Genomic DNA, 70,733 nt, shown 5'->3' with positions numbered 1-70,733 from the left:
ACTTCTTTAGTGAGAAATTCTTTCTCAAGAAAGGTTCCGTTCTTAGCAACAAAGATTTTGCCTTCGGATCTGTGATAGAAAGTGTACCCTATAGTTTCCTTAGGGTATCCTATGAAGACGCATTTCTCCGCTTTAGGTTCTAGCTTGTCCGGTTGTAACTTCTTTACATAGGCTTCGCAACCCCAAACTTTAAGGAACGACAGCTTAGGTTTCTTGTTAAACCATAATTCATACGGTGTCGTTTCTATGGATTTTGATGGTGCTCTATTTAAAGTGAATGCGGCTGTCTCTAATGCATAACTCCAAAATGATAACGGCAAATCAGTAAGAGACATCATAGAACGAACCATATCTAAGAGAGTTCGATTACGATATTCGGACACACCGTTTCGTTGTGGTGTTCCCGGCGGTGTCAATTGTGAAAGTATTCCGCATTTCTTTAAATGCATGCCAAACTCATAACTCAGATATTCACCTCCGCGATCAGATCGTAGAAATTTAATCTTCTTGTTACGTTGATTTTCTACTTCACTTTGGAATTCCTTAAACTTCTCGAAAGTTTCGGATTTATGTTTCATGAAATAGATATACCCATATCTACTCAGATCATCTGTGAAGGTTAGAACATAACGATAACCACCGCGCGATGCTACACTCATTGGTCCGTACACATCGGTATGTATGATTTCCAATAAGTCAGTAGCTCGCTCCATCATACCAGAAAATGGAGTCTTAGTCATTTTTCCCATTAGACATGCTTCACATCTATCAAGTGACTCAAAGTCAAGTGATTCAAGTAATCCATCAGTATGGAGTTTCTTCATGCGTTTCACTCCAATATGACCAATACGACAGTGCCACATATAAGTAGAATTATCATTCAATTTAATTCGCTTAGCATCAATGTTATGTATATGCGTATCACTACTATCGAGATCTAACAGAAATAAGCCATTCTTTTCAGGTGCTCGACCATAAAAGATATTATTCATAAAAATAGAACAACCATTATTCTCAGACTTGAATGAATAACCGTCTTGCATTAAACAAGATCCGAGATATAATGTTCATGCTCAACGGGTACAAAATAACAATTATTTAGGCTTAAAACTAATCCCGAAGGTAGATGTAGAGGAAGTGTGCCGACAGCGATCACATCGACTTTGGATCCGTTTCCAACGCGCATCGTCACTTCATCTTTCAGTAGTCTTCGTTTATTCTTTAGTTCCTGTTTCGAGTTACAAATATGAACAACCGAACCAGTATCAAATACCCAGGTACTAGAACGAGAACCAGTGAGATAAACATCTATAACATGTATATCAGATATACCTTCTTTCTTTTTCTTGACAAGGCCGCTCTTCAGATCAGCCAGATACTTGGAGCAATTACGCTTCCAGTGTCCCTTCTCCTTGCAGTAATAGCACTCAGCATCAGGCTTAGGGCCTTTCTTAGGTTTCACAGGAGGCGTGGCAGCTTTCTTGCCACCCTTCTTGAATTTTCCCTTAGACTTGCCCTGTTTCTTGAAACTGGTGGTCTTGTTGACCATCAACACTTGGTGCTCTTTCTTGATCTCAATCTCAGCAGCTTTTAGCATGCCAAAGAGTTCAGGTAACTCCTTGTTCATGTTCTGCATATTGTAGTTCATCACAAAGTTCTTGTAACTTGGTGGCATTGATTGAAGGACACGATTAATCCCCAGTCTGTTAGGAATCACTATTCCCAAGTCACTGAGTTTCTTCGCATGCCCGGTCATGGCGAGCATGTGCTCACTAACGGAGCTGCCTTCTTCCATCATGCAGCTGAAGAAGTGTTTCGATGCTTCATAGCATTCCACGGCCGCATGAGTTTCAAATATAGCTTTCAGCTCATTGACCAACTCATGAGGATCGTGGTGCTCAAAACGTTTTTAAAGATCGGCTTCCAGACTGCACAGGAGGGCACACTGAACTTGAGAGTACCGAGTTTTCCGAGTCGCGTAAACATTCTTTACTTCATCGGTTCCAGTTTCTGCAGGAGGGTCACCTAGCGGTGCATCAAGCACAAATTGCAGATTTCCGCCAGAGAGGAAGATCCTCACATGACGGAACCAGTCGGTGAAGTTGCTACCGTTGCTCTTAAGCTTTTCTTTCTCTAGGAACTGGTTAAAATTGATTGGGACGCCATCTCTACAACATATATTTACAAAAGTTTAGACTAAGTTTATGACAAATTGAGTTCAAATTTTAATTCAACATAATTAAAAATCTAGGTGAACTCCCACTCAAAACAATATCCCTCACATTGTCTTAGTGATCACACGAACCAAATGCACCGCACCTAAGTCCGATCATCACGAGACAAGGTGTGATTTCAATGGCGAACACTCAAAGTGTTCATCATGTCAACCATATGATTCATGCTCTACCTTTCTGTATCACGTGTTCCGAGACCATGTCTGTACATGCTAGGCTCGTCAAGGCCACCTTAGTATCCGCATGTGCAAAACTGGCTTGCACCCGTTGTATGCACTTGTTGATTCTATCACACCCGATCATCACGAGATGCTTCGAAACGACAAGTCTTGGCAACGGTGCTACTAAGGATGAACACTTTATTATCTTGAGATTTTAGTGAGGGATCATCTTATAATGCTACCGTCGCGATCTAAGTAAAATAAGATGCATAAAAGGATTAACATCACATGCAGTTCATATGTGATATGATATGGCCCTTTTGTCTTTGCGCCTTTGATCTTCATCTCCAAAGCACGGACATGATCTCCATCATCTTCGGGCATGATCTCCATCATCCTCGGCGTAGCGTCAAGGTCAATGGCGCCGTCTTCATGATTGTCCTCCATGTAGCAACTATTACAACTACTTTGAAATACTACTCAACATGAAATTTAAAGACAACCATAAGGCTCCTGCCGGTTGCCACAATACAATAATGATCATCTCATACATATTCATCATCACATAATGGCCATATCACATCACCAAACCCTGCAAAAACAAGTCAGACGTCTCTAATTTGGTTTGCATATTTTACGTGGTTTAGGGTTTTCGATAGAGATCTAATCTACCTACGAACATGAACCACAACGGTGATACTAGTGTTGTCAATAGAAGAGTAAATTGAATCTTCACTATAGTAGGAGAGACAGACACCCGCAAAGCCTCTTATGCAATACAAGTTGCATGTCGAACGAGGAACAAGTCTCATGAACGCGGTCATGTAAAGTTAGTCCGAGCCGCTTCATCCCACTATGCCACAAAGATGCAAAGTACTCAAACTAAAGATAACAAGAGCATCAACACCCACAAAACCATTGTGTTCTACTCGTGCAACCATCTATGCATAGACACGGCTCTGATACCACTATAGGGATTCGTTGCATAGAAAACAAAAATTTTCCTACCGCGAACACGCAATCCAAGCCAAGATGCAATCTAGAAGACGGTAGCAACGAGGGGATTATCGAGTCTCACCCTTGAAGAGATTCCAAAGACTACAAGATGAGGCTCTTGTTGCTGCCGTAGACGTTCACTTGCCGCTTGCAAAAGCGCGTAGAAGATCTTGATCACGGCGCCACGAACGGGCAGCACCTCCGTACTCGGTCACACGTTCGGTTGTTGATGAAGACGACGTCCACCTCCCCGTTCCAGCGGGCAGCGGAAGTAGTAGCTCCTCTTGAATCCGGCAGCACGACGGCGTGGTGTCGGTGGTGGTGGAGAAACCCGGCGGAGCTTCGCTAAGCGTGCGGGATGTGGTGGAGGAGAGAGGGCCGCTAGGGTTTGGGAGAGGGGGGCGCCGGCCACTAAGGGGTGCGGCCACCTTGTGGTCTTGGGGTGGCCGGCCCCCTCCCCTTGGCCCCTCATTATATAGGTGGAAGCCCCAAGTGTTGGACTACAAGTCTCCGAATAAGACCCGAACCCAAAACCTTCCATGTGATAGGGAAACCTACCCAAGGTGGGAATCCCACTTGGCGTGGGATTCCCCCTTCCATGTGGGGGGTGGCCGGCCCCCTTAGGGGAGTCCACTTGGGACTCCTCCCCCTTTAGGGTTGGCCGGCCATGGTGGTGGAGTCCCTTTGGGACTCCGCCTTCCATAGTGGTTTCTTCCGGACTTTTCTAGAACCTTCTAGAACCTTCCATAGAACCTTCCGGATCATTTTAAATCTTATAAAATGACTTCCTATATATGAATCTTATTCTCCGGACCATTCCGAAACTCCTCGTGATGTCCGAGATCTCATCCGGGACTCCGAACAAATATTCGAACTCCATTCCATATTCAAGTTCTACCATTTCAACATCCAACTTTAAGTGTGTCACCCTACGGTTCGCGAACTATGCGGACATGGTTGAGTACTCACTCCGACCAATAACCAATAGCGGGATCTGGAGATCCATAATGGCTCCCACATATTCAACGATGACTTTAGTGATCGAATGAACCATACACATACGATACCAATTCCCTTTGTCACGCGATATTTTACTTGTCCGAGGTTTGATCATCGGTATCACTCTATACCTTGTTCAACCTCGTCTCCTGACAAGTACTCTTTACTCGTACCGTGGTATGTGGTCTCTTATGAACTTATTCATATGCTTGCAAGACACTAGACGACATTCCACCGAGAGGGCCCAGAGTATATCTATCCGTCATCGGGATGGACAAATCCCACTGTTGATCCATATGCCTCAACTCATACTTTCCGGATACTTAATTCCACTTTTATAACCACCCATTTACGCAGTGGCGTTTGATGTAATCAAAGTACCTTTCCGGTATAAGTGATTTATATGATCTCATGGTCATAAGGACTAGGTAACTATGTATCGAAAGCTTATAGCAAATAACTTAATGACGTGATCTTATGCTACGCTTAATTGGGTGTGTCCATTACATCATTCATACAATGATATAACCTTGTTATTAATAACATCCAATGTTCATGATTATGAAACTAATCATCCATTAATCAACAAGCTAGTTAAGAGGCATACTAGGGACTCTTTGTTGTTTACATATCACACATGTATCAATGTTTCGGTTAATACAATTATAGCATGGTATATAAACATTTATCATAAACATAAAGATATATAATAACCACTTTTATTATTGCCTCTTGGGCATATCTCCTTCAGTCTCCCACTTGCACTAGAGTCAATAATCTAGATTACATTGTAAGGTACCTAACACCCATGGCATTCTGGTGTTGGTCATGCTTTGCCCTAGGGAGAGCTTTAGTCAACGGATCTGCTACATTCAGATCAGTGTGTACTTTGCAAATCTTTACTTCTCCATCTTCGATGTACTCGCGAATCGAGTGGTAACGCAGCTTGATATGCTTCAGCCTCTTGTGTGACCTTGGTTCTTGTGCATTGGCGATGGCACCCATGTTGTCACAGTATATGACTAGTGGGTCCAATGCACTAGGAACCACACCGAGCTCTACAATGAACCTCTTCATCCATACCGCTTCTGATGAAGCCTCTGAAGCCGCTATGTACTCTGATTCTGTTGAAGACTTCGCCACCGTGCACTGCTTCGAGCTTGCCCAGCCATCGCAGCACCATTCAATATAAACACGTACCAAGACCGTGACTTAGAGTCATCGGGATCGTTGTTCCAACTTGCATCGGTGTAACCGCTTACAACGAGCTCTTGGTCACCTCCATAACAAAGAAACATATCCTTAGTTCTTTTCAAGTACTTCAGGATATTCTTGACCGCTGTCCAGTGTTCCATTCTTGGATCACTTTGATATCTGCTAGTCAAACTAACAGCATGTGCTATATCTGGTCTAGTATATAGCATGTCATACATGATAGATCCTACTGCCGAGGCATAGGGGATATTACTCATCCTTTCTCTTTCTTCCGCCGTAGCCGGTCCTTGAGTCTTACTCAAGACCTTGCCTGGTAACATAGGTAAGAACCCTTTCTTGCTTTCGTCCATTCTGAACTTCTTTAGAATCTTGTCCAGGTATGTACTCTGTGATAGCCCTATTAGGCGTCTTGATCTATCTCTATAAATCTTGATGCCTAATATATACGATGCTTCACCAAGGTCTTTCATTGAAAAATTATTATTCAAATAACCTTTTACACTGCTTAATAGTTCTATATCATTCCCAATCAATAATATGTCATCTACATATAATATCAGTAATGCTACAGAGCTCCCACTCACTTTCTTGTAAATACAGGCCTCTCCATGACACTGTATAAACCCGAAGTCTTTGATCACCTTATCAAAGCGTCGGTTCCAACTTCTTGATGCTTGCTTCAGTCCATAGATTGAACGCTGAAGTTTGCATACTTTGTCAGCATTTTTAGGATCGACAAAACCTTTGGGTTGTACCATATACAACTCTTTCTCAATGTCTCTATTAAGGAATGCCGTTTTGACATCCATCTGCCAAATCTCATAATCGAAAAATGCAGCTATTGTTAACAAAATCCTCACAGATTTTAGCTTCGCTACAGGTGAGAAAGTCTCATCGTAGTCAACTCCTTGAATTTGTCAGAAACCCTTTGCGACAAGTCGACCTTTATAGACACTAATATTACCATCAGCATCTGTTTTTCTCTTGAAGATCCATTTATTTTCGACAGCCTTGCGGCTATCAGGTAAGTCTACCAAAGTCCACACTTTGTTATCATACATGGATCCCATTTCAGATTTCATGGCTTCTTGCCATTTGTTGGAATCTGGGCTCATCATCGCTTCTTCATACGTCGCAGGGTCCTCATCATTGTTATCCACAATCATGACATTTAGACAAGGAACATACCAATCAGGAGTGGCACGTTCCCTTGTCGATCTGCGAGGTTCAGTAGTTTCCTCGTTCGAAGTTTCATGATCATTATCATTAGCTTCCTCTGTTGCCGGTGTAGGCGGTACAGGTACAACTTCCGGTACTGCGCTACTCTGATCAACGCGTATAGTTTCATCAATCTCATCGAGTTCTACTTTTCTTCCAGTCACTTCTTTAGTGAGAAATTCTTTCTCAAGAAAGGTTCCGTTCTTAGCAACAAAGATTTTGCCTTCGGATCTGTGATAGAAAGTGTACCCTATAGTTTCCTTAGGGTATCCTATGAAGACGCATTTCTCCGCTTTAGGTTCTAGCTTGTCCGGTTGTAACTTCTTTACATAGGCTTCGCAACCCCAAACTTTAAGGAACTACAGCTTAGGTTTCTTGTTAAACCATAATTCATACGGTGTCGTTTCTACGGATTTTGATGCTGCTCTATTTAAAGGGGCTTGCATCCAATCAGGCCAGACTGGGTCAGACCCAGCTCCGGGATATAAAAGGCTCGTCCGAGCCTAGGCCTAGGCTAGTTCGATTGGGCAGCGCAGGCATAAAGTGTTGGAATAACGAAGCTCAGATAGATCAAACCCATGTACAAATATTATGTGATTGACAGAAGAAATGTGATGTTTTCAAGAATGTTTTGAACCTGACCTTTTGGGGAGGCATTTTGGTGGAAATAGTTAGGACTTTTCAACACTGTCTTTCATAAGCTTCACCCATCCTTAGTAGTATAATTGTCACACGACCCAAAAAGTGTAAAATAGATATCAAAAAATAAGACACCCTCTTATCGAATCTTCCTTTTTTGACCATTCACCTCACTTTAATCCACGATCAGAGTTAATTCTTGAGTATAAGACTTGAAATTTGTGAACATATTATTTTCCTAGCTAGTTCAACCTTCATTACCACCAAAATCCATATAGGGTATGATTTGTCCCTTAAATTGGCATAAAGAAAGATGTTGTAATTTGGTTTTCTTGCCGGTTTCTCAATCTCATTGGTTTGGAAGTGTCGTGCCAAAGTGTACGATGGTTCCAAGAAAGAAGAGCACTTGAATAAGATTTTACAATGTATTTTTAAGAGAAAATATTTGAGATTTTTTGCAAAGTGCCTTTTCCCCCTTTACCGAGCAAAGTGCTCCTTTTGATAGCACGACATAACTTTGAATCAAGAAAACATGCGACCACAACTCATATAAAGCCACATATATATTTTCTCGGTTTTTGGCAGTCAACTACCAGGCTAGCCCACAACCCTTTGCTTATCCACAACCGGTACCTGTAGCCAACCATTTATGGTGTGTAACGACAAAAATTGCATCTCACGGTGTCCGCGTCACCGTCGCACATCATTTGGAAGGCGGAGAACTCGTCGAAACAACCCATGTTTTCTTGTTGTCGTTACGTGGGTTCGTACGATGCACATGCTTGTAATTAAAGGGCGGGCACGCGCAATTTCAGATGTAACCGATGTCGATGCCGCATGCATGGACGGATGTTTTGGACCCATCCGATGCACGCGAGACGTATACGTGCATGGCACATGCAGGTGCAACCGAGCATCGAATTCACCTATTTGCATGGCACATGCACGCACAACCTGCCACTCCTAGAAGCCGGTGGTAACGTACGCAAAACAACACCCACACCAGGCCAATGAGTATCCGAACACAATCGTTGACGATCCTCCGATGAAGAGTTGGGACGCTTACGGCGAAGGCATGCGCAGAACGGCACGGGGAAATGGGTTGTCGGTGAGAGGGTTTGGTGGGGCAATTTCCTCATAATAACCTGCGTGCCAATGAGGGAGAAGTGTCGGAAACAAGAACAAATTTTTGTTACAACTGCGGCATCATTGGACATACAGAGAAGGCATGTCCAACAAGAACAAGAAGGGAAGGTGCTAGACAGTTTGGTCCATGGCTAAAAGCTATAATTTATAAGGGCAGCTCTAGTGAGGAGAGAAGTAGGGGATCTAGTGACGGGGAGGGTTTCTGGAAAACAAACAATACAGGGAGCAAGTATGGCAGCGATGGTGTTTCATGGAGGAAGCCCTTGCTGGACAGACCAGAAGATAATACATCAAAGAAGGCCGAGGAAAAATAAGTCACAAGCGCCCTAAAGATTACCCCGGGTGATCAAGTAGGCTCGGGTGGAGGTCTAAAATTATCTTTTGGCGAGAGAAAACAGACGTCGGACTCGGCAAAAAATGAGGAAACATCTCAAAAAGATACTTCGGTTTTGAAGAGTTCTTATCCGGCCAAGGATAATAGCGAGGTAAACAAACAAAAGACTCAAGTGGGTACTCAAAAGGAGTTTGAAGCAAAAGGAGAAGAGAAAAAACAAGATTGGCATGGAACTGAAGAAAAGGATGATCTGAAGGCTAGGAAGGCCCCAAAACAGGGAACTTTCAAGCGTCTAAACAGACCAAAAGGCAAACCGCAACACGAGAAGCAACAAACTGAGGTGGATTCAAAGAAAAGAAGTGTTGACTTGATGGAAGTTGAGATGGATATTGGGGCAGCTAAAAAAGCCAAAATGGAAATAGATGCAGAAGAAGAGAAAGAGGAAACCACCAAATCTGAGGATGTAAACGCTGGGCTGCATGGACGGCCCGGCGGGTCAAAATGAGGATATCAATTTGGAACCGTCGGGGATTGGGGAATGGCCCGGCAGTTCGTGGGCTTCTGGATCTCCAGAAGCAGGTGGACCCTGACATATTGTTCTTATCGGAGACAAAGATGGATGAGAACAGAATGCTCTGGTTTAAGAGAGTGTTGGGGTTTCCCAACATAGTAGTAAGGAAATGTGAGGGAAAGAGTGGTGGTTTGGCTTTATTTTGGAAGAACCACATTAATGCAGAGCTGCATAATTTCTCAAGATATCATATAGACATTAAAATCACTGAACAAGATGGTTTCTAGTGGCGCTTCACTGGAGTCTACGGCGAACCAGCTACAGATAGAAGGGAGATGACATGGAAATTGCTTAGAATACTCAATGAGCAACTAAAGCTTCCGTGGTTATGTGCAGGTGATTTCAATGAAATTATGTATGGGCATGAGAAAAAAGGAGGCCCCCCACGCAACCACAAACGTATGGAAAATTTCAGAATGGCACTAGCTGACTGTGGCCTGCGAGATCTGGGCTTCAAAGGTGACAAATTCACATGGCGTAATAATAGCCACAATGCAAAATATTATATAAAGGAAAGACTAGATCGAGCTGTGGCATCTAGGGAATGGTGCAATCGCTTTCCTGCCTATAGTGTGATAAATGGAGACCCGAGACATTCTGATCATAGGCCAGTCACCATCCAAATTGAAGCAACACAGAAAAATCCAAGAGCAATAAGAGAAAGGAACTCTTTCAGATTTGAAGCCAGATGGCTTGATGAGGAGGAATGTGAAGTAATTGTTAATAATGCTTGGAATGTTGCGAACATGCAAAAAGAAAGCACTGTGGCACAAGGACTGCAAAAAGTGGCTGTAGATTTAAAGGACTGGGATGAAAACGTCTTGGGTGATTTGCAGAAGAGAATTAAACAACTAAAGCAACTTCTGGAGGAGACGAGGAGAGGGGAAATAAATCAAAAAAGGGTAGACAGGGAACATTACCTGAAAGAAAAACTTGACAGGTTGGAACATCAACTAGATACAACTTGGAAACAAAGAGCTCATGTACGATGGTTGCTTTCTGGCGACAAAAATACGTCCTTTTTCCATGTATTTGCTTCGGAAAGAAAGAAGCGTAATACTATTAGAAGACTGAAGAGGGAAGATGGTTCATGGATAGATAATGCAGATCAACCGAAACAACACGTTACAAACTACTTCTTTTCGATCTTTTCTTCAGCTGCTGGAGAAAATAATGAGGAAATTCTTCGTGCAGTTCAGCCCAAGGTTACGGCACAAATGAATAACATCCTCTGTTCAGAGTACACAGAAGATGAAGTTAAAAATACTTTAGCAAGCATTGGGGACCTAAAAGCACCAGGACCTGATGGCATGCCAGCAGTGTTCTTCAAAAGATTTTGGAACACTGTGGGTAGTCAGGTTACAGCTGAAGTTCTCAAAGTACTCAAAGGGGGGAAAATGCCAGATGGCTGGAATAACACGATGATAGTATTTATCCCGAAAGGTGCAGCGCCAGAGAAGATGAAAGATCTGCGACCAATAAGTCTATGCAATGTCGTTTACAAACTAATCTCAAAGATAATAACAAATAGGCTTAAGTTAATCCTTCCTGATATCATCTCGGCAAATCAAAGTGCCTTCGTCCCAGGACGAATGATCTCTGACAATATTATTCTAGCCTATGAACTGATACATTTTTTGCAGAGGAAAAGAACAGGAAGGAAAGGATATGCAACGATTAAATTAGACATGAGTAAAGCATATGACCGTGTGGAGTGGAAATTCTTGCACGAAGTGATGCTCAGATTGGGTTTCGATAGAAGATGGGCTGAGCTTGTGATGAATTGTGTCACTACTGTCAGATACCAAGTAAAGGTGAATGGTGATGCAACAGAGATCATCATTCCAGAGCGGGGACTTCGCCAAGGTGATCCCCTTTCCCCGTACCTTTTCTTGATATGTGCCGAGGGTTTGTCAGCCATGTTACATGAAGCCGAACGAAAGGGGAGTTTAAAAGGAATTAAATTATGTAAGAGGGCTCCAAGTGTAACCCATTTATTGTTTGCAGATGACTCACTTCTCCTCATCGAAGTAGATAGAAATAGCATGCAAGAGGTGAACAGGATCTTAAGTACATATGAAGCATGCTCGGGTCAAGTCGTAAACAAAGAAAAATCGGCTATCCTATTTAGCAAGAACACAAAAAAGGAAGTTAAAGTGGACCTCATGGAGCAGCTAAACATTCCGAAGGAAGGTTTCTCCGGAAAATATTTGGGATTGCCAGTGTACATCGGCAAATCTAAAGCGAAGGCGTTCCAATACCTAAAGGAGAAAGTGTGGAAGATACTACAGGGATGGAAACAGAAACTGCTCTCTAAAGCTGGAAAAGAGATCCTAATCAAGGCTGTTGCGCAGGCCATACCTGTTTATGCCATGGCATGCTTTGATCTTACGAAATCTTTATGCGATGAGATCAGCTCAATGATAGGAAGATACTGGTGGAGTAATATGGACAAAGAGAATAAGATTCACTGGGTCAGCTGGGAAAATATGACAAAGCCAAAGAAAGATGGAGGCCTAGGTTTTAGAGACCTATATTACTTCAACCTCGCCATGCTAGCAAAGCAAGCCTGGAGAATTTTGAAGAATCCTACATCCTTGTGTGCCCAAGTTCTGGCAGCCAAATATTTTCCAGACCGAGAGCTCCTAAATGCTGAAGCAAAGAGTGGAATCTCATATTGTTGGAGAAGCATACTAAAGGGGATTCAAGTGTTGAAAAATGGCATCATTTGGAGAGTTAGGGATGGATATAACATCAACATATATATGGACAGATCCTTGGCTCCCAAGAGATAGTTCAAGAATGGTCAAATCTAGGAGGGGAAATCAATTACTCACAAAGTCGCCGAACTGATTGATCCCGTCTCTCACTCATGGGATCTACAACTTATCCAACAGACCTTCAATTTGGAAGATGCAAAGATCATAAGAACGATCCCAATACAAGAAGGAGTAGAGGATTTCATAGCCTGGCACTTTGATAAAAAGGGGAACTTCTCTGTAAAATCAGCATACCAAGTGGTTCTGGACAACCATGCAAAGGAAGAAGAGTTTGAATCGACGTCTACAGCGCACACTCCAGAAGGAAATGTTAAGCTACCATGGAAGAAATTATGGGCTTTACCATTACCAGGTAAACTTATACATTTCTTATGGCGTTTCGCGAATAATAGCCTTCCGCTCAGAATGAAACTGAAGAGAAGGGGAATTGAGCTAGACACGAGGTGCCCAGTGTGTTATAGGCTAGATGAAGACGGTGGACATTGTTTTTTGAAATGCAAATCAGTGAAGGCGCTTTGGAGGGCAGCGGAACTGGAAGATACACGACTTCTTCTGGCGAATTGTCCCAGTGCTAAATGGGTAATGATACAGATCCTCAAACTGAACGAAGAGATATGTATGAAGGTATGTACATTACTATGGACTTGGTGGCTAGAAAGAAATAAAGCCAACCAAGGACAAAAGATTAGGAGCCTAAATGAAATATTATTTTCTCATCAACTCCATTTTACAGAGTACTGGGAGCACCTCAAAAGAACAAAAGAGGTGAGACAAAGTAAGATGCAGGTCTGGTCCCCTCCTCCTTTGGATTATCTGAAAATAAATTCAGACGGGGCGTTTAGAGAATCGACTCGTTCCGGTGGGTGGGGTTTTACCATCAAAAACGAACGAGGGGATACTCTGGTGGCAGGAGCCGGAAATCTGATGTTCGTTTCTGATCCCTTACATGCAGAAGCAGCAGCGATGTTTCATGCAATCCAGGAAGCAGCAAGAATGGGATGTCAGAAGATCATATTAGAGACTGATGCTACCGTCCTGAAGCAAGCAGTGACCAGCGAAGCATATGACAATTCTGTTCTAGGTGTGCTTTTTAAGGACATGAAATCTGTTATTAAGCACTCGTTTCAGCATTGTAAGGTACAAATATGTTCAAGAGTCTGTAACATATCAGCACATTGTCTTGCTGCGTTTGGTGTCAGTCAGGAGCGGGGAAACTACCAGGTGTGGTTTGACCCGCTTCCATCCTTTGTAAGAGACTTGGTTGCTGGCGTTTGTCCAGTTTATGTAAACTAAGGGAATACAGTTAGTGTTCCCCTCAAAAAAAAAAAATGCGACCACAACTCATATAAAGCCACATATTTTCTCGGTTTTTGGCAGTCAACTACGAGGCTAGCCCACGGCCCTCTGCTTATCCACAACCGGTACCCGTAGCCAACCATTTATGGTGTGTAACGACAAAAATTGCATCTCACGGTGTCCGCGTCACCGCCGCACATCATTTTGAAGGCGGAGAACTCGCCGAAACAACCCATATTTTCTTGTTATCGTTACGTGGGTTCGTACGATGCACATGCTTGTAATTAAAGGGCGGGCACGCGCAATTTCAGATGTAACCGATGTCGATGCCGCATGCATGGACGGATGTTTTGGACCCATCCGATGCACGCGAGACGTGTACGTGCATGGCACATGCAGGTGCAACCGAGCATTGAATTCACCTTTTTGCATGGCACACCTGCCACTCCTAGAATCTGGTGGTACCGTACGCAAAACAGCACCCACACCAGGCCAATGAGTATCCGAACACCATTGTTGGCGATCCTCCGATGACGAGTTGGGGCGCTTACGGCGAAGGCATGCGCAGAACGGCACGGGGAAATGGGTTGTCGGTGAGAGGGTTTGGTGGGGTAAGTTCCTCATGATAACCTGCGTGCCAAAGAGGGAGAAGTGTCAGAAACAAATGTATGCTCAAAGAGTAGTGCAAACTAATCAAAGCAACGGCTGGTCAACATCGCAGCCACCACCGTCCATATTCCATTTCCGGAAGACATCAGCAGCGTCTCCATCCCGCTGGCCACCACCACGCATTCTCTTCACTGACAAGCCGGCCCCGCAGCATCTCAAAAAAGCAGGCGCCTTTTTGACCTATATCCGTCCGTCGGTTTGACCTCGCCACCGCTCCCCACCTCTGACCTGCGCCGCCCTATATATATATACCCCATTCGCCGGCCGCTCCCCAAAATTTTTCCAGTCCCGCCCGCCCGCGCCTCCCTCCTCCGCTTAAACCCGAGCCCAGAAGCCCAGAACCCTAACCCTAGCACCGCCGGCGCCGCCGCCACCCATTTCTCCTTCGAACGAGGGGCAGGGTCTCGAGCCTCGCGCGGGCAGGCGGCGGCGGGGATGGCTCCGTTCGGGGACGGCGGGATGGCGGCGGGCCCGTTCGGCGACGGCGGGGACGAGGCGGAGGAGGACGCCAGGTGGGGCTGGGACCCGCTGCGCAGCGGGAGCGCGCCGCCCACCATGGACGGCGCCGTCGCCGCGCGGATGGCCGCCGACGGGCTGCTGCCTCTTGCCGCCGCCGGCGGTGGCGGCGGCGGGGGACCCTTCTTCTCCGGGGCGGCGGCCGGGTTCGGCCCCAGGCTCAGCGACGTGGGAAGGCACCGCGGGGTCGTCGGCCAGGTCAGAATCCGGGGTTCATCACCGCCCTTTTTTTTGGTTACTGCTACTACTAGCTTCTACGATGTTTGATGCTTGGATAATGCGGAGCCCGTGTACTTCAGTGGCGTCGCGCGTGGCCTAGATTTGATTTCCCGTTGAGTATGTCTTTGATCTGCGCCTGGCTGGTTCCTGCTCGCGCGAGGGTTCCTGCAAATCTATTTTTTAATCCCTGGGGAAAAAGGGTGGGGGTAGATTGGTACCAGTCTACCTGAACAGGTGCAGGCGAGGTTTCCTGCTCCGGCTGTTTCCGGACGATGAGTATATCACGCACCACTTTCTGCTTGGACGGGGATTACATTGGTTGGTTCAGGTCTGCTGCATCTGCGATAAATTTCACAGCTTTGTCTGGCCTCTAACGGCGTCCTTCCTGGTGTAGATTGGGTGTATCTGTCTGCTCCACGAGTGGATTCTGCTGCGGATGGGTTTTCCACTGAATTTGCTTTCGATCTGTTGTGCCTGGTTGGGTCCTGCTCGCATCAGGGTTCCTACCAATTTTATATTTTGTCCTTGAGAAAACAAGCGCTAGATTAGTAGCCAGCCTAATTTGGCAGGTTTTACAGGCAAGGGTTGCTGCCTGGGATGTTTCTGAACGCGCACACTGTGCCCAAGTCCGGGCCTACACAGGGATCGGATTGAATGGTCCAGGTCTGTTGGCAAAAGCATGCACCTTTTCATGCCTCCCATACCTGTTCCTTCAGTTATGCGCTTGGCAACCAATGGACTTGTTCTTTTTTCGTTTTCACTTTTTTGTGCCTATTTATCATTTTCAGTTGGAATGGTTTGCTTTGATATGCTCATCAGGTCAACGTGCCTCATATGTTAGCACACACCCTGTTCCTTCCATACATTTTTAATTGTTTATTTGGTCAAATTTGTTTCTTTTGTATTTTTCTCCAAGTTGTTGGCCGGTTCGATCGTATAGCAGGAAATTGAACTGACATTGTTCTGATATTCCCTCTAGTATTGTGCCCAATGACTCCCGGTCCTTACACTCTCCTCTCTCTGGACAAGATAGATTGAGAGGAAGGTATGTACTGATGTTTAATCGAGGCTAATAGATATGGACTTTGGGAGACAAAGGTGGTGGCTGGTTTTGTTGAACGAGATAGAAATATGCTAGGGTCTACTCAGGTGCATCTGTGCCATGTTCTCTGGAATAAAGACGCAACTTGACTTGTTATGTTTTCACTTTGTATTGATGTATGTTATGGGGTTCCCTTGTGGCTGGCCACCGAGCAGCTAGGGGGGTGAGGAATTGTGCTCCGAGCAGGGAGGGTGGCGTGTAATTGCGCTTTGTGAAATAATAAAGTTTCCTTAATTGTTGTTGTCGCTACGCTGTCTTATTTGTTTTTTCTACTTCCGTCACTCATGCTAGCCCATGCATTTAAACAATTTATTGCAGTGGATTTGTCGTACTCTGGAACATGTTGCAAGCGTATAATGCTTGTGGCTTCATGATTTCTATACTTTTTAGTGTAACTTGTGGTATTTCTTTTGCCATTCAGTTACTTAGCTGGTTACATACATATGTTATTGGAACTTTGGCCTCTATCCCGATATAGTAAAACATCTCATACAATATTACTGATTTCAGATGTACTCCTACTGTTTATGCTTCCATAATGATACACGACTTACTCTAACTCTTTGCATTCTTTGTTTCAGGACCATTTTGACAACTCTGCTTTACTATCAAAAAGTTTGGCAGGCATCCAGCTTAATGGCAGTGGAGACTTTGATGGGAGATTTGGACCGAGGAGAGTTGACCGTGTTGGTGCAATGACAGACTACTCCATATATGATATGGGTTCAACATGGACAGAACAGGATGCTGAATTTCATAGGCACCCAAATCACTTCGTGTCAAACATGGGAAAGATGAATTCTTTCGGTAGAAGGGACCTTGATTCTGCATATCTTTCTGATTCTGATCTCTCAGATACATTCTCTGGGCTGAGGCTATCTAATAGGACACCATCTAATAGGACACCATTTGATGAAAGGAGTCATGAGAAAGAGCTCTTTGATGAAATGCTCTTACATCGTAGAGATTTCAACTCTAATATGAATGATGATCACCGTTCTCCTTCAGCTGGTAGTATTTTCAGCACACCTAGGTCTGATCACTTTGATCTCCGCTCGCCGCGTGGAAATGCTTTACGCAGGCAGAACAGTTCAATTGATGCCCCCAATGATAGGATGAATCACCACCACCACATTAACAATGTAGGTCACCTATCCTTTGCTGAAAAGCTAACTTTGATGCAGTTGGGAAATTTGCATGGAGAATCTAATTATCACCGCAATGGAGCTACAACAAATATGATAAACCCTTTGAGCAATAGAAACAATACCATTAGAGACATGGATTTGGCTAGGAATCGTAGGGCATATCTTGAGGACCATTTTGTACGGCAGCAGAATGATGATGATTATCTACCAAAATCTGGTCTCTCATATCATAGCAACAGGCTCTATCACGATGAGCCTCGTGTGCCTTATTCAAGAGTGCAAAGATCAGGGTCCCACATTCATCCTAATTTGGGGAGCATCTCATGTCATGGTGACCAGCAATCACGGCTATTCTCAACTAATAGAAGGTCAGGTGGTAGAAATATGGGCCTACATAACAATCAAGATAATGCAGTAGCACAGTATGTTGAATCTTTGGATAGAAATGTTGATGATTCCTTGGAGCTACTTGATGCAGTTGGTCATGTTATGAACGTCAGGTATATTATTTGTTCATTCTGTAGTTGGACTTAAATAGAAGATGTTTCTGCAATGTCATTTTATTCTCATCTTAATGCAGTGTGGATCAGCATGGAAGTCGATTTATTCAACAGAAACTAGAAGAAGCATCAGCTGAGGATAGGGAAAAGATCTTTCCAGAGATACTAGACAATGCTATTGCTCTAACAACAGATGTGTTTGGTAATTATGTGATTCAGAAGGTATGTCAATCTGTCTAGTAATTAATCTTTTTCTGAAAATACTGACAGTTGTTTTGAGAAATCAGAAATACTGATATTTTTAATCTACTTTCCACAGTTTTTTGAGTTTGCTACAGAGAGCCAGTTGACCCAGTTAGCAGATAAACTCAACGGTCATATTTTGAATCTTAGCTTTCAGATGTATGGTTGCAGAGTTGTTCAAAAGGTCAGTTTAGTGTTGTTGCTTGTTTCTGTTCTAGTGTACCGCTTTACAGTTATCACCTAACAACGCATTCCATTCAAAACTTGTTCTTTCAAAATTTCTGTGAATATGGTATCTGTGTTGAAGCCTCCTTTGTTTGTAACATCTGATCTTATTTCAGTAGTATGATATGGTGCACTGGTATAATTTTGCATAAATTCTGCAACTTCACCCTTTTTTTACATCCGAAAAACAACTCCATTTTTTTTTCCAGTTTTTTGGGATATAATCGCAAGGTACTGCATATTTGTATGCTGCTAAAAATGTAACACTTATCTTCCCATTTTATTTATTGCCATGATCTTGTTAAGCATACAACAACTATTTATACATGAGATGTTCCTCTTGCACTAGAAGTGCAGCCATAAACAGTTAGATCTGCAAAAAGCCAGTCTTCAGTTTACTTGACTTTGAGCCTGCTAGGTTTGAGGAATGCTCCCATTCCAGGATGTATTGGTTGATCACGAGGCCATCCAATTGTTCTTATATGATGACCTCACTTAATTCCTTGTTCTCCATTGGCACATTTGTGATGACCAACTCACTGTTTTGCCATACTACAAGAAGTTTTGGTTCAGAGATAGTATTGCATGCCGATTTTTTCTCCATTAGGAAACATACTGATTGGTGTTGCCTTTTTCATTGACTACTTGAACTATATGGACTTAGATGGTTAGCATGCTCCTTTTCTACCCATTGTGGAGCTTGTCAACGAGTTTGCATAAAATCTTATAGAAACCACCGGTGTCACGTTGCAAGTTTACTCATGCGCATGTCCAACATAGTTGCAAGTCTTTTACTTTCTTGTATGTAAATCTGAACTTTATGTTACGATCTTAAAGTTTGTATTCTTGAACATTCATCAATTAGTTGTTCACATCTCACATCTAAGAGTAAATAACTAAATATTGCTGCATTGAATCACAGTTATCCTCTAAGTTTCGGTAGTTTTATGCTGCAATGGATTTTGTTGGAACATGTTACATTTGCAGTTGAGTTTGATGTATCTCTGTCACGCTTTAAAATGTAAATTCTAATATTGAGTATTGGCAGGTTATTGAGGTAGTTGATATGGACAGGAAGATTCATATTGTTCATGAGCTCAAGAATTCTGTTCTCAAATGTATTAATGATCAGAATGGCAACCATGTAATCCAGAAGTGCATTGAGTGTGTTCCTGAAGACCGTATCCTATTTGTTATAGAGCCTATACTAGCGCAAATTTGTATGCTTTGTACTCACCAATATGGCTGCAGAGTTATTCAGGTATAAAATTTCACTTTTTTCTCTAACTTTTTTGGTGCTAGATTGATTCCTTCTTTAACTAAGACTGTAATGTCGTTTTTCAGAGAGTTTTGGAGCATTGCCATGATCCAGCGACACAAAGTGCTGTGATGAACGAAATTGTGCAGCATGCTTTAGGGTTGACAGAAGATAAATATGGGAACTATGTTGTTCAAGTATGTTAATGTGCTCTACTGCAATCAGTTTCTTTTTTTTGTTCACCTGTATAATATTGATACTCCCTCCGTCCCAAAATATAAGGCACAGTTTTTTCGCATGGTCTTTGATGCACAACTTTGACCACTAATAATTATATGGATTCAGAACGTATAAATGATATTGTTGCATTCATCTTGCATATCTCTTCCATTTCATATATAATTATACAAATTTTGTGGACATATTATAAATACAAATTATAGTCAAAGTTGTAAGTTGTTGACCAGCGGAATTTAAGGATGCCTTATATTTTGGGGTGGAGGGGGTATGTCATAGTGTAGCCCAATAATTTACATCCTAACTAGAATAGTCAAGTTGCATCTACCATGTGCATTGACTATGCACTCCCTGAACTGGTTGGCAATCTCATGATAGATAATTTGATGTTGACCTTAATTTGTGCTATAAATTTGCTTAATCCAATTAGGTATTGTTCTGTAATTATGTGCCTGGAATGTCCTTACTCAATTAAAAGTACATGCTGTTTTAGGAAGGCTTTGATAATGATTAGACCTGCATGTGAGCAAGACTTAATTTGTGATACACTTCCTGAACTAGTTGGCAAGTTGTAGGTCACATGATGGACAATTTGGTGTTGACCTTAATTTGTGCTGTAAAATTTATTTAACCTGCTAAGGGACTGTTCTGCGATATCTGCATATTATGTCCTTATTCAATCAAAAGATCAGGCTGTTTTAGGAAGGCTGACAATGAACATACGTGTTTTAGGAAGGCCGTGCATTCTAAAATAAAGTTTTCTATGTTATTCAATCAAAAGATCATGGTTTCCAACATAGAATTTTAATCAGTAATAGTCTATTTTCCAAATCTAACAACGTATGGTACAAATTGGATGTCTTTTAGGGCATGCGACATCCTTCAAATTGGAGTCGTTATAAACTATAGCAGTATATTTCCTGATAAATCCAGTAATATCAACCTTGATTCTTCTTCGTCAAATTTGAGGATGCTTAGAGCTTGATTCATCAATTTTTTTAGTAACAGAGTAGTACACATTTATTGGGTTGTTAACTGTCATTCCTATTTTCTAACAGTAGAGCTCCAATGCAAGTTATGTTACAATCCATAATCCTGATTTAATTGTTAGGGGAGGTTGTTATATCTATGTTGATTTATTGCTATTTCGATACTGAAACTTGTGAGGCTCCTCTGGCCTTTTGATATGTTCGCTTTTATCCAATCCATTTTATTGCTGCTTCTGTACCAGTACTGAGTCAGGTAGATTTTGATAAATCTTTAAACATTCTTCAGCATGTCTTGCAACATGGGAAGCCAGAGGAGCGATCATCCATTATTCAGAAGCTCTCTGGGCAAGTGGTGATCTTGAGCCAGCAGAAATATGCATCTAATGTTGTTGAAAAATGTTTGGCCTTTGGAACTGCTGATGAACGTGATGGCCTTATAAGGGAGATTGTTTCTTGTGGTCAAACATTTCAGGTTTGTCTTATTTCGTACCATGTTGTCTCACTGCATATTTTTCAGTCAGGCTATTCCAATTTTGAACACCATATATCTTCTGTTACACCACGCAAGGACACATGACAACCCCCTTTGAACCTACAATTAGATTGTGTGATGTGATATGTGCCGCTTGGTAGGTAGGTTTGACTGACTCTTGTGGCTCATAAAGCCTCCTATGAGCCACCGATTTGATACCCTATGTTTGGCTGAGTCATCACTCATCAAGCCTGAGCTCTGCTCACACAATCGCTCACAGAATGTGTTTCCATGAACATGTGTTCCTTCCCTTTTCTTGGTGGTCTCAAAATATATTTCTGCATGCAAACCCAGAATGTCGGGCTCACATAATCAGTGACCCGTATCTTCACTCCTTTGAACGTTGTACTTGGCGATCTAAACAAATATTTGAGTTTGTGAGTGGCCTGTTGCCAATCCACCTCAGCCTTGCAGGTTTTAATGTGTGCTGGATTGCCGGTTCTTTGGATAGCAAACAAACTTCCCCCCTGTTCCATGCACTTATCTGCTCATTGGCACTTGATTTTAATCTGTGTGAAAAATGTTTTTTTATGTATACATGAGTGGTTTTAACACACTTCATTCATGAGTTTGCCCATCATTTTTTATGCAGGCACTGATGAAGGATCAGTTTGGCAACTATGTTGTACAGAAAGTCCTTCAGACATGTGATGACAAATACCTTGAGATGATTCTGTCAAGCATCAAGGTTCACTTGGACGAACTGAAGAACTACACATATGGAAAACATATCGTTGCGCGGGTTGAGAAGTTAATCATCACTGGAGGTAAGCAGGCATAAAACTTATGTATTCCAAGGTGTGGATTCTTTTTTAAAATTCCTAATATTTTCTGCATGGTCTCAGAAAACCGGGTGCGTATGGTGTCCAAGACTTGCCAATGTCAACAGCCATCGAAGTGTACAGATGTTGATGCCAAATCTTCTTAAGCATCAGTATCATTTTGGTGAAGCAAGAACCGGTTGTGGAGGTTTCCTTTGGTACAGCGTGCATTGTAATATGATCCCTTGGTAGAGAGAAACAAGGTTTTCATCTTCCTTTCCGGTGTCCTGTATAGAATCTGGAGGGTTTGCGGGAACTTTGAGTAACTAGATGAGCATTAGGTTTTGCCGCTGTATATCTTTTTGGCCATGCACAAGTTTACATGTGGATATAGCTGTACATTTTATGGAGCTGTTAGCTGGTGAATTGTGATGTTAAATTTGATTTTCTCTGAGCTGTTAAATTGGGTTAACTTTGTTTGTGAAAGCTATGTTTAGCATTCTTGCTCTAGTTTACCTTTGTGCTGGAGAGGATTTTTTTAGTTTCTGCATATTTGTGTAGCTTAACCTGCATAAGCTATGAACATGAGCCATATGTTTTTTTGATGCTGGATGCTCTCGAGCTTCATTGTTTTGATGCAAAACCCTGAGAACAATTCACTGCTAATCTTTACGGTTCGCTTGTATTGCCACTTAGCGTGCATGTTCCTCTTGTAAAACTGGAACCATCATAGTTGAACGCTGAAAGCATCAGTCTTGTTCATCTAAACATCTATCTCATACCTAATCATTAGAACAAGAGAATCAGAAGGCCTTTCTTTTTCGTAGGGTCAAGTGTCCTTGGCTGGGATATCATACGCCAGACACCCCACATTCTTGTTCCAGCATAAACTTGCCGAAGATCTTAACGTGGTGAGGTTTCCACATAGCTACTTCATGGGCGTTTCCATCACAATTAATGTGGAACACATGCCTGAAACAGAAAGGAGAGGAAATAGGAGAATTTTCTGTACGGAAGTTGGTATTGATTAACCCATATGGTGGTAGTTGGTGTTGTAACTATATTGCTTATGGCACGAACATGTACAGTACATGCAAGCGCTTGGAAGCGGTTAAGAACCACAGGAACCGTTATTAGGTTAAAGAGTCTTAGCATATTAGAATTCACTACTGAGCTAGTGTAATGGCAGCAGGATCGCTCATCTAGTAAAGACCAATACAAAGAGCCTATAATCTCTCGCTGGTCTAGCCTTCTGAAACATTGCTGCTGATAGTAGGGAGTTAATTACTACTCCCTCCTCAGATACAAACTTGTCGTGAAACTGAAGCCACAACCACAAGTGCTGTATTATGGTTCCGAGGGACTACAACAAAAGAACAAGACTTTGCGTCAAGGAATGTAATGCTGAAGACGCTGCCTTAGAGAGTAGTAGACGATTAGTACATCTAGTAGGGCATTACATATATATAGCAGGTAAGAAGGCCTCCACGTATCACTTTTTCATGGTTCTTCGCTCAGCTTCCTGCCATGTGCATGTTTCCACAGGCAAACATCATAACTACAACATCAACGACCGCCATACATCACTGGTTCCTGCAATACCAAATTTTCTATGGTGGCCTATATAAGCACTTTCAGTCTCCTCTATTCATGTTCCTTCACGCCACTTCCTCGCAATGTAAACATCCAACTGCAATAGAAATGCAGATAAAATACTTGTGTACCCTTGAAGGTTTTGACAAGAGTTCTTTTGTGGTACCCTCAAATCAATAACAGCCATCTATTTTAGTCCATCCAAAGGCTCAAAAGAAGTCATACTGCTCTAAAAAACGAGAGAGGTATGTATCATACCGATGCCAAATTTCTCAACAAACTAGAAAGAGGCCCTAGCCGGGCCCAGCCCAGTAGATACCCATGGCCCAATTGGCGTTCCGGCACATGTGCGGCTGGGTGTTGAGGAAGGGGACGGGGACGGGCGCGCCTATTCATCACCTTAAGCGGCGATCCGGAACGCCTCCGCTCAGGAAATGAGATGGTCCTGAGTAAGATGGGCCAGGCCCATGTTAGGTAAGTGCACCAGTTTACATAGTAGTTTTTTTTGAACTGTACGTGCACCTGTTTACATAGTACGGAGTAGTTTCTTTGAACTCATTCGAGTATGTTTAGATATGAAACCGAAAATTTTTTAAACTGAAAAAGTTATAATTTCAAAAATGTTCACATACGGAAAAGTAAAATTTTAAAAATGTTTAGAGTAAAGTGTGTTCAAATAATTATTTAAATTTATAAATTGTTCAAATTCCGAAAAAATTGAATCTAAAAAGTTCATAATAAGAAAATTCAAAACAAAAATGTTGATATTTAAAAAATGTTCAAACTTTAAATTGTTCAATTTCGGAAAAGGCGAGCCTCAAAACCCTGAGGTGGGACCATTTAACCTGGCGAGCCTAGTTCGGTCGTACATTCCAAAGTTGATCGTGTCGTTATCTGTTTGCTTCGATTTGGAGGATTTTTCTTGAAAATATTCAGATTTTGAATAAATGTTTAAATTTGAAAAAATGTTTAAATTTTAAAATTGTAAATTCAAAAAATGTTCAAACATGAAAATTGTTCAGATCTCAAAAATGTTCAAAACTAAAAATTATTCTAATGTGAACAAATGTTACATTTTGTAAATGTTCAGATTTATAAATTGTTCAAACTTCAAAAAATATCAAATATGAAAATACTTATAACTCAAAAAAATATTCAGATTTAAAATTGTTCAAAATAAAAAATGTTCAAAGTTAAAAATTGTTCAAATTCGGAAAAAATTAAAATATAAAAAAGTTCAAATTCTAAACATTCAAATTTTAAAAGTAAAAAAAAGTTCGATAAAACCAAAATTGGAGTGAAAAAACCAGCTGAACCAAAAAAACTGGAAGAAAAAGCGAAACAGAAGAAAACCCAAAGGGAAACTCCTGCCCTCGCCAATGGGCTGGCCCAGCCTACCGTGCTTTTTGCGGAGCCAAGAATAGCGCCCGCTATGAGCGGGAAATAGGTTTCGCAGTCGGGGAGGGGTGCTCCTGTACATCGCTTTAAGCGATGCCAAGAGACTGAATCGCTCAAGGGAACACGACCTGGGCCGGCCCATTTGCGTCCGCGGTCGCTACACCTCCGATCGATGGGGACTCAAATTGCTGGATTCTATCGGTATGGTTTTCCGGTGGATTTTTTGAAACATATTAAAATTTGAATAAATATTTGAATTTAGAAATCGTTCAGACTTTGAAATTTTTCAAATTATAAGTTCTTCCGATTTTAAAATTGTTTAAATTTGAAAACTGTTCAAATATGAAAATTATTCAAAATTCAAAAATTGTTCAACTTAAAAAAAACATATCCGAAAACTGTTCAAATTGGAAAATGTTCAAATTTGAAAATTGTTCAGTTTTAAAAAATATTCTAGTTCGAAAAAAATGTATTTCAAAAATTGTTCAGATTTTGAAATTGTTCATATTAGAATAATAAAAATAGAAAAAAGATGAAATATGAAAAAACCGAACATAAAAAGGAAAAGCCGAAGAAGAAAACTGTTCAAATATGCAAACAGAGCTTGGCTCTGGTGGTTAGGTCCCTTGTGGTGGAACCAGCCCACCCAGGTTCAAGTCCTAGACTTGACATGGGTGTTTGCATTTACCTGGATTTATTCCAGGATTTAACCGGCGCTTTGCTTTCAGTGGTAGGTGACGTGCCCGTCAACAGCGAGGCGCCAGTGGTGACTTCGTCAACCTCAAGATATGCCGGCTCAGTCCCTCGGAGGTGCTCATAGGGGTAGGGTGTGCGTGCGTGCGTTCATAGGGGTGTTTGTACGTGCGTGTTTGTGAGCGTCTGCGTTGTACTGTGTTCTCAAAAAAAAAAAAAAAACTGTTCAAATATGAAAATTGTTCAAAATTCAAAAATTGTTCAACTTAAAAAAATATATCCGAAAACTGTTCAAATTGGAAAATGTTCAAATTTGAAAATTGTTCAGTTTTAAAAAATATTCTAGTTTGAAAAAATGTATTTCAAAAATTGTTCAGATTTTGAAATTGTTCATATTAGAATAATAAAATAGAAGAAAGATGAAATATGAAAAAACCGAACATAAAAAGTAAAAGCCGAGGAAGAAAACCGAGCAGCAAAAAGAAAAATTGAAGAAAACCGTGAAGGAAACAGCGACCTGATCAGCACAGAAATGGAAAAATCTTCTATCGCTAGTATTGGGCCGGCCCATGGAATTCTGTCTCTGAGCGGCGCCCCAGATACGCATCGCAATAAGCGATGAATAGGGATTGGCCTAACCCTCGTTCATCAGGGAACTCCCTGGGTTGGGTGCAGCTGGCAATCGAGATCTCCCGGCAATCCACAACTTCCCGTACATGTCCTGGCCGCGTTCCCTTGCCGGCGACGACGTCCTCGGTCGCCAAGGCGGTCGATTCTGGCTAAGCGCAACACCGGTCCCGGTCGTGACACCCTTGGCCTCACCGCCGATTGAAGATGGAGTTCACCGTCCTCTTCGCACACGAAGACACCCGAGGTATTCACAGTGGTCCGGGAGCGGTGCGTGGCGGTCATCACGTCGCGGCGCCCGTGCCGGCTCGGCGGTGGCGCAGGAGATTGGAGGAGGCCGACGAAGTGGTGCTGGTAGGTGACGATGTGAGGCGTCGCGGGCGCGTGATTCGGTGGTCCAAGGCGTCGCCCGTGCGTCGGCTTCTCCCGCGTCGGTCCTTCGCGGTGGTCGTCGTCAGCTCGTCGCCATCAAGACCGTGGTAGACTGCGAGCTGGACATGAATTCGTCCCAGTGCGGCGACAAGATGGGGTTCGGCGTGCAGTTCTCGTCGCGATGGGGTTGTCGGTGGCCACGACAACCAGGTGGCCGGCGCTCGTGCGGGTGCCGGGAAGGTGTGCCTGCGCTCTTAGGCCTTCCACAGCGTTGTGATTTTTCGGTGCCCAAACCAGTTTGGGCATCAATCATCGGTGCCCTCACGTTGTGGAGCCGGTGCCCCAACAAAAATTTCAAGGATCGGAGCATGTAGAGTAACCGATGCCCAAACTCAGGTAGGGTTAAAATATTATTCTTTCCTATGCCAGCACGACAAGCATTCCATCTATGCATGCAACAGGTACAGCTTTTCCCTACAATCAGTTCAGCTCAATGTACTCCCTCCGTTCCTTTTTAATTGACTCAAATTTAGTACAAATTTGTACTAAATCCGAGTCAATTAAAAAAGAACGGAGGGAGTATATTTTATCAATGTGGGATCAGCCATGCGGTGCCCTCCATTGACATGTCAACCTTTTTAGAAACTGGGCACCGGCAACATTGTGGAGGGCCTTAGCGACCGCCTGGTGGCCAACATTGGGTCACTGAGCGAGTGCCAGCTCTCTGAACAAGATACCGACAGGCTCCTGTAAGTTTGTGCTACCACATTCTGAAATGAATACTGAAATTGCAGTATAGAGTATTGGTATCGGTAGTTTTACTACACCATTGTGTCAGTTTTCGTGGAAACAACAATTAGCTTGATGCATAGAAGTTTACAATGCCAAAGAAATGAGGAGAGAAAGTGTGAGTAGTTATGCTAATACATCATATTTTGTCGTTGGGCTGACAAAACATGGAAAATAGGTGCCATACATCATTGTTGCACTCTAGAATATGTTTTAGCAATTTACAAGTTTGTTGCATCCATATCTTTTCTTCTGTAGTATGGTAGATCTGAACCTTCCATTTGTTAACAAGTGTGTAGTTACTAGTTAGGCTACTTGTATGTTCATCATAATTCTCAAATACAACAAAAGTGATATTGTGTGCATAAGTAATATTCAAGTTGATGAGCAAAATAAAGATTGCAATGCTTATAAAGTTGTAATGAAGTTTATGGCTTGCACTTTTTTAATAATACAAATAGTATAGTAAGCCTTATGTCTTGTTCTTTCTTGGCAAATATGTTTAATATCCACTGAGCAAGTTTAATTTAAAAAGAAATATTTCCATAATAAATTTTTGTCGGGCCTCTTTGGTGGCTTTGATCACCAGTAGCTAGCAATCCATAGTAATTCATGCTTGCTTCCATCAGCTCTGTTTCTGTTTTCTTTTGTTATTAGTCTCTATAAGCATCATCATACTGCATTGTCCAGTTAGTTCTCTGCTATAGCAAGAGCTTCATTATTTATTTTTCGACTAGTGCAAGCACAATGTTGTTTCGACTGATTTGTTTGGAATGACAACAGCCTAGCTATTCGGACCAGCTAAAAGAGAAATCATGACAAAGTATTTAGCCTTCATGTCTTAGGTACTTGCCAGCCAACGGCACATGTGGCGCTGGATGTTCACTGGCTCTATCTTAAGAAGGTGGCCTAGTTCAGCAGCAATTATGAATGCTCGCTGATTGCGTGTCAGCGAGTTGATTAATTTAAAGTACGCCTATTGTGAGCATCTCTACCCTGATAATGGCGAAGACCTGAGCCCGCAAGCACAAGTTTAAGACCTGGCTTAGCAAGATTGACGGCAGAGGACCTGGATTTGATGGCGAGGCCTGATTAGAATTTGCTATGATCAGCATTTCTCCAGTGTTTACTTGAATTTGTCATGTTTCAGAGTAGCTGTTTTTATCGATTTTGGTACTAGTACTGTTTGCTTCAATTTTTCATTTTGTTTGATTCAGAGATCTTGTTATTAAATATACAATTTGGATACTATTTATCCTACTTTTGAAATAGTTCAATTGCACACTGAAACTCGTCATCGACACAGCTCAAACGGATCAACGAACCGAGATAGCCATTTTTGTGTCTGTGGTACAGATCAAAAGGATCAAAACAATTATGATGTCTAAAATGGGTCTGGGGACCTAACAAAGGTGGTACACTTTCAGCTCCCCCATGCCATATTTTCCTTAGCCAACAAGGGGCTCTGAGACAGACGGATACCGTGTCAGTGCAATTTGCAAAACCAGTAGATACCTGACTGTCAACTACATCTGTATGGCTCTTACCTAGCATTTCCAAGCACCCAAATTCTGGTACCACCAATCTAGGCCCTGAACCTCACTGGAGAAAATGCTCTCTTTGTCAAGACCTTTTACTAAGCTATCATTTCATTTCATTCAAGGGATACATGGAACAGAGAAAGAAAACACCAGCAATACTGAGTTTTTTCTTGCAAATTAACTACGGCTTCTACTCTTTTTTTTTTGCGAAATAAATATAGTACTGATTAAGCTACAGGAGAAGCCTCCGGCCTGTAGGCAACACACATAAACATCCTCAGGACCAGTCCTGATCTAGGTTACATTTTCAGCACTCAATCTTCCCCTATTTGCTAACAAATGACCAGAATGATTTTGGTTCCTATCGACTGCTAACAACTTCTACCTAGGATCTAACTGCATCGATTGCTTGATTTCTTGCACCGTATGACTGAAACATGATCTGTCCAAGCCTGGAGACTTGATCATCCGGACTGCTTCCACACTGTCCATCTCAACAATGCAAGGCTGATCAGACCATTCTCTTGTCTTGGCAATGCCTTCCCTGCAAGCAACAAGCTCAGCTTCCAGTGGCGAGGTGCATGCTGGAATGTATCGGCAGGCACACAACAAAACTGATCCAGTATCATCCCGCAGGACCAAGCCAGCACCCCCGTTCCCTGCCTGTTCACTATAAGACCCATCCACGTTAAGCTTCAGGAAGCCTGCATCAGGTTTTAGCCATGTACGAGCCAGTTTCTGACATCGTTGCTGAAACCACCACTCTCTCTTAATCTCCTGATAGTTGACAACAGCTTGTTGCTTGCCTTTTACATCTGCCTGCGGGTAGTGCTTGATGGACATCAGTGAATCAACATAGCTACAAAGAAACCTTCATTGTAGCAAGAAAACTTTTGTTTTGATCCTGCAAATTAACTACGGCTATGACCATGTGTGCCATTTGAATCAACTTAACACATCCATGATCAAGAATCCCATGAGGAGTGGCTATCAAATGCATAAGCAGAGATCAAGAATCCCCTGAGGAGCAGCATCCATACAGTCAATGTACCTGAATAAATAGGACTTAATATATTAGCATCCATACATCAGCATCTTAACTATCTCATTATCACTGACCAAATCATGGACTAAACGAAACCCAACAACACTGAGGCACATAAATCTTACAAAACCCAATAGTGCTGCACTAGCAAAAGAAATTGCATGCCAGGCATACATGCAGTGAATTTTAATTTTTCAGAGTGTCTAGAGGAATTCCAGGCATACACACAGTGAATTTTATTTCTCCAATCACTAATATCTTATATCGAAATCTAGAATAAGGACTTAACATAGTTGGACAAAGTTTCCAAATATAAGATTAACTCTTATTGCCAGACCTTTCTCTCAGTTGTCCTGACTGTTCTTTCGGTGCTCTCAACTGTACAATGGTCTCTGCTAGAGTGTCTAGACCGAACATACTCAAATGAAATTTATCATATGATCAGTTAGTGTCCATAATTTCAGTCCCAGGCTTGTTGCAGATTTCACAATGGTTGACCAAAATAACAGTTATCCTTGTTGATATGTAACTATCATTGTATACATAAATGGCATAGCTTTCTCACTCAGACATATGTTGTGGCTATACAACAGGTTGGCACTAAATTAGATCAATGATTTAACATCTCACTGGTACTAAAGTTCACCGTGAACTAAAACTTACTGGGGCCTTGAGATGCATGTGGAAGCTCCTAGCAAAGATCCCATTAGTACCACCAGAAAGTTGAAGAAATTTCTTATGCAACTCAACGTACCTGCCGACGAGTTTGTCTGGCGTCTGTTGATGTTGCAGCGGCGTCTACCTACTGGTGGCATCGCTCGCCAGCCACGCCCAACGGGACCGACCTCCAGAATATATCTGCACCATTCAGCTGGACCATGACCAAAAGCAAGGGATGTCTAATACTATCTTATACTAGGTTAGTGTGGACATACTTCAATTTCTTCTATTTCCCTTCATAAAGCATGGTTACTGGGAACCTAACTTTTAACTCTTCCGACTCTTCTTATTTCCTGTAACAATAGCAGTAGCATTGTAGCCCACTCCACCCATTCTATGCCTGCTGCCTAGCCATGGCTAGTTACTGAATTCCGGCAATTTGGTCTTATGGTGACTTGACTCAACGATTTCATATCTCTGCAAATCATTTGTGTACTATTCTCTCTAAAAGATGCAATGAAGAACCTAGTTACACTACCTAGGAATAGGCTCGAATACCGACATGGACAAAACAAGTTGCAGCCCTGTCGCCCTGCATCCAGAATACAGTGTTCAGTGTCGCTGCGTATCCGCGGATGCTGGCCATGGCATTCAAGCCTTCGAGATGCATCAAGTGGCAAGCCAGAAAAGTAACACCGTGCCTATTTTTCCGTTGGCTAGGTGGGGTGATGAGAAATACGCTACCTAGAGTCGGCGTCTCTCGATGTTGCGACGGCGTCGACCTGGTGCCGGAGATGCATGACCGGGCCGATCCGCTGGCGGCTGCGGTCGCCCTCGATGCAGGACGACGGGGAGTCGTAGGTGGCGGCGGCGTTCGCCCTAGATGCAGGAAGGCCGGGTGTCGATGGCGGCGGTGGCGGTCGCGCTCCAGGTAGGACGACATGATGCCGATGGTGTCGATGGCGGCGGCTGTCGCGCTCCACACGGACGACGGGATGATGTTCGAGGCGGCGTTTGTGACATAGGACGTCCCGTGCTGGGCCAATTGTTGGGCCGGTCTCGGTACTGCTACTTTTAATTTTTTTCCCTCACTATCTACGTCTTGATGGGCTGTCGGGCCGTTTAATCCTGACCGTTATCTAAATCATACCTCTCCCCTCCTCAGGTGTGGTAAAAGGTACCGTAAAAAAAGCCTTTGACAATGGGCAACAATATTCCAATTTGTGTGTGTACTTTCCCAGAAAATATCCACTTAGGTTGAAATGAGCATGGGAGGTATCGGGAATATGAAATCAAGGTCGAGGAAACAAGATTGCAAGCAATTGTTTCTAGTGACACAACATCACATTCAACTTTGTTCACCGTCATATTGAACAGCTAGAGAAGTTCAAACATTATGCTTCGAGAAAGCTAGTTAGTTAGGTTGCTTAGCATTTGCTCGTAAATAAACCTTTTTCTACTGTATGACAATTCACTAATATAAGTCAAACTCCTGACACCTCCAATGCCCATTCCAACATAAACAGATAAGCTCGCCGCCGGCGATCCGGCTGATTCCTCGCCCTCCGCGGCCGCTCCGGCGGCGGGAGGGTGGGGAATCGATGGATCCCGGCGTGTACATAGTTAGGTGTGCGTGGGGTGCTTGCCGGCGGCGCTGTGGAGGTGGTGGCGTTGCCGGAGAGGCTTTTGGTGTCGGCGGTTCTCTCCTCTGCTCGAGGTGCTCCGGTGGAGGCTCGATGCAGATCCGTCGTCCTCGGCGCGTCCGCCGCTTCTTGGAGCCGCGGCGTGCCTCCCCCCGAGCCGGCGTTCGTGACGGCGGAGCTGGCTCTTGCTCGTGGGGTTCTTCGGCCTTCACCTCGGTGCTAGGCGGTGCTTTTGCTCAAGATCTGTGGGAGTTGCAGGCGGGAAGCTCCTCCTCGACGGCGGGCTCGGATGGCGTTGTGGAAGAAGGGTGGTGCTGGCGGCGGCTTCGAGCTGATGGTCGTTCACCGTTCAGATGCCGGCGCCTGCGTCGGTTGGATCATGCAGCTTTTCAACAAGGTTGGTCGGGCCGTCGTCTTCGGTGCGAGGTAAGCTCGCCTTCTTCCTCTCCGGTGGCTTGCTGCTGGAGCTCGAAGGAGGTGTGCGGCGTGGTGGCTCCGATCTCGCCGTGTGGTGTGTGTTTCCTTCCTCTGTTCGTGCGTGTGCGTTCTTGTTGCTGATGTTGTACACGAACTCCCTTCAAAAAAAAAAAAAAAAACATTTTTGCATTGCTAAAGAAGATCTTAACGTGTCAAGGTTTCCACATAGCTACTTCATATGTGTTTCCAACACAATTTAACACCTATAACGTAATATGGAATAGATGCATGAAGGATGGCCTGGTTTATACTAAATCCCCTGGCACTTATTATACTATGATAGTTGCATGCACCATCCCCCCATCCCCCTCTTCTTTTATTTTCATTTTTAATAGGTGTGAAAGTTCATATGCCATAATCTTCCAGTGATAAATGTATTTTGTTTCTAGAGAAGATTTCAGGCAGAATGAGCTTTAATCTTTGACAACCATATCGTGAGACCTGTCAAAGCAAAAAAAAAAAAATTTGCCAGGCCCCACACATGAGTTATTGTGGCAACTTTATAATCCGTCACGCCGAGACGCAATCATGGGCACGTTTCTCCCGCCATAACTCTCGTTAATCTATTGCGAACGCCTTGGAGGTTATAATATTTTTCCTGAAACTAAATACTCCGTAATACTTTGTCCATAAAAGTATGTCGTACGTTTTTTTTTAAAATTTCGATATATATCTCGTACATAGGTATATTTGAATTTAGATAAATCTTCAACATGCTTTTATAGATGGAGCGAGTATGAGATTACTGCTTTGTAGAGTACTTTGCCTTAGCCTCAGATCATGGCGTTGGGTTTCGTTGGTGCTGTACTGATTGGGCCCATTTCTGCTTGACCTTCATTTCCATTTTTTTCCTGCTTCAGCAGCTTTGGCCCAGATTAGTGGTGATTTACACAGAAATAACCCTTTGCGTAAGAATAGCACAAAATGACCCTCCAGCCAAACTATTTCACGTTTCTAACCCTTTTGTGTGGCTCCCTTCGCAAGGGCGCCACACCCTTCTATGTGGCACCTTTCGCAAGGGCGCCACACTCTTCTGTGTGGCTCCCTTCGCAAGGGCGCCACACATTCTGTCATACGTGGTGGCTCGAGCTTGTCTGCCGACAATGTGTGGTGCCGCTCCCACGGGCGCCACATAGACAGGTGTGACGGCCTTGCAAAGGGTGCCACACAAAAGGGTTAGATGCGTGAAATAGTTTCCCCGGAAGGTTATTTTGTGCGTTTCTTTCAACAAAGGGTTATTTTTGTGTGAATCGCCCAGATTAGTGGTGCGCGAGCCTATCTGATGGTGGCATCGCCGCACCGCCGCTTCTCACCGCACCGCTGGTCACCTTCCTCATCCCCGGCCGCTGCCCGCGCCGCGCCGCCGCTTGATTCGCCGTCACCATCGCCGTCGTCGTCGCCGTGAATCTCCACTCCGAGCCACTCCACCCAAACCCAGCACACATTCCCCAACCAAAACCCTCGCCGCCACGATGCTGCTCCGATCCGGGCGGCGCATCGCGACCCAAGAAGAAGCCGACCGGGCAACCGTGCGGAGAAGAAGACGGAGGGCAAGGTCGGATCTACTCACCGCCTTTCCGGAAGAGATCCAGCAGGAGATCCTGGCCCGCCTCCCGCCCAAGTCCGTGCTCCGCTGCCGAGCCGTCTGCCGATCGTGGCGCCGCCTCGCGTCCGACCCCGCGTTCCTGCTCGACCACCACCGCCACCAGCCAAAGCTCCAACTAATAAGCTCCTGCCGAACCGCCGGTGGCGACGATGGGCACATCCGCCGCCTCGAAGCCTTCCACCTCCGGGGCGCCCAGGCCCGGCGGCCAGTCTTCGGCTTCCCAAACCACTTCGCCTCCCGCTACTCCCGTTTTCCCGTCACCGCCTCCTGCTACGGCCTGCTTGTCGTCGGCCGGTACTCCATCTGCAACCCGGCCACGCGACAGTGGGGGTCCCTCAGCACCAACCCCAAGCTCCACATCGAGAAAGTCGTCAGCCTCTTCCGGCACCAACCTTCCGGGGAGTACCGCGTGCTGTACTGGACGCACTCAAGCATGCCTTAGAGCATCTCCAGCCGCGTCCCCCAAAGCGTCCCCCAAAGCGCGCCGGATTGAGCGTTTGGGGGACGTGTTTCGTTGGTGCCGCGTTTGGGGGACGTCGCTCCCCAGTCGCGTCCCCCAAACGCCGCCCCCAAAATTTAAATAGATAGTATAAAACTCTTTACTAATATTTAAATCGGTTCAACATAAACAAAATACATATAAAACTTCGAAAAACATAATTAAATTACATATAAATTATTTTAAACTACTACTTCTTCTTCTTCTTCGATAATGGCCCTGCCTCGTCGTCGTCATCACGGTGGCGCTTCCTGCTCGTCACCTCTTCCGAAGAGGCGGTGTCGGCCGACGCGTCGGAGTCCTCCTCGTCGTCGCCGGTGCTCGCCGTCTGCGCCTTGGCCTTGGCGGTATTGGCCTTCGCGTCCGCCTCCGCCTTCGCACGGGCCACCGCCGCCTCCTCTGACCGTTGTTCCTCCGCGTCCTCCTCCACGCCCAGCCATTCCTCCGCGCTGTCAAGTGGCGGGAGGGAATCATCGCCGCTGCTGGGCGTCGGAGCTTTGTCCCACCAATGGCGCCATCCAGCAGGCTTTCCCTCGCTGGAGGTGTCGGACGGGAGCTCGGAGATGTAGCTCATCGTCGTTGGAGGTGTCGGATGCGGCCGGTGAAGATCCAAAAGCGCCGACGTACGGGTCTTTATATTGAGCGCGGGACGGCGGCGCAGAAGTCGAAAAGTGCAGCGGTTGCTCTTCCGAGGAGTCCCGACTCCATTCCGGCGGTTGCCGCGTCATCGACGCGGTTGCCAATGCAACGGTTCCGCTTCCCGGGAACTGCCACGCGGCCATGCACGACGAGACGCGTCCCTGCGTCGCCTGGGAAAACAGGGACGCCATTAACGTCGCTTGACCAAAGGTAGGCGACGGGGTTTTAGCCTTCTGTGCCGCTGACGAGTCGGCCCCGCCACTCCCCGCCTCGCTTTTCGTTGTGTCCGGCGTGGCCGGTGCGTCCCCTGTGGGATGGGGACGGGCTCGGGACGCCGGACACCGAATGGGGACGCGCCGGACAAAAATGGGCTTTGGGGGACGCGGCTGGAACGCATTTTCTGTCCGGCGCGCCCCAAATCCCTTTGGGGGACGCTTTGGGGGACGCGGCTGGAGATGCTCTTACACCTTGCCGCTCCTCCCCACGGAAGTGCCCTGTCCGAACGAGTACCGCGTCCTCACCGTGGGAACCAGCGAATCGAGGCTCGTCGATTGTCCGTTAACGCGGATGATAGGCGAGTTGGGACCGATCATCTGTGGCGCGCCGGTCCTTCTCGATGGAACCCTGCATGTGCACTGGATGACGCGGTCGACTGTCCGCTACCACAAGATACTGGTGTTCGACACGGTGGCGGAGACGTTCCGGCACATGGTCCCGCCATCCGTAAACCCCCGCCATGCTATGCACTTGCTTGACATGTGCGGCAAGCTTGCCGTGGCCACCAGCAAGGACCGCGTGACCGGGATGACCATCTTTGTGCTGCAGGACAAGGAGCAAGACGTCTGGGCGTTCCACTACCGGATCAAACTGCCGGTCATGGATATCAGGCGTTTCCAGGAGCAGGGTAATTTGTGGGCAGAGGTTGTCTCCGAGGAGGGAGACGTGCTTGTTTGCTGCTATGGCTATCTGTTGCACTGCGACAAAAATGGCAACTTGGTAGCTAGCTTCAAGTATGATGATGACCTGCCCGTGGTTCTACCTCATAGGCTCAAAGAGAGTCTTATCCAGCATACCTTTTTCCAGAAGACAGAGAGCTGATTCCTATCGATTCTTCATTTCGCGCCATGTTAAATGAGAGTAAGTTATGTTTGCTTACTTCTAAATTCTAATTTCCTGGGAGTTGAACTAGATATGATACAATTAGTAAGCTATACCTATTCTCTTGATCTAGACGGGACCAGATTATAACATAGCATTTTGAATGGGGACAGGATGTGGATTCTCCTTAGGAAAATCAGATCTTAGTGACAAGCAGATAGTAGCTTCGGAAAAAAAATTAAGCCTCTTGAAAACTTAAAACATAACAGAAATGGTTCTTGAACAGAAAACTACTCAACAAATCTACTTGTTAGCACAAGGAGAGAAACTGAATTTGCGCGCGAAATTGTACCATGTTTTTGAAACCAATTGTATTTTAGTAGTGCAACTCCACAGTCTACACATAGCAAGCTCGTCATTTCTATATCTTTTTGTTTCTCTATGTACGTTCTTCAGCTTAGGAATTAAAGAAGCCAGCTGTTATCAATGAATGTTCCCTATTGTATGTCTTGTCCATCATAGTGTTGTCATGGGGCCTGGGTCTTGCATCCCTGGCCAGCTGTTGCACCGTGACAGAAAGGGCAATTTGGTCGTCATTCCTCATATGCTCAAAGAAACTATTCTTTAGCCCACCCTTTTCCAAAAAGAGAGTAACTGGTTCTGAATTGTCGAGATCTCATTACGTGCAATGTCAAATGCAAGTAAGTTCTTTGTGGTTACTTCTAGTTTCTAAATTCTAGCTTTTTCTGAAAGGTGAACTATAATCTAGATAGAATGCAACCAATAGGCTAGGCTATTATACATAATCTTCTCAGTTAGACTGATACATGTTTATAGCGTGATACTTGGCTGGGAACGTAGCACACCAAATCTTATTAGCTTGAAGATTGTGGCTTCTCGGTGGTTACCTTTGAAAAATCATCTAAACCTCCTAAAAATTTAAATAAAAACAGAAAATATCTTGAACCAGATAGCTGTTTCAGAAATTAGAAAACCGGTCAACACAAGGTAAAAAAGCTGATCTGTACGCAATATTGTATGGTGTTTCCGAAATAAATTCAGGACTGCACCATGGTGGCATGTTTCTGCTTAGGTCCTGTCGTCCATATTGATGACAAGGCATAATGTAAAAATAGGTTGGCACTTGGGTTTAGGCATTTCATAACCAATGTGTTTGTTTCGAATTGGATTCAACTAGTACGGCAGTGCACTAATGCCTTCCGTACACACAAACACTCAAGTGAGAATTCAAGGTTTTAAACCGCTCCTTTTTCATGGATTCATACAAGTTACATGACATGGTAAAAATAAATTCAATCCTCATGGTGCTGAATAGTATGATGTGCTGTTGAACTTGATCAATTTGGTGCTGCATTTCCTCATGTGTTGAAGAAAATAGTATATGCATTCTTACTAAAAGCACAATCTAGATAATGAGTAGAGTTTTTTTTTTCTTATAATTTGTTTCACTCTGATACTTATCATACTCGCTGAGACATATCCCCAATATATCCTGATCCATGTTGATAGGAGCTGATACACATCTCGGATATATTTTGTCATGGATGCATGCCCTATTTTTGTCTTTTGAGGCACTACACACTTCTTTGTGATTAAAGATACGTCACAATTGCATCAATAGTTTTTTGCCAGAATTTGGAAGCCGTTTGATTTCTTTGCCCATGCCCTTTCTGACGAGTGAAGCTAACTATGACTTGTTTAATAGCAGATCACAGCTGTGATCTGTTCTTGTAGGAAAACTTTTGTTTGTTTCCAATCTTTAGGTTTGTTGCTATCTTTCTGTCTGTTCAACATCATCCATTTGGAATTGCAGTATTGTACCAAAGAAAAACAATGAATTCTTACTAAAGGAACAATCTAGATATAGATTGAGTTTTTGTTCTGTTTCTAACCTCTGATCTTGTTCGTACTTGTTGAGATCTTTTTTCGAGCAACCATACTTTGTTGAGACCTACCTATTCCCATTATACTGTAGTTCAGGTCTGTAGGGAATCTGATACGCATTAGGAATACTGTTGAGGATGCACCAAAAAATATTATCGGGAGAATATTCATTTCTTTGTGATTAGAGATACATCTCCAATTTAATCAAATCAGAATGACTATATCATTTTTATTTTGATGCATTCAGAATTCTTTAACCTGGTTAGTTCATTTGTGTTTAAGGTTCGTCATTTGTTCTTGTGGGTGCACTTATATCGCTGGGTGCACTATCATAAACTAGGCTGCTGTTCAGTCCGGACTTTATGCTGAAATTTGCAGGACTAACAATTTTGATGAATTCGTTCCGAGCCATATTTTTCTGAGGATCCTGTGCCGCTGTTGTGCAGTTGATACCTCGTGTGCTTTAGCTATATTACTGACATTTGGAATTATGTGTTTGGTTGGTGTCTTTGTTCAACAAACATAGTTAGGAGCCTTTGATTGTTTCCGTTGGTTACATTTGGAACTGCAGCCTCAGTAAAATTTCCATACCACTGTATGTCACTTTAAGCTTGTACTCCCCGACACATAACTAAGCTTCCGTTGATCCATTCCTTGGATATGAATTTAACTTTATGTTTCCATCCCTTGTTCTGTTCGACTTACTGAATCTCTTAATCTGGCTCTCTCTGCTGATTTCAGGGACTGGTAGAGTACTTCAGATGTTGCCCATGTTTTGGACTATGCTGCTACAGTGGGGAGCTTGATTTGTATGTTGTTGACCTGTTACATTTACCAACTTCTGTGTGATGATTCTGTTATGCTAATAGTTTCATGAACGGCGGCATGGTGTATGTGTTGACCAAAGGTTTCATAGATGTTAACTGCAGTGAAAAGTCAAGACGTTTTTAAGGTGAAAAGAAATATTCAGGGTTTCCTTTTTGCGAAAAGAGTTACAAAACTCAAGCAGCACAATCAGTTCTCTTCTGATAGTAGTGTAGATCGGAATGATAGTCTTTCAGAATTACATAAGCTGTAACACATTCTGCCGAGAAAACAAAAACTTACCAGTTTTCTCTTTGTCGGGCTAAGTTCTTGATATATCAAATATCATCTGAGCGTATCTCAAACCAGCAAGCAATTCACTACTCAATTTGGCTTGTGTCCAGAATTCCACAACAGACAATCTGGACAACTCAATTTCAAAAATCTATATTCAAGCATCAAAATCAATGGTTCTGCTGGGAGCCTGGGAGTAGATAGTTGCGAATAAGAGAAGCTGGCCCATTTGAGAGAACTGAACAAAGTATCTCATCTCTCCATTGGCTCCTTTGTTTCTTTCTACCTGTCTGGCTTGTACGCCTCTGTTCTACCCCAAACCCTTTGTTATATTCTCTCCTATTAGCAGAGAACTACCTAATCGTAGGCAACAGTTAAAGCATTCCAACAATGCCTGAAAGAAACAAATAGAATACGTGTAAGAGTCAGTAAGTTGTCAATATGAATAGAAGCTTAAAATCAACTTATATTCATCGAAGGTTGAAGCTTGGATATATGCAGGGCTTAAATCGAGGATACAAATACAGTGAAAATCAGTTTCACTGAGGCTGCAGTACACTTGTAAAGAACAGAAATAAAAATGTGTGCATAAGAATACTAACATAACATGTATTTAAATAACATTAAAATAGCTGAAACAAAGGAGGCATCAGCTGCATAGGAACCTTAGAATAAAGTCTGCACTGAATAGTAAACTCTGTTATCTAAGTGTTCCCACAAGAATAGATCAGCAACTGTTCAGTGAGAGCTTCAGCTGCTATTTTAACATAGCTAAGGTAATCTTCAAACATCATAAACCGTAAAGAAATTAGTTAACAGATTCTGAGTATGCAAAAGATAGTTGTTTGGTTCTGAGTAAGATGGAGATGTATCTCTAATCACAAGCAAGTGTGTGTCGTTCATTAGAAGAAGAGCATTTTGGTTTGCAATCTTTAGCAAAATATGCACGATTGGTATAAGTTTTCCTGCTAACATAAATACGGGTATATTGGGGATAGGGGGGGTACAATTTGTGAGTTTTTAATAAGTATTCATTTTGTTTCTTTGATACATGAAAAAGGGCAACTTCAATCCTGTTGTTTTCCTTATGCTGAGCAATTGTCCGTTCAAGACCATTTCTGGTATTAAAATTTTCAAGAGATTCAATAATGTGATCAAACGTAACCACGGAAAAGGAGAACTATATGCTCCCTAATGAGATTTACTCAGAGAACCGATACCCTGTTCCCATCCAAATACTATCTTATAGCTTACTGATTGTATTATATCTAGTTGAAGTATATAGGTAAAGTGAATTTAGAAGGAAGTAACACGAAAGAACATACTCACATTCAGTTAACATGGCAAATGAGAACTCGTGAACAAGTCTCCAGGAATCAGTTCTCCGTCTTTTGGAAAAATGTATGCTGAACAAGACTCTCTTTCAGTCTAAAAGGCAGAACCACCGGCAGGTCATCATCAAACTTGGAGTTGCCAATCAGATTGCCCACTTTGTCAAAAAGTAACAGGTGTTCGTAGCAGGTGACCAGCACGTCTCCCTCCTTGTTCACAACCTTTGCCCACCAATCCCCTCGCTCCTGGAAACGCCTGATATCCACCACCGGCAGTGTTATCCGATACCGGAACGCCCATACATCGTGGTCCTGGAGCATGAATATGCTCATCCCTGTCATGCCGTCCTTGCTGGTGGATGCGGCAAGCGTGCCACCCATGTCAAACAGGTGCATGACATGGCGGGGGTTCACGGCTGGCGGGCGCATGTGCCGAAACGTCTCTGCGACCGTGTCGAACACCAGGATTCGGTGGTAGGGGACGCCGAACGACTTTCTCCAGTGTAGGTGCAGGTTGGCATTGAGAAGGACTGCTGCGCCGTAGATGGCTGGTCCTCCCCTGCTTATCAGCTCTGTTTCAACCGGGGTTGCTGAACAATCGATGATCCTGGGGTCGTCGGTTCCCACGGCGAGGACGCGGTACTCGATCAGGCAGTCCATGTTGTAGAGGTTGTTTGGGTACCTCCAGTAGAGCACGCGGTACTCCCCTGAGGGTTGATGCCGGTAGAGGCCGAGGATGTTCTCGACGCCGTGCTTTGGGTTGGGGCTGAGAGGCGCCCACTGCCGCGTGGTTGGGTTGCAGATGTGCTGGCCAGAGATCAGCAGGCCGTCGCACGAGGCGTCGGCGGTGAAGCCGAAAGGGAAGGCTTCGGGGAACCGAAATACTGGGTGGATCCTGCGGGCCTGGCGATGGAGAGCTCTGAGGCGGCCGCCGCAGTTCATTAGGGGGAGCTCCGGCTGGCGGCGGTGGTGGTCGAGGAGGAACGCGGGGTCCGAGGCGATGCGGCGCCACAGCCGGCAGACGGCACGGCATCGGAGCACGGACTTGGGCGGGAGGCGGAGCAGGATGTCAAGCAGGATCTCCTCCGGCAAGCCGGCGAAAAGATCCGACCTTGCCCTTGTTCTGCATCTCGGCACGGTCGCCCGTGCTGCTTCCTCAAGGGTCGCGAGGCGCCGCCCGGAACGGAGCAGCATCGTGGCCGCGATGGTTATGGTTGGGGAATGAATCTGTGCAGGGTTTGGGTCGAGTCGAGGGGTGGAGGCGCACGGCGACGACGAATCAGGCGGCGGCGCGGCACGACGAGCGCTCCAGCGGAGCGGCCGGAAGTGGGGAGGATGCCCAACGCGGTGGGAGGCGCCGGTGCTGGTGTGGCATGTCGCAGTTCACTGCGAATGGAAACCCAAAGAGAGCCCAAGCAGAATGATGGCCCATACAAAGTCCTCTGTTTTCTTCCTTCTGCAAATATAAAGAAACTTGCACTGATCTCAACATAATACCGACCATCCTTGGTATCTGTTTTTCATATGACAATTAGCAAATCCATCTGATAAAAATCACAATGAACCTGGTCACAATCGATGGGGTGGTATTTCCCGTTTAATGGCCAAATTTTTTGATTGGGTTAGTTCGCACAAAATTGACAAAGAGCTGGTGTCGCCTCAGCTACAGCCTACAGATGTTCATCGGTAGCTAAACGGTATAGAACATAAGTCCACTTAATAGGACGTCACATCATGGGTTCTAACAATGTTCTATTTTTTGCAAATATTTACTTTAGATAATAAAAACAAAAATATTTACAACCCTAAGAGCATTTCCAACCGGCGCAAAAAAAAACCGGTTGGTAAAAACCGAATATTTTATCGCGAGCGCGACGCTAGTTTGATCGTTCTAGTAGGCGCATGAAAATCTTTGACACGTGTGGCATACAGCGGCATCGCGCGCTGAATCTCGCGCATCATGGGAGCGAATACAAGCAAACGGACCGTGGACCGTTCCTTCTCCTTCGTCTACAGGACAGGGCGATTTTCTGAAACCTCCCCAGCCAACCTACCTCGCCGCCGTAGATCCGGTGGTTCCTCCTCCCCCACCAACCGCTCCGGCAGCGGGAGGGTGGGGGAACACCGAATCTCGGTGTGTATATAGTGTAGGGTTTGCTAGGACCTCTGTCGGCGGCGCTTTGGAGGCGGTGGCGCGGCCGGTGTGGTGTTTGGTGGCGGCGCTCAGCCCCTTCGACGGCGGCGTTCTCTGGAGCTCCGACGTGGAGCGGCCGCTCTCCCCGTGTCCGCAGCTCCTTGGAGCTGCCGGGCGCGCTCTCCCCTGGCCGGATTTGGGGCGATGGATCCGGCGTATGAAGATGAAGAAGAAGATGGTGTTGCTTGGCTCGTTGACGATGGTGGCTTCCGAGGTAGGTCCTCTGGGACCGGCGCTCGTCGACTTCCCGTTCGCTGGGGGTCTGCTTCCTTTCCAAGGCGACAAGAGAAGCTGTTGCGACGGCGCGCCACCGACAGCTTCGTGGTGCCGGCGTGGTCGACTTGCAGAAGGGCTTGGTTGTAATTTTTTGTCTTTGTGGACCTTTCTGTAATATTGCCAAGTCAATATCAGTTTATTTCACCGCAAAAAAAAAAAAAATCTCGCGCATCGCGTGCTGTATGTTTTGGCATGTGAAAATGTAAAGCAGGCGCCCAGTAACTTTTTAGCGCGCGGGGTTGGTGGGCTGCAGGGAAGGATAGATGAACTGGGCTGGGCTGGGCTGCGCACTGCGAATCGCTCCATCAAGAACCGTCCAGGCAGCGCGCACACATTCCCCAACCAAACTCGTCGTCGTCGCACCAGCAATGCTGCTCCGATCCAGGCGGCGCGTCGCCACCGGGGAAGAAGCCCGTCGGGCGACCGTTCCAAGAAGGAGAAGCAGGGCGGGGCCCGACCGGCTCGCCGCCCTCCCGGAGGACATACTGCGCGACATCCTGGTGCGCCTCCCGGCCAACTGCGTGCTCCGCTGCCGCGCCGTCCGCCGCTCCTGGCGCCGCCTCGCCTCCGACCCCGCGTTCCTCCTCGACCACCACCGCCGCCAGCCTGAGCTCGCTCTAATCAGGTCCTACAGGCACCCACTTCCCCGCCCGCGCCTCGTGCGACGGTCTCTTCGTCGTCGGCCAGTGCATCTGCAACCCGACCACGCGGCAGTGGGCGCCGCTCGCCACGGGCCCGAGCCCCCATGCCGGCACTGTAGTCACCCTCTACCGGCACCACCCTTCAGGGGAGTACCGCGTGCTGTATTGGACACGATGGAACCCCGATGGAAATTGGTCCAGTCGGCATACGTACTGCCTCCTCACCGTCGGAACCGACCAACCGAGGAGTGTGGGTTATCCAGGACAAGGCGGGAGGAGTGGAATACACATCTTTGGCGCGCCGGTCCTTGTCAATGGCAGCCTGCACCTGCACTGGAGGGAACGCTTCGGTGTCCGCTACCACATGATACTGGCGTTTCACACGGTGGCGGAGACCTTCCGGCACATGAGCCCGCCCGCGGCTGCGGAGCCCCGCCATGTTATGCACCTGCTTGAAATGAGTGGCAAGCTTGCCGCGTCCATCGATAAGGATGACATGACAGGGCTGACCATCTTTGTGCTGCAGGAGCATGATGTCTGGACATATCACTACCAGATCAAACTACCGGTGCTTGAAATGAGGGCCCTGTTGTGTGGGGCCCCCGTGACGCCCCTTGACCTGCCCTTCCGCCTAATTTCTGAAAACACCTACATGAGGACGAGTAGGAACTAAGCTTGGGGATGCTGATCAAACTACCGGTGCTTGAAATGAGGACGAGTAGGAACTAAGCTTGGGGATGCTGATACGTCTCCAACGTATCTATAATTTCTGATGTTCCATGCTTGTTTTATGACAATACCTACATGTTTTGCTTGCACTTTATATCATATTATGGCATTTATTGGACTAGAGTGCATCTGCTACCCACGTAGGTAGCTACGTATGCGTGCATCGCCGTCTGATGTGCGCGGAGATTACATCCTGGTACCTGCGCGCGTTGACCGTGTCTTGAAGCTGGTAGCTAATCAACCAAAAACACCGGATAAGGAAATCCTCCACCTAACCCACGAACGACTTCGTCTCCTACCTCCGCCTCCCACCGCCAGCAGGCGCCGCGCGTAGTCCCTGGGGGTACACCGGCGAGAGAACGCCGGCCTACATCAGCCTGCCTTCTCGCTGTCCCGCCCCGCCTTCTCCCCGCGAGCATCCGCGCCCCGCCTACTGCTCCCAGAGCTGGCGAGCCCATCGCCACCAAGCCTCGATCTGGTCACCGTCGCGTACTCCACTTCCGCTAAAAGTCAAAGCGCCGCCGCCCTCTAAACGCCACCTCCTCCCGAGCGCCAAGCCTATGCTCCTACGAGCGGGTCGTCCTCTAAACGCCACCTCCTCCCGAGCGCCAAGCCTATGCTCCCACGACAAGGATTCGAGCGTTTAGTGGCTAGGAGCGGCGACGTTTAGTGATTTGGGGCGCCTCATGTGATTGAGCGACGGCGACGTTCAAGGGCCAGGGGCGACGAGCGGCGCCCGCTGGCGGCGGGAGGCGGGGGTAGGAGACGAGGTCTGCGGCGGGTGTGGAAGCCGGTTTGAGCTTGTCGTTGAGCCCACGTCCGCATGAGCTCTTCATCCTGCTCGATTCAACGAGATCTCGTCGTATATGTTGCGCCGCATGAAGAAGCTAGGGCCGGCCGCCACTACGCCCAAATCAGGAGCTCCCCAACACATCCAACACCGGCGCGAGCTCGGGATGCTCCCGTGATGGCCACAACGAGTCAACTCCAGCTGGTCGGGATAAAAACAGCGAACGGGGTGGGGCGGACACCACGATTCGCATCGCCTCCGCGCGAATCCATTGCTACATCGTGCTACAACAGCATCTAGTAGTAGGAACAGTAGCGCCCATGAGCTTCCGCGTGTGCGATTCTTTCCTTTGGAGGTGATATCTGAATTTAAATAAATTGTTTAATGTTGCACGTTTACTAGTAGTAGTATACATTATTAAAAATTTAGACTAATTGATCTTGGTCATATAAAACATTTTCGCCGAGATACAGGGAAAAAAAACTTACGGAATCATGACTTTGCGGTTAGGACAATCTCTCTTGAAGTGACCCTTGCCACCACATGTATGGCAAAGCATATCGCGGTTGCGCGCTGTAGACATGCTAGAACCACTCGTATTTCCAGCAGATTCGGACTTCTTTGCATTAGACACATTGGAGACCGGTTTGCTAGGCGGAGTAGAGTAAGGAGCAGAGCGCGTCGAAGGCGCCGGCGCTGTAGAAGGATTCATTTCTTTGTGATTACAGATACATCTCCAATTTAATCAAAATGGAATCGGATCTGGGCAAGAAAAATGTCATTCTATATTGTTTGTTCCACCCTTCTAAGGCGGTCCTTTTTTAGGGACGTATCAAGATTGATTGACCAGAGAGATAGAAGTTGCTGCTTAAGATCGAGAGAAATTGGTGGCAGGTCTTGATTGCTTTACATGTGTTACCGGTTCAACTTTTCTATGCACATCGCTTCAATTTTCTATCTGTAGGTGAAAAAATGGTGTAAAGTTGGTGCAGCATGGCCTGGTTTGTGATAACCCGGCCATCTGCCTCCTTGACGATGACACAAATGCGCAGTAGCAGTCGTTGCAGGCTGCACAACCTCTCCTCATCGGTTGGCGCTGCGACCGGGCGACCGAAACCAAGCATTTCCAATTAATTAATATACTACTAGTACAAGGAAAAGAACACATATATGCATCGATCTCTACTCTACACCTTCATACGTACGTATCCAGGATCACTGGATCAGAACCATACCATCCAACTAACATGGAACCAATGCCAATAAAAAATGAACAGAAAACCCGCGAGAAGAATATAGGCATGCACGCGTGCGTGCGTGGTTACCCGACTTCCTGCTTTGTCCATCGTGTCGCGACAAGATCTACCTAGCACGCGCGGACGTCCGGCGTCGATCGCTGGTGCTGGCGAGGCCACCCTCTCCCTTCCGAGAAGAGGAACAGCAGGTGCGCCTCCACGCTCGGACCTGTTGTTAACTGATTCCGTAAGTATTTAGCACTGAACACCACGATACATGATCAAGATTCAATCATCGGGTCGATCATACCTATCTCACACAAGACCTTGCCTTGCCGACCATGCATCTTCCTCTGTAGAGAGGTCACTTTGTCGAAGCAGCCGCACTCCGTCGCTCTCCTCTCCTCTCCTCTCCTCTCCGAGCAAGAGTCAAAGTCTAAGTCGTCACACACGACGCACGCGTAAGGTACACCCCTCTCTATATTTATAGACGGGAGGAGACCAAGGTAGAAATTTTCGTACAAATTTGCGCCACTTTTTTCATCTCCCGCCCTTCTTTTGTTTTTTCCCATCCATATGCAGCTGGAGAGAGATCGGTCATGGGAGCCAGGGATGGACGGCTCACATGTGCAGAGCACACGGATTGCTGGCGTGGCTTGCCAACACCTCGTACGTTAAATCAGGCAGGCATAGATACTGACTGCCTTTTGTGATCCCATCCTAATAATCGCTTCCACAAATTACTCTCTTTTCCACATCAGGTGTCTTTCAAAGGCAATGGATCCCATCTGACGGAGTAGCATCGTTAATACAATCAAGGCAGGGAATTAATGTGGCTAATGCATGGTTCGGTGTTGATTGATTTCCCATGCTAATTGACCCCAGACTCTCTCGGTAGTATACTAGTTATTATTCTCTGTTCTAAATCATTCTTCCACAAATCTCTCCACATTTATAAGGAGCTACTACCAAAATGGTGCTACCGGATTTGTTGCCATGGATGATTTTCCTTCTCTGTTTTCTTCCATGATGGAAACAACATTTCAATTGTTCGAATCAAAATACATAAGGAAAAATTATGTGCCACTCTCACCATGCGAACTGCATGTTTGCTAAGAGAATGTTTCCATCAGCGAATGGTTTTGAGGTTTCAAGGAAATTACATCCATGGTGAAAATTTCCATTCACTTTGACGATCAAGTTGCAAAGTGTCGCATTGCCCTACAACCCATATATCCTCGATCGGACTCTAGCGATGAACCTAGCATGTACAATGAAACGAAACAAGTGGCGGCATTGCCCTACAACCCATATATCCTATGGCTGAATCTATGGCTCTAAATACTTATCACAGGTTTAAGCTCTGAATATTTGTCACATGTTTAGAGAATCTAGACATATATTAGCCTACATTTTACCTAAATATGTTCCAAGTATTAAAGCCGGAGGTAGTACCAGTTTTTTTTACAACTACCAAAAGGAAGAAGATGCAATATGTTTTAATTTTATTGTTCACTTTTATCAAGTTTTGTTAAAAATTCATATATAATTACACAACTTTTCGATCGATCAGTCCATGAGGCACAGCTGCAAGCACCAACCCCACGCGTAGACTCCATCCCTCCCTATATTTATAGAAGGGAGGAGGCCAAGGTTAGAAGTTTTCGTACAAATTTTGCGCCACTTTTTTCATCTCCCGCCCTTCTTTTGTTTTTTCCATCCATACGCAGCTGGAGGGAGATGATGGGAGGGAGGGAGGGAGGGATGGATGGCTCACATATGCAGAGCACACGAATTGTTGGCGTGGCTTGCCAAACGAAACAGCTCATATGTTAAATCAGGCATGAATACTAATTGCCTTTTACGAATCCCATCCTAATAATAGCTTTCAGAATATTACGGACTTTTCCTCCTAATATTTGGCTGATTCCAGCAGCCGTATTTCAAGGAAGCTGATTTCGTCTCACATGGTTAATATAATCAAGAGCTCAAGGCATGAGAGTAATGTGGCCCATGCATGGTCAAGGCTGATGCTGCTAATTGACCCCGGACTGTCTCGGTAGTACTACTTACTAGTGATTTTTGTCCGCCCTAAATGACTCTTCCACAAATCTCTTCATATCTAAGGAACTACTACCAAACGATCCAGTCTGTCCCAAGTTTGGATTTGTCGCCATCAATGATTTTCCTACTTTGTTTTCTTCCATCGTGGAAAAAATATTTTGATTGTTGAAACAAACTACACAAGGAAAAATTATGTGCTACTCTCACCATGCAAACTACAGTGCATGTCTGCTAAGAGAATATTTTCATAAGAGAATGGTTTTGTGGTTTCAAAAAAAATACATCCATTGTGAAATTTTTGATTCTCTTTGACGGTCAAATAATTAAGGCATGGAATTAGTAGTGTGGATGACATGCAACATTCTCATTAACTAGCACCATCCTACTTGGTACAAAATTAATCATTTTTTCTCGAATAGTGTTAGTGACCTTGTAGATAAAAAAAATGTATTTTTTGTAGTGGCCTTGTATTAAAAAACGGATGAAGTATCACGGATAGTAATCGGTAACGGTTGAATCTACTATCGCTCTAAATACTTCACAGGTTTAACCTATAAATATTTTATTTGTCACATGTTTAGAGAATCTAGGCATAGACATATCTTAGCCTACATTTTGCCTAAATATGTGCCAAGTATTAGGGCCGGAGGGAGTACCAGACTTTGTACAAGTACCAATAGGAAGAAGATGCAATATGTTTTAATTTTATTGTTCACTCTTATCAAATTTTGTTTAAAATCCATATAATTACACAGATTTTTGATCGATCGGTTCGCGAGGCACAAATTCAAGCACCAAACCATATGGTTTCATATCGAAACTCTTTTGAATGCTCGACTAACACCTTAGGTTCTAACCAACCTTGTCCAGGATTAAGATTCTGGAAAGAAAAAAAAGCAACTTTACTATAGACCTTTGACATGCACTGGACCACAAACAAGCATGGAAACTTCCTCTCTTAGCATAATCAACTTGGATATGAGTAACAGGTGGAGAAATTTCTAATAGCAGCAAACTTTCAAACATAGATTCCCCACAACATGAACTTTGCAATAGTAAAAATAATAATCAAATTGAACATCTACAAAAATTTCTTCAAATTTATTCAGTGCCTCGAGTTTGCTTTACAACATACATACACGTAAACATGAAGCAACCAGCTATACTAGACAAAAAAAGAGTAATCCTGACGCGAATGATTCCTAATAGCATACACTTTGCATTAGATATCAGTACAAAAAAGAGAACAAAGTGTCGCTAAGCCAAGTATACAGTAAAACCACCACCTCACCACGGAGCTGATGCGCTAGTTCTGATTACAAGCAACACCACCGAGGTCTATACAAGAATAACGACAACTCATCCAGCAACAACACCAACACAGAGCCAAGATGAAAAAGCATCACCTCCTTCCTATGCAGACCCTCTTCTCACCTTGCCATGGTCCCCGGCTCCAACTCCATCAGTGACAAGATGTAGCCTCCGTCACCTAAGCTCTGACAACAGGCTCTTGACCATGCCCAGCCACCAGGCGCATTTACATGTCCACCTTTGCGTTCTTAAGCTCCACCGGTCGCCCTGCCTTCATTGCCTACACTACAGCAACATGAGAAGGAATTCCAATTATTTACATGACAAGTAGTACTCGTGTGCAATTTCAAACATGCAGGCATTTGAACCAAACTCATCACATCCTAGTTACATAATAAGTAATAATATTTTCTAGAAAAGAAGTTTTAAGCAACACAACAATGTATATAAATGTCACTACTCTAGATGACTCACCAATGTTCCAACAGAATTCATTTACACCATGGCCAAATGGTTGAAATTGCTATCTAGAAAGACTACAATATTTCAATAGTCCAATCCACTTAATCGAATTGAATTTCCAGGTAACTGCAAAGGCATGCAACATTCATCAGAATGTTGCGTCAAACCCAACATGCAAAAATGATAAAAGCAACAAATCAAAGCCTGAAAGTAGAATGAGAAAATAGGGGAGCTAATTACTTCTTACTCAGTTGCTTGCTAGTAACAGCACATACCTACCTACCTAGCAGCATATCTGTATAATAGTTGGTGACAGAACATAACACCATCCATGTAAGATTCAAGTGCACACCAACTATCTTAGCACCATGCACAACAACAAACACCATCAGCTAACTACCATCAACTATACATGGTTTTCACCCCAGGTGTGATAGCAACAGCTAGTACTCTGGAATTGCAACAAAATTAAATGGACAGTGACACAACTAGCATCAGTAGCTATATGCCCATCAGCATCAGTTAGCAACATGTTTTCGGCCGGCCAAATCCAGCAGCACATGCAAATCAGCTATAGAAAAATATAACGACACGCAACTATCTAGAATCGGGAGAAGTAACACATGCAGCTAGATACCGAGATCAGTTGAGCACCATAACATCTCAGGTTTGCATGCAGACACAGGTGAAAAAACAAAACCATGTCCGGCCGGCTGGATCCATGCTCCAACCTACCCCGTCCACCTCCTGAATATTATATTTGAGTCTAAACATGTACCATATCAACTAACAACCACTAAGATTGTTGACACAAACCGACAGTCTTATAAGCTAACCCGACCACCATACAATTGTAACTAAGCACCTACATAGATAATTTCTCGCCATTGTAAAAAAAATCCAGTTCATTTACCGTCACTTGCCGACCGAAAATCACCACAACTACCCTAATATAGCTTATAAAACATTTCTCCATGAAGTTCCACAAACTTCTATTTATGCTAGATTATTTTCATACCTCTCGAAATTACCGGCAGCTCCTGCAGAAATGTGAGTATTGCACATCGTATATTTGTTGTCATGGATCATACATGAGTACCCTAGATTTATCTCCCAAGTAAACATAACTTTTAATCAATCCACGGTTTTTATTTCGCCAAGTCATGGATCATACATGAGTACGCTAGATTTCTTCCTCGTCCTCTCTTCTATCTTGGCAATTATATTTGGCAAGTTGCAAACATAATGCAATCATATGATTAAAAAGGGGCCATTCTTGGGAGCTTCATAATATAAGAATGTGAAACCTACCTGCCTACTTGCTCTGAAAGAATTTCCAAATTTGTTGCATCGCTTCTGTCCTCGACCTCTCCTGACAATGAGATCTTCAGTTCAGTTCTACTCATGTAACTCTTTTTGTTTTGGTCTTCCTGAAAAATAAAAAAGCCATGCCAAGTAAACATATGCGAAGATAAATTTGCAACGATGGTGACTCCAATAATATTTAGCAATTCAACAGTAAATCATCAAATTTGAAGTTCAATATAAAAGATAGCTTATTTTGACAGAAAATTCTTCCAGACGCTCTTATGGGGTTCTAATTGCAAGATAGGATTCACATGAACCTCAAAGAGATGTTATCAATGATATGTGGTTCTAAACGATATCCAACACCATGCTATGCTACCTTTTTAATGGTACCACTGTCACGAAACTTTTTAAAAACAAAACTCACTTCATGGTATATATAAAATACCAGAAGATGCACTTCTGTTTCCATGTATTTCATCAGATCAATGCACTTCGATTCCAATTAACATACATGCAAACTAGAACGAAACCAATCTTCCTTACTGGATTCCAAATCACTATATCTGAGAGGAATCACGTACAATTTGAATCCACAGGGTGAACACGTCGGCTGACCAGAAGGTGGCCAACCACCACCTAGATTCCAAATCACCTATAAATGAACCCTAGAAAATAGTAGTCCTTAAATCATCTCAACAACATCATAAAGATGGAACTTAGTTGAATGACATGCAACCAGATTCAACCGGAAACAAAATCGCAAATAGATGAAGAATGCGAAGTAAATGGAAAAGACCGATGTAAAATACTTCTGTCCAAACTAGTCGTTGTAAACATATGCAGGCAATACAACAAGTAGAAAAATCTCATTGCCAGAGAATGTCTTAAATATTTTTTTCTAAGATTTAAGGCAAGCTCCAGATCCAAAATCTATGAGTCATGGCTAATACACACTCACACTCTAATAACTAACGCACTGACACATATCATCTATCGCTTGCAATTTCAAAAAGGAGATAAGATCAAAGACAACACGATTATTCACACTTTGGCCTTCACAAGGTTTACGGCACAATTCAAAAAGGTAATCGGCACAATTCAAAAGGGAAAAAGGAAATATAGGATCAAAGCAAGGTCGTTTCCATTAGTGAACTCATAGTCTGACTAGGTTAATGGCAAAATTCACACTTGGGCCTTCACAAGGTTAATGGCACAATTCAAAAAATGAAAAGGAAACATAGGATCAAAACAAGGTAGTTTACATTAGTGAACTCTTAGTCTGACTAGTATGTATGATTTGAGCAAAGCAGCATAGCGTCAGATGCCATCTTACCGTTAGCAACTATCTACATATCTATATGCTGCCCTGTTTCCGTTGGGATATTCAGTCACTTCGCAACTTTGCAGTTAAACATGTCCTAATGCTAACAAACTATTCAGTCCATGTACATAGTATCTTGCTTAAATCCTAAAATATGATGGTATGCTACAGTTTCAAACAAATCTGACTGTCCAGAAAAAGTGTGTTTTGCTAATTAATATTGCTCAATATGACTCTCATACGTCATTCTGATATCGATGCATTAGAAGCAATGTAGCAAACCAAGTTGGAATGCATGAGTATCTTAATAAAAATCATTTCCTAAGTAGTGAAATGTTCCTCCAATTGCATAAGGAGAGTATCTGCAAGCATGTCCCAGAAACCAAATCGCCGCCGGATATAAAAGATGTTTCAACGGCAAGCATGTTCAACGAGACCGTGAGGGACTGGGTCAGCCATAGGGATGGAGATAAATTCGACTTAGCATGTGCGCCTGTTAATTAGCTAAATTAAGGGCACATAATCACCATTTCATCGTACCATCTTAAGTAGCAGCATAGACAGAACGGATAGGATCAATGCTATAGTGCAATAAGATCATGCAGTAAATTCATGTACAGCTAAGTAAATTTTAGCTACAAGAAAGATGGCACGCAACAGCAAGGATCTACATTGCCACAGCTACAAGAAACTATGCACACTAACCAATTAAACAGAGCGAAAAAAGAATGTACCCTATCCCCTAGAGACCTTCCATCCAAAGAAGTGGCCAACTAACAGTGGAGAAAAATGATATCAATCTCCGAGCAACACAACAACTCAACTCCCATGAGAAACAGATGCAGATGGTTAAACTATTCTACTTCTACAGTAGTCAGAGATCAGACTCTAATCAAACAGAAAGAACCACAAACCAAGAAAAAACAACTTCGATCAAAAGCTCACTAAAAATAATTTTGCCCATGAGAGGGGCCAGCAAGCAAATAGATGTTTAGTTTGAACGTAACAAAAAAAGAACAAATAAACATTGAAGCCAAAGCAGAACACGCCAAAAAATGGGAAGAAGACAAGATACTTTATCTGATGATAACAAGCAAAAATATCTAAACATCCATTAAAAAAACCTCCGACCATCCCGTAGAGAAGTGGCCAGACAACAGCATACTTCGAGCAGCACAACGACTCCAATGACAAGACAAATATAGGCCGGAGGGTTTATCTTGACACTTTACTAGGATAAACTCTCACTACCTATACTTCTAGCCTAATCTGAAAGAATTCAAAAGCAAGACCTACAAACAAAGAATGAACTATGGAGTTCGATCAGTTAAAAACATTCTCCCAAGAGAAGACCAAAAAGTTTAATTGGTGTTTCAAGCACAAAACAAATTCCCAAGACACCACTGCACAACCACATAAATATAGTAACCGACCATCTAGACAAGAAAAATGTTGCAGTTTGTCATACATATCGATCTTCAGAATTCTGGAACGTTCAAGCTCTTTCCAAGAGGTCATGACATACACGTCCAGACAACATAAAGCATAAATCATCATCACGTCATGTACCTATGCAGAAACTTGCAGTGGAAATCAATCCTGATGGTGTCGAGCCTAGTTCTTGAATACAAAATCATCATCCCACATGCAAAGGAAACACACAAAGAACAATATTAAGCTCGCCCTAAAGCAGGGAAAATTCTTCAAAAAGCATATAATACAGAAAAACACCAGTAGTTCAACCTTCTCTTCACATTGAAGGATCAGGAGTTATTCATATTGATAAACTGGTTTCCTCGAATCAGCTCAGCCTCCTTAATCTTAGCCTCTTCTTATGCTTGCTAGCAGTCCTACAGAAAACACAACACAGTCACAAAGAACTTAACATGAATATTTAGAGCTAAAGAAAAAAGAGGCACCTCAAAATGATAACACAGAGAAGAAAACACAAACCTTTCTAAGCATATCCTCAACTCTTTCTTTCTCAATCCTTTTTAGCTCTGCGATTAGAGCCTCAGTTTCATCATCGTCATCACAGTCATCGCTGCATGGAAGTTGCAATGTGATGAGCAAGAGCTAGAATAAACTGAGTTAATCACTTCAGCTAAAAAGGCACAAATAAACAGCCATGTACCAAAATAATTCAAGAGCCTCAACAAAATTTCAAGACAGTTGGCACACCAATGACACCATTCATTTGGCCGTTTTACAATTTGTTGTAAACACATCCCAACTAGAATGAACTAAGCATGCTTGACAGTGATATAATATGTTACTCAATATCGAAGTTTATGGTATATAGCACAGAAAGAACAGTTTCGGCCCTAATCCACAACGTAACTTTTTAGTGCAGTACTGTAGTTAGAAGATGTAGCAGTTAATCCCATCCATGCAACATCGAGAAGAGTCTCATCAACATTTTGGACAAGTATGGTTTATTAATTACTTAGCGAGAAGTAAGCAAACCTTTCATCATCACTTATGGGCTCCACATCAGAGTCATCTGCATCAATTTCCCGTGGAACTATGTTATCTTCATCCCATTTAAACATGTGATTGCCAATAGAGTAAATGTTCATGTTGCCTAAACAAGCACTAAACAGATTTTTCTGTAGCATTACTTTAGTTTCACCGACCTTCTAAGAGCAGGCGTGAACTTTTTCGCCGGATCTTCTCTACTGCAAAAGAAGAGGTTTCATTTATTAATTACGATTCAAAGGTACAAGGCAACAACAGAAGACAAACAATCACGGAAGATAAGTAATGGTTATGGTGAGCATGATATCTACAGACAAGGAAGAAAGCGCATATGGACCCAGAGGTATTACCAACATATGACTTATCCTTGGATGAGAACTGCTCGCATTGACGCTGTTCAAGTTCATCCTTGAGATCCCTCTTCTATACCTCCTCTTGAGTTTGTTGTCCATCTTTTCTTCACATGAGAGCGAAAAGATCAGTATTTATTGAGAGGAAGATACAACAAAAAAAATATCATAAGAGGTCAACAAGTAAAATAAAAATGTGAAACTGAAGCTTTAGTTTAGCTTTATGTGGTGCTATTGATTCTTGTTAACTAATAAAGAACACATGAGGAAAATATAAACAGAACCATCGACACTTGGATGCATTCACCAGCCAGCACAAAAGAAACGCCACGGCCATTGCACATCATGCTGCATCGTATGTAGCAATGCCCAGTTTAGCCCATCTAAATAGAAAGAAACAAAATTCACAAGGAATATTCATGAAGGAGAAGGAGGAGAGGGCCCTCACCGGGTAACGACAGGTTGAGCAGGTGGCTGACGGCAGCGGGAACGGAGTTGTCTCCGGCAACAGCAGCTCGGGGAGGTTCTCCAGGAGGTCGCCAGCGGCCAGGAAAGCGACCACCATTTACTACCCCTTGCGGACGCCGTGGAGGAAGCCCTCCAGCGACGGCCACTGTTGCTGCTTGGGCCGTCGCCCACGGCTGGTTCATCGGGGCAGGGAGGCGGAGGGGCACCGGGACGCGCCGTGGCCATGCGCTCCGCTGGGAATCGGAGGGGGGCGGATTGGGCTGGATTGAGTTGTTGAGTCGTGAAGGAGTACTAGCAAGATATATAATCTCACGTTAATTGTGTTTCCTTTTTACCGCCCAATCAATCAGCCCTTCCTTTTTACAGGGATGGATAATTATTATACTACCTAAAAGGCTAAAACTAGGATTCATTGGCTCAGAAATCAGCCCAACCAGCGGACTAAAGTTGACTCATGGATCACGGCACGGTAGCACTAATTTGGGGGCAGCCAAGTTATTTACTCCAATACATAAATCACGCTAGATTACCAATTTATACGATGTACTACTTAAATTCAGGTTGTTTTTTCGTGGTTGCAAATGAGATTGTATACATGTACACGGGAGTAGCAGCAGTGCAGTACCGTACACATAACACATGTACTACGTTGGCAACATTGTTTGAAGCTAGCTATTTTTTTTCTAATGAGATCGGCTCTTCATATGAATTTATTTTTTTGGCAGGAACAAATACCTGATTTATACTCTCAATAAACAAACTCTTTTTTGCGGGGTCGAACAAGCACTCCTTTTCCGAGACGAGGCTGATTGGGAGGGGGGGGGGGGGAAACAAATTTGAGCGAACAAGGGTGAGGTTGAACACCACAATTGGTGTCCTCCCGCGGTCGGTGATTCGACGCCGTCAGGACAGCAAGGAGGAGAAACATTGTTGCCGACATTGATGGTTCCATGTAGACACCCACCCTCCCCTAGTGTACTCTCCTCACAAGATCATCGACGAACTGGGGCCCACTACTAGGAAAACGCCTATAGCCGCACATCTACCACCGGTGCACCAAATAGGTGGTACGCCAGCACTATTTACCACCGGCACATCACTTATTTGGTGCGCCGGTGGTACCTATCTACCGCTGGTGCCACCGCCCCGCTGCGCCTAGCACGATCAAGGGCGCGCGAGAGCGGGCAAGCACCGTCCAGACGCAGAGCTCCACCGGCCGCCACCTGGCTCGATCAAGCGAGCGCTCGCCCGTACCCCTAATGCGTCCCTGGCCATGCACGCCTCAACGCAGTGATCCGCCGGCCCCTGCCCCGCTCGACACCACCAGGCCCACCTCCGCGTGCGCAAGCACACCCGTCACACGGGCCTTGCCCCGCTCACCAGAACGCTCGCACGCGCCCACCGCCTGGCCACGCTGCAGAGCAGCCTGACCGCGTTCCTTGTGTGCATCCACCCAGGCCCAACGTCTGACCTCGCTGCAGAGCAGCCTGACCGCATTGTTTTTTATTTCCAAAACATATTACTACCGGCGCACCCAACCTACTGCGTTGGTGCTAGTCTATATACCGCTGACGAACATCCCGATGCGCCGACAGTGGCCAGTTATCATCGGCTTGTTATCATTGGCGGGCTCTGGTGCGCCGGCGGTAGCTAAATAGGTTCGCCAACAGTAGGCTTTTTCCTAGTAGTGGCCAGCTACTCTGGCGACCAACCTAGCATGTACAATGAAACGAAACAAGTGGTGGCATTACCCTACAACCCATATATCCTCGATCAGACTCCTTGGGAATACTTGAACTAAGTTCTTAGTTGATGTTTGATTTGCAGGAGGAAATCTATTTTCTTACAGTCGCCGCTTGCATGCGTCGCATCCTCCATCACGCGCTCGACATCATCGACGAATATATGTTCTTGTACTCGCACAATACGTACCTCGCTAATAGAAAATACCGACAAACTACACCCCGAGCCCCCCCCCCCCCCCCATGCCGAAGAAACAAAGAGTGATGTGCTGCCATGCGAGATGAAGGTGGTGGTGAACCGTAGGGTGGGTGTCTGGAAAGTCCAAAAAATATTTAAATAAAAAAATCCTTTCCCACTTGCTAATGCATATATAGGCAATGAACCCCAAGTTCTAGAACTTTTAAAGTAGAAGTGCAGATTACTTCTGCAATAATGGTGCTCTCAAAAAACACTTCAACGCTATAGTAGATAAGATAATAGAAATGAAATTTTGGACCCTAAACTATCGTGCTTGATTTGACTTCAATTCTGACCTATGAAATTATGCATATTAAATCTCAAGCTACGAAACGATCATTGTTGATGATGATATATGTGAATCGGTGTTGTGCTCTTCATCGCCCTTGCCAATCTTGGGTGTTGGAGCCGTCGTGCACTATTGTTATCATCGTCCTTAATTAGTTTATTTATGCGAGATGATAGTTAATACCTATCATTTATTTGTCACATGTTTTTTGGTCACTATTTTATATTTGCGGATTTATTGCCATTTATTTCATGCACCATTAGGCTTAATATATTATGCTAGTATAAACATTGATACTCCCTCCGTCCCAGTTCACAAGGCAAAGTTCCAAAAAGTATTTGTCCCAAAATGCCTCACCTCCTAGGCACATTTGCATTTAATGTGGGAGTAAAACTGATTCATTATTGCATGCAAAAGACTCCTCCTTTCGTATCCCAACGTGTAAAACAAGGCTCATTAGTACTTTGCATGCACCATGTGTAGTTAAAGGGTAGAAAATAAAGTTCTTTTTAATTTCCCAATTAATTGCAGCGCCGATGTTAATGTTTTTACGTGGAAATTTAGAGCCAATGAGAATTCACCTTTGGCCAAGATATTTGAAAACTTTGCGTTGTGAACTGGGACGGAGGGAGTATATCGGATGACAAGATAATCACCATATGCACATCTCCGCATGAATTTTTTCTCTCACAACCGGGTCACAAAAAATGATAAGTTCCAGAGCTAAAAATGATTTTACAAAAAAAATCAGGAGCAAGGTGAAGATGGTGCATAGTTCAAATTCGGAGCGTTTCTTGCGGAATCAGAGGGAGATGGTGGAGGATCCTATGGATTCCTGGAGAGCTAGCGTGCGAGCGGGTTTGTGGAACATCTTGCGTAGGTGTTCTTCCATCGTTATGCACGGGTTTCCCTCAATCGTAGTTTGCGCCTCTGTACCTGCTTCATAGAAATAACCGTTTCGGCACTCGGAAAATGGAAAACGGGTTTTGTGTGGCCTCGATGGTAAAACCCCTCACAATATAGCCTTGTTTCGGCAAAGTATGCATGTCCGTTGGCGATAACCTAGCCCGTTTGACCTAAAAGCCATAGAACTCCCTAGGTGATAGCTCATGTCGAGAATTTTTTTTTCTAAAATAACTGATGTATTCCAAGTTTGATTTGTTTTTCTCGCAGATGGTCACATAAAATAACGCTTCGCGAAGGTCTCACACTTTTTTTAATTAGTTATGCTCAAAATGGGACCCACCGGATGTCGCGTTACGCCGTGGCGAGCGCGGAGGTGCACGTGCTTGAAAACACGTGAAACCGAAAAATTTCAGCACATAAAATGACTCGTTCCATAGCTAAAAATGATTTTTCAAAAAAACCAGGAGCAAGGGAAATTTGATACGTAGTTCTAATCTAGAGCAATTCCAACCGAATCGACAGGAGACGACTGAGAATCCTATGGATTCCAAGAGAGCTAGCGTGCAAAGCGCATGAGTGGAACGCATTGCGTAGGTGTTCTTATATCGTTGTGCATGGGTTTCCCTCAAGCTTAGCTCCCCCCCCCCCCCCCCGCACACACAACGTTGATTCTTGTCCCATGGCACATATGTGTGTGCAATATGGCCTCGTTATGGCAAACTGTGCATGCCGGCTGGTCATAACCTAGCACGTTTGACCTAAAAGACATAGAACTCCGTAAGTGATAGCTCATTTCGTGAATGTTTTTCTGGAATAACCATCGTATTCCAAGTTTGAATTTTTCTCTCGCAACTGTGTCACATAAAATGACACATTCCAGAGGTAAAAGGGATTTTTTTCGAGAAAAAAATCAGAGGCAGTGAAAAAATGGCGCATAATTCAAATCCGGAGTGTTTCTAGCAGAATCAACGGGAGACGGTGGAGGATCCTATGGATTACCGTAGAGCTAGCACGCGAAGCGGGTGTGTGGAAAGTGTTGCATAGGTGTTCTTCTATTGTTATGCACAGGTTTCCCTCAACTGTTGTTTGCGCCCGTATACCTGCTATACACAAAATAACCTGTTTCGGCACTCGGAAAATATGGAAGACGGGCTTTCCATCGCCGTGATGGTAAAACCCCACACGCGGCGTTGATTCCTGTCCTAGGGCATGCACATGTGGGCATTATGGCCTCATTCCGGTAAATTATGGATGCCCTTTGGCTATAACCTAGCCTAAAGTCATAGAACTCCATAGGTGATAGCTCATTTCGTGAATGTTTTTCCAGGATAACTGTCGTATTTCAAGTTTGAATTTTTTTCTCATAACCGGATCACATAAAAAATGCCTCGTGAAGGTCTAGCATGTTTATGATTTTTTAATTAGTTGTGCTTAAAATGGGACCCACCAGACATCCCGTTTCACCGTGGCGAGCGCGACTGTGCACCTACTTGGAAACGTGCGAAACAGAAAAATATCGACGGATAAAATGACACGTTCCATAGCTAAAAATATTTTTTCCAAAAAATCAGGAGCAAGGAAAAGTTGACTCGTTGTTCAAATCCAGAGCGATTCCAGCTGAATCAGCGGGAGACGGTTGAGGATCCTATGGATTTCCGGAGAGCTAGCCTGCGAAGCGGGTGAGTGGGACGGCATTGCCTACGTGTTCTTATATCGTTGTGCATGGGTTTACCTCAACTGTAGTTTGCGACCATGTACATGCTTCACAAAAAATCCCGCTCAGCACTCGAAAAACGGAAAACGGCCTTCCCGTGGCTATGATGGTAAAACCCTGCACATGACGTTGATTCTTGTCGTAGGGCACACACGTGTGCGTAATATGGCCTTGTTTTGGAAAACTATGCATGATGGTTGGTCATAATTAACCTAGCCCGTTTGACCTAAAAGACATATAACTCCGTAGGTGATAGCTCATTTTGTTAATGTTTTTCCGGAATGACCGTCGTATTCCAAGTTTGAATTTCTTTCTCGCAGGTATTTCACATAAAATGACATGTTCCAGAGGTAGAAGGGATTCTCCAGAAAAAATCAGGGGCAATGAAAAGATGGCGCATAGTTCAAATCCAGAGCGTTTCTAGCAGAATCGACGGGAGACGGTGGAGGATCCTATGGATTCCCGTAGAGCTAGCGCCCGAAGCTGGTGTGTGGAACGTTTTCCGTAGGTGTTCTTCTATTGTTATGCATGGGTATCCCTCAATCGAAGTTTGCGCCCTGTACTCGCTTCACTAAAAAACATGTTTCATGACTCGGAAAATGGAAAACGGGTTTTTCATGGCCACGGCGGTAAAAGCCCGCACACAGCGTTGATTCATGTCCCATGGAACACACATGTGCGCACAAATATGGCCTCGTTCCGGTAAAATACGCATGCTTGTTGGCCATAACCTAGCCCGTTGGACCTAAAAGCCATAGAACTTCTTAGGTGATAGCTCATTTCGTGAATGTTTTTTTAGAATAACTGCCATATTCCAAGTTTGATTTTTTTTTCTCGCAACTGGGTCACATAATATGACACGTCGGAAGGTCTGACATTTTTCTGATTTTTTTAATTAGTTGTGCTCAAAACTAGACTCACCGGACGTCCCGTTTCCCAGCGACGAGTGCGGAGGTGCACCTGCTTGGAAACGCGTGAAACCGAAAAGAAGGAATTGTTGACTCGTATTTCAAATCTAGAGCGCTTCCAGAGGAACTGACAGGAGATAGATGAGGATCCCATAGATTCCTAGAGAGCCAGCGCGTGAAGTGGATGAGTGGAACGCATTGTGCAGGTGTGGCCGGCGCACCTCTTCTTCCTCCTCTCCCCTCCTTCTCCAGGCCATTGTTAAGTTGTCTTGCAACTTTTCTGTTCTAGAGCATCTTATTTGTTTTCTGCACATTCGCATGCTCCTTTACCACACGTGCAGGAGATCCCATCGGCTGGTTCTCACAACCTATCGCACCAGGCAGATACAAGCCCTGTGGCCCCAGCTGGTATATGAGCATGCCAACGCCAGCAAATCCTGATCTTCACAACCTAAGGAGGCAACTCTGTGAGTTCTCATGCTCTTCTATTTCTCTTGCATGTATAAATTACGGCTAGCAATATCATGTAAATTTTTTTACATCGTGAGAATCATGTGTGAATTATGCTTGTCAAAATAATCTTCTATTTTGTTTCTGGTAAACCTTATGCTTGTATGCTCTCAAATTTGTAGGATTAATTTAGTTGATGTCGACTTGAATGGAGGACGACCTACCTGATGTGGACTTGCATGTGTTATGGCAGAGGCATGCTCGTATTTGATGGCGGAATCATGTTGCACATCCATTGATGCCGGAGAACTTGTAGCGAACTATCCATGCATTTGTGAACTTGTAATCATTTATTTCCGAACTTTGTGATGTTTGTAACGTTGTTGATTGATATATCTTGTGACCTTTGAGACATTGCACTGAGTTATTTGTGAATTGATGGTTATGTACTTGTGCACTGCTACATATGTATGTGTTTGTTGCAGGAAATAAAAAGAAAACAACAAGAATTTTGTTTTTTTATGTCCTCATTGCCGAGTATCTCGGCACATCGCACATGGCAACTGTAGGGATTCATAGCAAAGAAAACAAAAAATTCTACCGAAGAAAGAATAACAAGCCAAGATCTAATCTAGTAGATGGTTGCAACGAGGTGAAGATCAACATACCCTCGAAAATCGCTAAGCGTTAACAAGATAAATCTCGTGGTTGATGTAGGCAATCACTTGCCGCTTTCAAATGCACGTAGAAGATCTTGACGGTGCCATAGTTGGGCACCACCTCCACACTCGGTCACACGTACGGTGTCGATGAAGGCGTCCTCCTCCGTTCTAGCGGGCATCAGATGTAGTAGATCCTCCTCGGAATCCTGTCAGCACGACGGCGTGGTGACGGTGGTGGTGGAGATCTCCGACAGGGCTTCACTGTCGCCGTGCGGGAGATGTATGAGGAGGAAGAGCTAGGGTTTGGGAGAGAGGGGGCTTGGGGCACCGGCCTTGGGAGCCCCTTGGTGGTGCGGCTGCTTTGATGTGGTCGGCCCCTCCCTCTCCTCCTCTATATATAGGTGGAAAACCTAGGGTCCCCCAAAACCACTTTGGAGTCCAACTCTCAAACTTACCAAAATTGGAAACCTAGAGGGAAAGGGATTTCTCCCTTTCCTTCTTCTTTGGTTGGCCAACATGGTGGAGTCCACCACTCCAACTTCCCACTTGTGGGTTGGCTAGGGCTGGTGGAGTCCCTCCGAGACTCTACCTGCCATAGTTATTTACTTCTGATAATTCTAGAACCTTTTACAACCTTCCATAAATTCACCGAACCATTCCCAAACTTTGAATATGACTTCCTATATATGAATCTTATTCTCCGGACCATTCCGAAACTCCACGTGATATCTTGATTCCCATCCGAGACTCCGAACAATATTCGAACTCCATTCCATATTCCATATCTACTTAAAAACGTCATCGAACCGGAAGTGTGTCACCCTACGGTTCGTGAACTATGCAGACATGATCGAGACTCTTCTCCGATCAATAACTAATAGTGGGACCTGGAGATCCATAATAGCTCACACGTATTCAACAATGACTTCGTGATCAAAAGAACCATTTACATACGATACTGATTCCTTTTGCCACACGATATTTTACTTATCCGAAGTTTGATCGTCGGTATCTCTATACCTAGTTCAACATCGTTACCGATAAGTACTCTTTACTCGTACCGTGATATGACATCCCTTGTGAGCCAGTCACATGCTTGCAAGCTAGTTGGATGACATTCCACCGAGAGGGCCTAGAGTATATCTATCCGTCATTTGGATGGACAAATCTCACTATTGATCCACGTTCTTCAACATATACTTTCCGAACACTTAATGCCACCTTTATAACAACCCATTTAAGAAGTAGTGTTTGGTGTCATCAAAGCATCCATCCGGTGCAGGTGATTAACATGATCTCATGGTCGAAGGATTAGGTTACTATGTATCTTAAAGCTTGAAGCACAACGAACTTAATGACTTGATCAAATGATACGCTTACTATGGGTGTATGTCCATCACATCATTCACCTAATGATATGACCTTGTTATTAATAACATCCAATGTTCATGATTAGGAAACCATGATCATCTATTAATCAACAAACTAGTTTAACAAGAGGCTTACTAGGGACTCTTTTATGTTTACAAAACACACAAGTATTAATGTTTTCGGTTAATACAATTATAGCATGTGATGTAAACATTTATCATGAACACTAAGATATAACAATAAACACTTTTATTATCGCCTCTTGGGCATATCTCCAACAGCAAAGACCTCAGTGCCGAGTGTCCTAGGCTCAGGCACTCGGCAAAGAGTTGTGTCGACGTGGCATGTTTGCACCTTTGCCTAGTGTCCCAGGCCAAGGCACTCGGCGAAGAGTTGTGCTTTTCCAAGTACCCCAACAACTGGCACTTGGCGAAGCTCTGCGTCGACATGGCCCCCGTCACCTCTTCGCGGTGTGTCCCCACAGATGGCACTCAGAGAAGAAGGAGCAACATGGAAGCACATAGGAGCTCCTGGTTTTGCCATGTACCTAGGAGAGACACGCGGCAAAGAGCTAGCGCCGTTAGATGGAGGGAAAATGGGGGTTACCTTTTCTTCGCGAATGTTGCGACAAAACACTCGCCAATGATTCTTCGTCGAGTACCTGTGAAAAGATACTCAGCAAAGATTCTTCGCCCAGGAAAACTTCGTTGTGTATCCTTTGGCGAGTGTCATACACGGCGATGTGTTCGTCGTGTGTTTTCTGGCGTTCGCCGTGTTTTTATCGGTACTCAATAGAGATTACGTTTCATGTAGTGTAGGTTGCACACCCATCATCCCCGATGCCTTAGATGGAGATATTTTGGGGAGTTTATGCTAAAACTGTACAACTTATTGCGATCTAGTGTTTTTGGTTGTATCGCCATCAATGAGGCATACATGCGTTTTCATTGATGTTGACCTTGTGTTGGGCCGCAAACCCATTAATATCTACTTTGGCCTTATGATGTGTGTTTGAAGACATCAAATAACTTTTCCACTTTTCGTCTCTCTATCCCTTGGGATCTAGCCTAAGGTAGAGGAGCTAGGTTATGATCACGGTGTCTGGCATCCTAGCTAGGGAGAACCCTTCAACAACATGTTGTTTTCTGACCATGGTGATGACACTTTGGTGCCGCACCGTCTCAGTCGTAAGTTATTTTCTGCCTTTCGCGGGAAGCACTCTAGCGTGGTCCCATAGTATCGGGTATCTAATGTCTTTCCATCGACACTCCTCGGTACTCCCATAGTCTCGGGTATCAAATGTCTTTCCATCGACAATCCTTGGTACTCCTGTGATTGGTATCTGCACATTAACCCTTCACCTTTTTTTTGGTAGTGGTCATCGTATACTTGTCGGCATGAGTGAAGCTCCTAGAGCCTAGCATATTGGCTCGAGGGTTCTCGAGGCATTGTTTCGCTTCATGGCATCTTGGCGCGCGCCTGACTCTGCATCGCGTTCCAGCGGGTGTAACATGGACATCACACATATGCATGTGGCGTGGTCGCGAATCCGCGGTTCCTCCTGCCCTTTCCGGGCCGCAGTTGCTTCCCCCGAGAGCGTATGCACGTAAATATCCGATAATCGATGCTATCCGTGGACCTGTGTGCCGCGATAGATTTTTGTCGAAGAACCTTTTCAAAAATGTCTCTTAGAATCTATCCCAATGCTAACAGGTGCAATGGCATGCATATGCATTTGTGCATGTTTGGAAATTTTACAAAATATATGTTGTGGTAGAAGAACCGTATGTACATACGTTCACATATATGGAGCTAGCTATACTAATGCATCCATTCATCCATCGATGATCGATTGGTACTATACTTGGTTAAATACCAAACGAAATTTGAGAAGCTGTTGAGAGCCCGCCATAGGAGTTTTCATTTTGGAGCTGGGGCTAGCGGGAAATTTCAGCAAATGTGAACAGCAAGCGGGAATTTTGATGTTACCAAATCTCTACCTTCCCTCAATAAACAAAATCAGCTTATGCCAGGGAATTTTGCATTTGGAGCCAGTGTTTTTTTTTTTTTGGATCGGGCTAAGCAGGATTTTGGGCCAAAATCACGGACGTAATTTTGGGCAGCCACACCATCTCATCTCCGTGACTTTACTTTCGCGCAGACTCCTCTCGCACCCAACGCCTTGTCGATCTCCTCTCAATCTCGCCGGCTACCCACACCTCCGCCGCCCCAGACCACCGGCGGCTCCTCTCCTCCACCTCTAGCGCGCCCGTCTCCGCCCTCTTTCTCCGCGACCTCGCCCCAGCTCCGGCGCTCCATTCTCGCCACCGTACGGCGTTGCTCCGGCACCGTACCTCCTGCATAATCCTTCGCCGGCGCGTCTCCAATCGAGCCTGAAACCTCGCCGCCGCGAAACCCTAGGTTCCCGGACGGCCGGCGTCGTGGACTGCGCAGCCCAGGCCACGCGCGGCACCTCATCCATTGTCTTCCGCGTCCCCGACCTCGCCTCGCCGCTCCATCCCTTCTCCACCGGGTCCTCGCGCCTGGAAGCCGTGGCCGTGTGGATGGAGCCATCCAGCGGCGTCGCCGGCACCGCAGGTCCTTCTCGAGGTCCTCAACCCGCAACCCCCAATCCTCTTCTCCCCATTTCTGAAAAAATCCCATCTTCCTTGTGCAGGCAGACCGAGGAGGGCTGCTGATGGTGGCCGCCGTCCGCGGGATGCATTGGTAGCACGACGCAGGTGAGACCAATTCTTTCGATCTCCCGCACAGATTTGCAGCTGCAGGAATTTTGTTTGGGCGAAAAAATGCATCTGCTTACTCACGTGTGTAATCCATCAGTCAATAAATGTTCAGAGTGTTGTGTTGTAACACAAACCAATCTTGCAGGACAGCCAGGTTATATAAAAATTCGATCTTGTGCTAGGTTCAGAAGATGTACGACTATATTTACTACAGGATTGTAGTAGATTAGTTCATACTTGAATCCTAGACAGCTTCGAAATTTCAGAATCGCTTTTAATGATCTAATGGGTAGATATGCGTGTAGTTTTCATGCCTAGAACCAATCTTGTAGTTTTAAGGTTGGGAATCTTTTCACTTGGTTCAAATCTGATATGAACTAGTAACTGCTAGATCTATACTTTTTTTATCCATAATCGCCAGTTAATGGATCATTACTACGCTGTGTGCAAGGGGAGGAATTTGAGCTAGCAAGGGGAAATAGCTGTAGCCTTTTTACAACTCACAAGAGCTTGGCCATTGGTTATGGTTCCACGCAGAATATGCATGTTTATTAGGCAAGATCAGATTGTGTAGAATGAATCTATTCATTCTTATTTTGATGCATAATGTAATCTCTTGTTTTTATAGCTTGCTGCCCGTTTATCTTTTGTGGTTGAGTGTCGTCTCACTGTCTCCACGTCGCCCAGTACGCCGACAAGCACCCAACCTGCTGCTTTCGGGCCGTCGGGGGAGCTGATGCTATAACTGGCACCACTCCAGGGGCTTCTACAAGGCCGGCGAGGGCAGCTCCAGCCTCTGAGCCAGGGACGACAATATGTGCCTCGTTCGCACTGACCAAGACGACACCGCGCAGGTAGTACACATTCATGCCCAAGGTCGAATAATAGCTCCTTTCCGTGTTCTTGTTTGGGTGTTGTTGTTTAGAAGGAATTGAACTCATTGAAAGCAATGCGTCCATTTAACTTGGTCTCTGCTAATCCGATGTAACAAGATGCAGTTATATGGTTTGAATATGCGAGTGGTCGGTAGGTTGATACTCTCACTTGTAGCCATGGGCGGGCACAGGGCATTGACAATGGGTATTCAAAGTCTACGGAAAAATTCCATTGCAAAACATGAAGGTTCAGAATTTGTTCAACAGAGAAATAGAAGAAACAAAAATTGTCAAATTGTTCAATACTAAACGGTACGAATACAAACAGATAGGTTAACTAAAATTTGCAGGCTATTGCCATAGTGCTCCCGCCTCTCTCGGCGGCGCTAACGACATAGATGCACCGGCTGCAACCACTGAATTGATCATAGATCCTGGAGGCTGGAGCGAGCTTGAAGCTGGACCCAGATAGTGAGTGCCAAAGGGCTGCCCCGCTGCTGTGGTGTTGCTATGTTCGTTGGGCTAGGTGGGCAGATTAGTATGTGATTTTCTTTACCAAAAATAATGGGTATTCATGTGAATACCCATGAATAAGGCTGTGCCCGCCTATGCTCGTAGCTGTGGTGGCAAATTTGCTCCTTTCTGTATCACCACGCAAATTTGCTGCTCCCTGTTGACCACTCTTCAGTAGCATGTACATTGTATGGAAAACACGCGCACAAAATTAAATGAGCCAAACAGCAGGGTGAAAGTTAAGTTGAGTTGCCCCCTGGATGTGTGCCGCTACTAACATCAGAATGGGATGTGGAACCACCAAATGATGGCCTAGTAATTTTTTGTAGCACTAGTTGACAATGATCTGTAGTTGATCAATTTTAGTGGGGTTTGTGATCACAATGATGGCTTGATAATTCAATCTGGTTGATGGATTCATGTGACGATGATTCTTGCACGATTGCATCTCGTCCAGATGTTATAATAATCAAGCTAGGCATGTGTTGTTCCAGGATTTGATTGCATGAACTTTTGATGCCACACATCTACTTTGGGTTGTCATTCATTGTTGAGCTGTGTTGAGTTCCTCTCTAGTTTATTTAAGATGTTTGATGGAGTGTTTGTTTGGTTAGACTCGTGAGTTGCTTATTGCTGAATGAGAAGGCAGCAACCTTAGCATGCATGTTCACTCATGCACGTACCAAAACTTGCTGTCATTTTTGTATATCTTGCCTTGTTTTCTGGTTTCCATTTGGACCTGACCATCCATGTAGTATCATGGTTGTTATCGATTTGCCTAATTATTGGTCTCATATAGTATGATTAGTCAGTTTTATTTTATTTAGATTCTTATTACCCACTGAAGCAAATAGTCCATAATCACATCTGTATATATTTTGGGAAATCATACATGCTTTGTTTCTGTCTGTAGTCATTTCCCTTTGTCCATTGTCCTCGTTGTGGTCGGCGATGAGCCATGGGAGGACGATTTGATGTGCATCTGATTTGATAATTTCCAGGTATGTAGCCGCACCAATACATGTAAATATATTTGTTTCTACAAGAGGATATATGCTCATGCCATGTGCTAAACTAACCCTGTCTCCACGTCATGCTGTTCCTTAACTGCAGTTTGTGGATTTTGCCAAGGTAAACTCGACGGAAATGTGAATGTTCGAGAAGGAGTGATTCATGCTTGAAGTAGTGAACAAGATCCCGGCCCAGTACGAGGTAATAACCAACCAGCTGATCTGACCGTAGGCACCTGAATGTTACTTGGATACATACATGACTTGGATTTGGGTGCCTTGTTGCTTTTTCATGACTGGTTCTTCTTACTGTTGCCTTTCTTACTAGTGGCGAAGTTGGTATGTCAGATTTGGCTTCATCATCGTCTACTGACAATGCAACACTGGTGATGTAAGTTAAATCTGGGAAACCTATATTTTGGTTGCTTCTTTGCACTTGAGTCATTTCGTGCTGATCTATATATTGACTATTGGTTTTCTGTCGGGCATTTGAACACGTGATTTCTGGCACTAAGCATGATCATTCTGTTTGTAGGATGGAGCAGAATTGGAGGTGGCCAGGAGGTAGCAGCAGCCTTCGTGTACGTCTTGGTGAGCATCCCATTTGGCCCGTCTACTTGGTGGTGATTTGGAACCTGCTGTTGCAGGTGTTTGTTGGTCTTGTTGCGAACGAACATTT

The 70,733-nt window shown here is 44.4% G+C and overlaps 3 protein-coding genes and 4 long non-coding RNA genes across 27 annotated transcripts in view; 4 read left to right on the top strand and 3 right to left on the bottom strand.

Annotated features, from left to right (window-relative positions):
- The first annotated feature begins 14,533 nt into the window (after positions 1–14,533).
- LOC127331101 (uncharacterized) lies at positions 14,534–22,467 on the top strand. Its single transcript, XM_051357172.2, has 9 exons — positions 14,534–14,972; positions 16,677–17,743; positions 17,824–17,965; positions 18,063–18,170; positions 19,260–19,472; positions 19,556–19,666; positions 20,982–21,167; positions 21,820–21,994; positions 22,073–22,467. Exons 1-9 carry the CDS (start codon positions 14,694–14,696, stop codon positions 22,153–22,155), a joined length of 2,364 nt encoding a protein of 787 aa, XP_051213132.1. The 5' UTR covers positions 14,534–14,693; the 3' UTR covers positions 22,156–22,467.
- Positions 22,468–26,303: 3,836 nt separating this feature from the next.
- LOC127331100 (uncharacterized) lies at positions 26,304–28,720 on the top strand. Its single transcript, XR_007869606.1, has 2 exons — positions 26,304–27,420; positions 28,306–28,720. It is a non-coding gene; the product is annotated as an uncharacterized lncRNA (long non-coding RNA).
- Positions 28,721–29,143: 423 nt separating this feature from the next.
- On the bottom strand, positions 29,144–31,735 carry LOC127331099 (uncharacterized). 3 transcript variants are annotated; one of them, XR_007869605.1, is made up of 4 exons: positions 31,451–31,735; positions 30,982–31,298; positions 30,801–30,904; positions 29,144–30,052 (listed from the first exon to the last, which is right to left on the bottom strand). It is a non-coding gene; the product is annotated as an uncharacterized lncRNA (long non-coding RNA). The 3 variants fall into 3 exon arrangements; XR_007869603.1 differs by having other exon boundaries at positions 30,982–31,735; XR_007869604.2 differs by lacking the exon at positions 30,982–31,298 and having other exon boundaries at positions 31,451–31,733.
- Positions 31,736–34,298: 2,563 nt separating this feature from the next.
- On the top strand, positions 34,299–39,589 carry LOC127328195 (F-box protein At5g65850). The gene is made up of 3 exons (XM_071825234.1): positions 34,299–34,867; positions 36,026–36,707; positions 39,315–39,589. The coding sequence occupies exons 1-2, from the start codon at positions 34,299–34,301 to the stop codon at positions 36,666–36,668; spliced, it is 1,212 nt and encodes a 403-aa protein (XP_071681335.1). The 3' UTR covers positions 36,669–36,707; positions 39,315–39,589.
- On the bottom strand, positions 39,575–42,430 carry LOC127331098 (F-box protein At3g07870). 2 transcript variants are annotated; one of them, XR_011751304.1, is made up of 3 exons: positions 41,001–42,430; positions 39,797–40,065; positions 39,575–39,760 (listed from the first exon to the last, which is right to left on the bottom strand). XR_011751304.1 is itself a non-coding variant. In XM_051357170.1 (2 exons), exon 1 carries the CDS (start codon positions 42,194–42,196, stop codon positions 41,048–41,050), a length of 1,149 nt encoding a protein of 382 aa, XP_051213130.1. In that variant the 5' UTR covers positions 42,197–42,430; the 3' UTR covers positions 39,575–40,065; positions 41,001–41,047. The 2 variants fall into 2 exon arrangements, 1 of the variants encoding a protein (XP_051213130.1); XM_051357170.1 differs by having other exon boundaries at positions 39,575–40,065.
- A 7,697-nt stretch (positions 42,431–50,127) lies between these two features.
- LOC127331096 (uncharacterized) lies at positions 50,128–57,037 on the bottom strand. Of its 11 annotated transcripts, XR_007869598.2 has the most exons (11): positions 56,613–57,037; positions 56,165–56,512; positions 55,973–56,014; positions 55,803–55,839; positions 55,290–55,380; positions 55,080–55,186; positions 54,906–54,956; positions 52,597–52,680; positions 52,016–52,134; positions 50,717–50,830; positions 50,128–50,527 (listed from the first exon to the last, which is right to left on the bottom strand). It is a non-coding gene; the product is annotated as an uncharacterized lncRNA (long non-coding RNA). The 11 variants fall into 11 exon arrangements; XR_007869593.2 differs by lacking the exon at positions 50,717–50,830 and having other exon boundaries at positions 56,613–57,033; XR_007869596.2 differs by lacking the exon at positions 52,597–52,680 and having other exon boundaries at positions 50,128–50,522; positions 56,613–57,031.
- A 9,984-nt stretch (positions 57,038–67,021) lies between these two features.
- LOC127331095 (uncharacterized) overlaps positions 67,022–70,733 on the top strand; it is a 4,518-nt gene continuing 806 nt past the window's right edge. Inside the window, exons 1-7 of one of the 8 annotated variants that reach the window (XR_007869587.1) lie at positions 67,023–67,510; positions 67,590–67,653; positions 68,344–68,510; positions 69,958–70,045; positions 70,158–70,256; positions 70,383–70,445; positions 70,590–70,645. This is a non-coding gene — a long non-coding RNA (uncharacterized lncRNA). Of the gene's footprint in view, positions 67,523–67,589; positions 68,511–69,957; positions 70,046–70,157; positions 70,257–70,382; positions 70,446–70,589; positions 70,646–70,733 lie in introns of all 8 variants that reach the window. The other 7 variants (XR_007869586.2, XR_007869583.2, XR_007869590.2 and 4 more) reach the window with 7 other exon arrangements.

Source organism: Lolium perenne, chromosome 2 (genome assembly GCF_019359855.2).
Source record: "Lolium perenne isolate Kyuss_39 chromosome 2, Kyuss_2.0, whole genome shotgun sequence".
Lineage (NCBI taxonomy): Eukaryota > Viridiplantae > Streptophyta > Magnoliopsida > Poales > Poaceae > Lolium > Lolium perenne.
The sequence above is the reverse complement of the archived record's forward strand: the minus strand, read 5'-3'. Positions and strand labels throughout refer to the sequence as shown.

What these genes read in the sequence shown, in the direction of transcription:
- LOC127331101 (XM_051357172.2), top strand. Translation starts at nt 14,694, where the DNA reads ATGGCTCCGTTCGGGGACGGCGGGATGGCGGCGGGCCCGTTCGGCGAC. An exon ending in ACCGCGGGGTCGTCGGCCAG is followed by an intron (nt 14,973 to 16,676) that starts GTCAGAATCCGG and finishes TCTTTGTTTCAG; the next exon opens with GACCATTTTGACAACTCTGC. An exon ending in CTTGTGGTCAAACATTTCAG is followed by an intron (nt 21,168 to 21,819) that starts GTTTGTCTTATT and finishes TTTTTTATGCAG; the next exon opens with GCACTGATGAAGGATCAGTT.
- LOC127328195 (XM_071825234.1), top strand. Translation starts at nt 34,299, where the DNA reads ATGCTGCTCCGATCCGGGCGGCGCATCGCGACCCAAGAAGAAGCCGAC. An exon ending in TACTGGACGCACTCAAGCAT is followed by an intron (nt 34,868 to 36,025) that starts GCCTTAGAGCAT and finishes ACGCGGCTGGAG; the next exon opens with ATGCTCTTACACCTTGCCGC.
- LOC127331098 (XM_051357170.1), bottom strand. Translation starts at nt 42,196, where the DNA reads ATGCTGCTCCGTTCCGGGCGGCGCCTCGCGACCCTTGAGGAAGCAGCA.